This window comes from Vanellus vanellus (genome assembly GCF_965231255.1).
Source record: "Vanellus vanellus genome assembly, chromosome: 5".
Taxonomy (NCBI): domain Eukaryota; kingdom Metazoa; phylum Chordata; class Aves; order Charadriiformes; family Charadriidae; genus Vanellus; species Vanellus vanellus.
Window position 1 is genome coordinate 10,623,983 of NC_138910.1, and position 72,089 is coordinate 10,696,071.

At 44.4% G+C, this 72,089-nt stretch overlaps 1 protein-coding gene across 1 annotated transcript; it reads left to right on the plus strand.

Moving 5' to 3' along the window:
• Nucleotides 1–24,609: 24,609 nt before the first annotated feature.
• INSIG2 (insulin induced gene 2) lies at nucleotides 24,610–38,534 on the plus strand. The gene is made up of 6 exons (XM_082483547.1): nucleotides 24,610–24,635; nucleotides 28,893–29,233; nucleotides 32,118–32,242; nucleotides 34,413–34,579; nucleotides 34,993–35,092; nucleotides 35,597–38,534. The coding sequence occupies exons 2-6, from the start codon at nucleotides 28,990–28,992 to the stop codon at nucleotides 35,636–35,638; spliced, it is 678 nt and encodes a 225-aa protein (XP_082339673.1). The 5' UTR covers nucleotides 24,610–24,635; nucleotides 28,893–28,989; the 3' UTR covers nucleotides 35,639–38,534.
• The last annotated feature ends 33,555 nt before the right edge of the window (nucleotides 38,535–72,089 follow it).

The window sequence follows — 72,089 nt, forward strand, 5'->3', positions numbered from 1 at the left end:
ACAGCTTGAAAATGAGACTCTCCTTAATGTTGTAATGACAGGTGTAAGATTAACTTTGTTAGGTGTCTAGCCACTCATGCAAACTAAATTAAATTAATGGAACAAATTTCTCTCATAATTAAGATAAAAATTCATGTCAGCTGTAACCTTGCTGTACACTAATTATATACAAATGATTTATCATCTGCTTCGCCCAGAATATTAATCCTCAACTCATTGATAACTGCAGCCAGTGTTAAGAGATGAGAGTTGATTAACTATGACAGATTGGGCGACCACAGTACCAAGTGCCTGAACAACCAGTGAAACCAATAATATTCAAATAGCACTTCTTATTTAAAATGCATTCCCATGGAAACAGACGCATGCTTAATGAGGGACACGGAGATTATTTCAATAACGACTGATATTGGAACAGCGGGCAGAACTAATCAATAATAATTAAGCCCTTAGCCTGGTTAGGATACGGTTCTATAAAGCAGGTTATATACACATTAATGAGATACCAGTTTGGGCCATGTTACATATAATGTCTTCATGCGTTGCTATTACTTATTTATTTTTCCTACTACAGAAGGTGTTGCATAGTTCACACAAAACCAATAATCTAGTTTTGGCTCCCACCAGATCTAATAAAAAGAAGAAGAAACTGATGCCGCCAACAGTTCTTTGAAAGTCCAAATGGAAAATCCTCTGATTTGGGAAATGGTACCTCTTTATGAAAATGTTGTTCTACAAAAAAACCCACAACTCAAACAACAAACAAAACCCAACAGCTCTTGAAGCGTCATCTGTTAAACAGGCCACTGTTTGATCCCTTGGAATATGACATTATACTTTTACTTCAAATGACAGTTATTAAAATAAACTTGTGACACCTTTAAGAAAAAGCTATTAGTCTTTTTTTTTTTTTTTTTTTTTTTAGTAGCTAATATGTATTTTGGGGAAGATTGTTATTAATAATGTATCCTTTAATGAATAAAAAAATATGCAAAATTCCAGACATGTTGAACATTTACAAGTTTGGGCTTGGATTTTTTTTTGTTATTAATTCTGTCTCCCCGGGACAGCTTTTTTTATACTAATTGCTCATCGAGACTCCAAGAATCCCTGTCAGACTGAAGAAAAAAACCCCAGTCTTGTACCTAGGCGTTAATAAGGCACAACCAGCAAGCTGGATGAATTAAGTAATATTGCTGTAAATGAATTATTTTCCTGAAAAGTCGGTGTGTCTGAAGCCGAGTTATGTGTGGAAATGGAAACCTAATTGCTACTATAAAACTGAAAGCAATTATGAAGTTAACACAGAGTGTGAAGCTGTTATTCGCACTGGGACCGGCCATGTGAGGTACCGCTGGGGTTTGGGCGTAGGGGTGCTCAGCCTGGTCTTCAGCGATTGCCCGGAGAGCTGGAGAGAGGTTCCCAGAGCCACCCTCCTAACCAGGCACTGCCCTCAACACTCAAGCCTTCCTGTTCACCAAGGTGGTGCGAGTCTGATGTAAAGGAACAAAATCCAAGAAATTGGCTCCTATCCTACAGCTGCGCGGTGGATTTTAAGGGAGCCGTCCCTTCTCCGTCTGCTAATTCTTAGTATGAGGACACCTATTCCTTTTGGAACTGGAACGGCTTATTTCACATAGGCTACACCAGGATTATGTTTTAAATGCCAGTTTGAGCCTTTTCTTGAGCTCACGTGTTCCTCGACACCCCCTCAGCACCTGGTTGAGCATGGGCGCTCCTGTATAGGCAGCTCCAAAGCTTGGCTGGCAGGAAAATTTGAGCTCCTACTGCTGCCTATAGAGGCAGCCGCACGCCAGCCCACCGCAGAGACGGGCTGGACACAGCAGATGGTGTGCCTCAGGACGTCAGCGCTTTGCAGTGACATTGCAGGCACAAACCCAGGCGACCCTCTAGAAATACTCAGCGTTGCGCACAGCCAGAGCTTCAGCTGCCCAGAGGAAAAGAGGAACCGAAATACCAGAGCGCAGCCGTGCCAGCGCTGGCAGTCCCAACATGCGGATGACAGATCAGGGGCTGCTTTCTACCTGCCAGTATAGACTCAGCCTCTCAAAAAATACTTGAATCACCAGCCTAGGAAGTAAATATTGTGTTTCATGATAATTTTCAGCCTCCCGTCCCATGAGGGACTTTTTTTTTTCCTAACATTTGTCTTCTGTTCTTCAAAAGAAATTAAAAGTCCCACTTAAATGAAAAAGAAAATGTGAACTTTATAGGAAATAAAAATTCAAACATTTCTTTCTCTGCATTTCTAGCTATTTCAGGGCTAATTGCCTTTGAATTTGCAAATGCAGATAATGAGAGGAATCTTATGTATACGGAATTGAAGAGGATATATGCAGAGCAAGTCAAGTACTTGATATCCAATTTAACTCAGAGTTGGATATCAACTTTAAATAAGCAAAAAGGCCATAAGGTTTTTTCATCATCTTATCCTTAGGGGATACATATCTGCTATGAACCTAATCAGCTACAGTACATCCCTGATACTCTATGCCAGTGCTAATGAATGAGCCTTTACATGGCAGAACAGAGATGGATCATCAGCACCGCAAGTCTGATGTGACAACCAGACATTGCCCTACACATTTCTATCAAGATTCAGTGGTTGCAAAAGTTCTTGTGTAAACTGGCTTTCAGGTGTTTGGGACCATGACACAGAAGCAAACATCAGTAGAAATACATTATAATGAAAGCATAAAAGAAGCTCCTCGTGTAAAATGACTTTTCTCAGCAATTTTATGCGTGGTATGAGATGCAAATCTTCGCCTACCAATGCCAACAACATCTAGTAAGTAGGTGAGGTAGACTATGCCCGCACCAAACTGGTGGATTGCTCCAAAGCAAGCACGTAACAGCCACAGCAGCCCAGGCTGCACAGCAATTTTCACAAGTACCCCTTCCAGCAAAGCAAGTAGCAGTTCCTGTCAATACAATGGTCCCATTCAGCGCTGTGGCTTTCCTGCAAGTGGGGTTATGTAGCTGCTCCGGTGGTTGGAGTACATCGCAGCTCAACAGTAGCTACTATTGCTCTTTTTTTTTTTTTTTTTCTTTTCTTTCTTCAAATAAAGAAATCCAGGCATGAAAACAGCTACCTGGTTTCTAGAGCATACGGGAGTTAATGGACCAATTTCAGGGGAAATGCCAATGTGAAAAGCAGTGGCAGTCTCTGCTTAGGAAAAGAAGTGAACTGAAAAGAAAGTAGCGGTGGTCAGAGAGAGGGCATGCAGTCATTTAGCGCATCCTTTCTAGCAGAAACTCAGCACGAACATTTGGCAGCGATAGCGTCTAAATCCAGCCTTGTGGGGATGGCTAAAACGGGTCTATATTGATTAGTGCTGCTTTGGCTAACTGCTCGAGGTAGGAATTAGGAACACACCAGTAGCCCTCACTGCTACCAGTTACAGCTATGGCTGATAGACCTGGATTTGCTCTTTTTGACACACAAAAGAAAATACACCACCTTCGATGGAGTTCCTCCAGTTTAACAGGCACGAGGAGAAGCAGATGCCAAAACCTGATAGTGTTCCTGTCCTAAATCTTTTGCACAGTGAATTAGTCTTACCTCCAGCATCTTCTGCCGCCTCTGCTCAGAGTAAGAAGTGGGATTATGCACCGCCATCTGACTTCCCCAGCAGTAACACTTCATTCCATTGATCAGGCTCTGCAAACAATGCAATTATTTCAGAGGAGAGTGCACTGAGCCCTAGTTTCGCGACTTCCACTTATTACTACGGAGCATCAAACTACCCAGCCATTTTCCTGCAGCCATCTTTAAAAAAGGCAATGATCTCAATGTGCTGCTAACCTAATGAGGGCTGTGTGTGACAGAGTCGTGGATACATTTTCTCAGTAGCCTAATGAGGAAAGTGACAGACAGTGAAACAGTTCACGCTTGAGTAATTTTCTAGTCATCAGCAACTGCAGTGTTGGTGGTAGCAGAAGCCAGAGAAGGGACAGAGAGATATACAATAAATACACACTGGCTCCATTGGCCAGAATAAGTTATCACTAGCATAGAGGTCTTGGGGCAAACTCCCTTAGGAAATTCAAACAAAAAGAGTCAATTTAAGGCATCTCTAGCAGTGCGTTCAATTAAAATTAAATTTAAAAAGTAGGATCAGCTGTTGGGCTGTTAGGCCACCTGCCCAAAGGAAGAAAATAAAAAATTAGAGATGTAACGAACCTTTACTCCCGATGTCGGCAAGCTGCTCGCAAATGACTGAATAGCACCGGATTCTCACAACTGTCCGTTCAGCACGACGTCCAGTTCTCCTTCTTTGCCTCCCCCCCTAAAAAGAAGGAAACTAGCAGCAGATAGCATATTATCCATGTAGACAGCAAGCGTTTGCATGAAAAATGCTGTCCTTCTTACATTTTTAACATACTGGCAACTTCTTCCAGCGAAATCATTATTTCTCAAGGGAACGTTACTAGGAGCCAAGGCTTGGTACATCCACCGGCACAGGCTCCGGGACTGATACCGTGAGGAAAGAGCAGAAGCCATGCAGAGCTGTGTAGTTCTCCAGGCAGTACTTTACTGCACCCCAGCACCTCCCACTGCCCTGACAGTCAGGTACAGGAGTGCAGAAGGGACACCGCCCAGGTGCAAGGGAAGGACCCCTTCCCAAAGATGGGAAAACCAACTGGTCCACGGAGAAGCGTTTCACCTGACAGCGGTGGGGTCCAGGTCTTGAAAGGAAGAGATGCCACATCAAACCTTCTTATTCCTTCTTGATCCCTCACCTTGGGTATCACAGTTTTTACCGGTGACAAAATACTGTGCCTATCTCTCTTCTCTCAGACCAAGACAGAAGACATTTGATGCTGCTGGGAGAAATAAAGCAGCAGCTGCCCACAGTCCACCTGCCTAACCCCAAAGCTGTCCCCCTGTGAAGTGGCCTGATTCTCTAAGCAGAAGGGACATTAAGAAATGAATAGTCTTGTGGTTCCCCAATCATAGAATTGTCTAGGTTGGAAGGGATCTTTAAGATCATCAAGTCCAACCATCAACTTAACACTGCCAAAACCACCGCTAAACCATGTCCCTAAATCCATCTGGATCCCTATTAGCTTTCTAGTTGTGCTGGAATGGCTTCATGGAGAGCTGTGGACATGCTTTAGAGGTGCAGCAATTAGGTACGGCAGAGCTCACACTGCCCTTCCAAGATCTGGTGCTGCTCTGTAGGCAGCAATGGTCTCCTCTGGTGCTTCAGCACAGCTCTACATAGCTCCTTCTTTGAGCGGCTCTGTGGGAGTTGGATGATGCCCCAAATGCCTAAACTCACCTCCTGCTGCACCAGACACAGCTTCAGTTTATCTTTGCTCAACAGAGCTGCTGGGTCAAGTACACAGGCTAGAGGGTGGGTCAAAATACCTCCCAATGATCCAACAGCAACAGATGAGCCCTTGTGCAATTAAATCCTACCCTGCAAGAACAGTGTATAACCCCTGGACAGAGCACACATCGCAGCCTCTTCCACGAAGGGCAGAGCGGCTCTCTGGCAGAGCTTTTGCCTAGTGTTAATCAGCCAATTCTCACCATCGGTCCATAAGTCATTTCTGCCCCGGCTTTGCAGGCTGGTGGGGAAGCGAAGGACTTGCAGGAGTCGCCAAGAGACACAGATGCAGTCAGCCAGGAACCCAACTCAGACTTCTGGGCTCTGGTCCTCAGCTCTGGCTGCTCAACCAAAACCTATTTGTCCAAGCTCGCTATAAGCTTGGACGAACGGTTGTTTTCTCTGACGTTTCTCCTTGTGTGTGTGAAAGCATTCCCTTTGGCTTTTGAGAGAAGGCCTGTGGTTCAGAAGGTGACTGGACTCTGAGTCAGGAGCCTCTGTTCTCCTACCACATCTGCTACTGCTACCCTGCGTGACCTAAGGCAAGGCATTTAAACTCATTGCACCACGTGTCATGTCAGAGGAACCCCAAATTGCTTCTAAAATGTTGTTGTGTCAGCGCGGCGTAGTACAGGGCTGTGCTCATTCGTTCCTGGCTGGCTCCGGACCAGGGTCTCCTGGTCTGGCCTTTGTGCTCCACTGAGCTTCGCTCTACTTTTGGCCAGAGTTGGGCAACCCTTCACCACAACCCACACACGAAGCAGCCACACACAATCTGTGCATGTTCTATTTTCTTCTTTTTAGACACACAAAAGCATGCAGCCAGAGTAAATCCGAACAGCCCAGGGTGTGCCTTTCTTTGAGCTGCCAAATAGAGAGGACGGCAGATGATACCGCGCTGGCACAACTGGTGCAGCCTTTGGGCTTAACTAACAGCTGGGGGTAAGCCAATAAACACTGGGATTTCCTAAAAGTCGTATGGGAATTAGGTGCTTATCTCTCCCTGACTTTCACTGGGGCTGAGGATTCCGTTCCTTCAGGCTCTTTCAAAGATCCCTGTCTAGAAAAAGAAACTGGCTTTTATGGGCGCAGCACAAACATTAAACCACTTTGAATAACTCCCCATGTGGAACTGCTCATGTGCAATAAAACTGGCGGTGTTTTCCAGTATAAATAATCACTCATTTCTTGAAACCATAAATCATTCGCTTCTTGAATGATTTGGGTGTCAGGGGATAAACTGTTAAATCTATATTTAGTATCTAACTCAAAGTCTTGCCTGATTTTAGGAAGTACTGCACGCCCTTCAGCTGGGAGAAGTTGTACATTGCATCCCTTTGGATAAAAGTGCTTAAATTTGGATTTAACGTGCTCATATTTAAAAACTCCACCCAACGCTTAAGGGTAATCTGCAAAGGAAATTAAAAATCAGTTAAAAACTGTTCTGAGCATTTTCAGAAATTACACAGTGGAAGGCATTCCAGCCGGACAACGCGTTTTCATAAATGTCCTCCGTCTTATAAAATTCTGTCTTGTTCATCACAGATAGGCTGGAATGTGATAGCTCTGGCCAGGGCAGCCGTGCGCTGGATCACCCAACGGAGGCAGGGAGCGAAGAACCGGTCGTGTGGGGGAAACCGGCCAGTTGTGTCCGGCAGACGGGGCACCGGGACGGGAGAGAGCCCACCCTGCAGTGCTGCAAAGGAGAGACGTACAGCCCTCGTGGTGGGAGATGGGAGATGACAGCACACTGTGTGATCCTCCCCATCGACGTACAAGTCTGCGTACCAGTAAGCTAACTGTCCCCAGGTGTTTTTAATGCCCTCAACCGTTCTGAGTTAGAGGCTTGCCCCAGTCTAAATACGGTGCAGCATTTTTAGATGGATCTCAGTGAAACTGTTCTACTCCCTTCATATAGATGGACGCACAGAATCTCCTAAACAGATGTTCAGCCTACCAGGAAGTGCCAAGAGGATTTTATACTAGGACTAGGGGAGTGATTATCCCCCTGTACTCGGCACTGGTGAGACCTCATCTCAAGGACTGTGTTCAGTTTTGGGCCCCTCACTACAGGAGGGACATTGAGATTCTGCAGCATATCCAGAGAAGGGCAACAAAGCCGGTGAGGGGTCTGGAGCACAAGTTTTATGAGGAGCGGCTGAGGGAACTGGGGTGGTTTAGCCTGGAGAAAAGGAGGCTGAGGGGAGACCTTATCACTCTCTACAGCTCCCTGAAAGGAGGTTGTAGCCAGGTGGGCGTCAGTCTCTTCTCCCAAGTAACAGGCGATAGGACAAGAGGAAATGGCCTCTAGTTGCACCAGGGGAGGTTTAGATTGGATATGAGGAAAAATGTCTTCACTGAAAGGGTTATTAAACATCGGAATGGGCTGCCCAGGGAAGTGGTGGAGCCGCCATCCCTGCAGGTATTTAAAAGATGTATAGACGTGGTGCTGAGGGACACGGTTTAGTGGTAACTTGGCACTGCTAGGTTAATGGTAGGACTTGATGATCTTAAAGATCTCTTCCAACCTAAACAATTCTATCATTCTATGCAGGAAAAAAGATTTGAGCAAACTCAGTGATTAAGCCAATGTTCATTTTACTTTGTAGTTCACCTTAACCAATCCTGCATTTGAGCCAAAAACCCCAAGACAAGAAATGTGTGCGAAAGATATAGACCTGTGAAACGGTGGGACAAATAGCTTCTCCTCCTCCAGTAAAATGAAGCAGCAGCTACTTGTGAAGAGAATCCACGTGCCAAACCTGTAAATACGCTCTACCTCTTTTTATGCTGCTGCTATAATTAATGTAAGAACCTTTAAAATTCCTATCTGATACTTACACTTGTTATAGCAACATATTTAATTCCAGAGCCACATCTTTTAGCAGCTTCTTTTACTTCATTCAAATTACTAATCGTTTAGATTCTCTCTGAAAGTCTTTCCTCCCTCACTCCCCGTGCATGCTTAACCTAATTAACTATAAATGAGAAAAAATGCTATTCACATAAAAAGAAAATGTTAACCTATAAATTATCCAGTGCTCCCTCCTGAGGCTGGCAACGCCTCTCACAGAAAAGCTCAAATGTTGGTGCAGTATTCTTGGCTTCCTATCCAGTTTCTGCCACCCAAAATCATTTTATACAACACATTACTCTGCCATTTTGTACATCTGGCAACATTTGCTGATACTAAGTCCTCTCCCGTGTTTTCAAGATTACACGAAGGAGGATTTCTAGGATGATTAATTGGAGAGAGAAAATCATTCCTTTACATTTCAAGGAACATTTGCAGAAGACTAATGGTCATTTATGGAAATATGGCCTCTTTATACCCATTAATGTCTTCCAGTGCTCCCTGTGGGTCACACAATTAACCACCCATTTGTGTTTCTTTGCTGCCATCATCCCAAGTCCCCTCCGTTGTCGTCATCTGTTGAAAATCATCTGCTTTGCCATGGCCAGATCAAAAGCCCACTGAGGTCTGTGGGACTGAGCCATCGAAGGGACAGGGTCCTTGCTCTGCACGTTTCTCTACAAAATCCACTTTTTTTCCAGAGATTCTCCACTGCGCTTTGCCAAATACCACCCTGACAAACTTTTCCAAATGTATCTGTAAATCCAAATAAAAAGTAGAGAGATGAAATCCTTTATTTTCCCATTTTATTCCCATGCTTTTGTGACTTTATTCGTCCCGCTCTCCAGTGGTGACAGAAAGGGCTTTGCTGTGCTTAGCACAATATTGTTCTGATCCCTCGCTAGAGCTCTGGAGTACTCTAGTACCTTGTTATTATCATTGTCGTTACCATTATTTGTAATTATAACATTCATTTCCAGTGAAACCTGACATAACAGATCCCTGTCTGGTAACGTGACAAACGTGTGCCCGGGTACCAGGTCACGTCACCGGCACCACCGGGGATGCTGGGGCCCAAGCAAAGACTGGCACTGAGCACTTCTGGGGGAAGTGACCCTTCCATCGCATTTTCCATGGTTCCATTCTATCTGCCCCCTGCCACCGTGGGACTTTGTGTCAGCGCCCTGAGGGCACTAATAGACCTTAATGGCCGAGGGATTAGAATTTCACGGAGTGTTGCCCAGTTTTTTTGTTGTTTTTGCCAATGGAAGTAGACAGTGCCCGGGCTACAGCCTCTTACCACGACATTTGTGTACACTCTTTCTTGGAACTGGCATTTAACCAGCTCTTGTTTTCATTCACCACCAGTCCCATCACACTGCTCAATGTTTACCCCCTGCTGCTGTCAGTGAGCTCCAAAACAGCTCTGTGTTCAACTGGGCAGGGAAAGGTGCTCACAAATGAGTATGGGTTATCGCACGCGAATGGAAATCTTTTCTTGCCTTACCCTCTAATTATCCTTTCTCATTTTGATTTAACAGAAGATTAAAAAAAAGCAGACGTATGTTGAATAAAAGGCATAATGTTATCTAACTATCTACACACATAAGGTGTCTTATGTTTGATAATACCATCCACGTAACGAGCATGGGGTCAGGAAATGAGTTCTCAGTTGTTCCACATCTGTATGACATGAAAATTTCTCTGTGGTGACCGGAAAAAGAGGAAGGTGGTTCTAAGGACTGAAGCAGACGCCAACGTTGTCATCTCTGCTCCTTGCCAAAGGGCTGCAGCCACATCCCTCGATGTGTCCCGTATCCAGAGTTCAGGCACCACAAGGAAGTTGATGGTGTTCCAGACGATGTCTGAGTCATTCACAGGACGCTGGTCCCAAGCGTGTGTGGTGGTGTCACCTTCTAGTGAAGATGGCTGATGCTTAGAACAGGTAGCAGAGGTACCGTTTTGGCTGGAGTGCGTTGAGTGCCGGCAGTCAGCCGACACCAGGGACGGCTACGCGTTGACATCCGTGGTTTGTTAGTTGCCTTTGCTATCCACGGAACTTGTCCCAGGTATTTTACTAAGCACAAAACAACAAAACTAGGGGTTTTCGCCCTTCTTTGATATCAAAAGACACCTACCCGCGCATAGAAAAAAATGAAGAGAAAGGAGGAATGTGGAGAATATTGATAAAAACAGGGAGGAATGCTATATCAAAAACCAGTAAGTTAAAGAAAAGATAAACTGCTTATCTGTCCATGCCCAGTTCCCTGAAATTTTCCCCATTTTGATGGTGCTTGGTCACAAGCTGAGAAGGGATGGACCCTCCGGCTGTGAGGAGGCAGCCTCATACCGAAAGAGGAGAGAGAAGTCTAACCTACTTGCCATTCCTGAGCACAATAAAAAGAAACGCAGAGAGAAAAACCGGGGAACAAACTACTGGCGTTTTGCTTTAGCTTTCCAGATAGCAAAATCATCAAGATAGGGATTAAACGAGTGCGTGTGCATTATGTGGTTCAGGAAACACTGCTGCCATTACACAAGTTAGTTAAAATATGAGTACACAAGTCTGCTAAAATACCCTTATTAAAAGCATCTATAAAGTTGTGGAGAAGATAATGTCAACCAGTCTTTTCTTATTTTAACATTTGTTCAGGAAGACTTACACGCTTCAGCAGAAAATGCAAAAGCCATTCCAGGTACATTCACTCGGTTTTTTACTTTAATTTTCCCGCAGGAAGCCCTGTGCTCTTTTCTGAGGTCTCTCAAAAGACGGGATCAGGACCGCAGCACCCTGCAGACACCCCCATCAAACCCATCCACCCCCCAACCTCCCTCACGGTTAATACCTGCATTAGGTGTTCCCCCATTTCCTCCGGGGCCGTACCCATCTCCTCTCTCCCGTTTCCCTGCCGAAACGCTGAGCCCTTTCCCGCAACCCCTCGCCAGGGGAGCACCAGCCAGTCCCGCTATTTTCCACGACACCCCCCCCCCCGCTTCCAACGCCCACACAAATCCTCACCGCTTACTCTCCCGTGCGCCGCCGAGAGCCCCTTTCATCAATGGGTTTGCAGGAATACAACCACTAAGAATTTTAGTTAATTGGTACTAATTATAGTTAACTGTAATTAGGGGCACATTCACCGGGGGGAGGTAGGGCTGGAGGAGGAGAAATGTAATTCAGTACGCTCTCAACTCCGTGTACACACTTAGCTGAGCAGGGTTAATAAGAGCATCAGTCTGGTTCCCAAGCACGCGAGAGGTAAATAGAAGCCATTTTTCATGTTTTATTCTGCAGAGTACAGTTTTACCATGGCCCGTTTTACAAGTGCGGTAAATGAGTCATAGAAAAAGCAAGTAGCTTGACCAAGGCTGTGCAGTAAGACATCGGCAACACAGAGCACTGGAGAAACGACTTTCCAGCCCACTTGATCCTCACGAGAACAAAAACTCGCATTATTTTTATTATTCTTGTTACTGTTATTGCTGTGTAATAGATACCCTCATCTCCAGCACCAGAAATCTTAGGCTAAAATGTGGCACAGCAGCACAATTGAATTTTAATTAATCAGTCCCTAATCCCTGATCAGGGGAACACAGCAAGATGAAAATATCGGAGAGAAACTAAACTTCTGTCAGAAACAAAAATATTATTTGTGAGGCTAATGTCCTGCATCAACTTACAACTGATAAGATTCAGTAAGCAGCAGTGGAAAAACAGAAAGTCTATTAGGAGACACTTAGGTGAATATCGTGTTCCGACCTTTGAAATCCAAGCTGGGCTTTAAGATTGTAACTATCTCTTTGCCCCAGAACAAAAAAAAAAAAAAAAGGAAATTGAAAGGCACGACTATTAAGCAAGGATAAAGGTTGAGTCATAAGCAAATGTCATGTTATAGATTTACCTACCAACAAGAAGCCAGCAGGGTTCAGGTCAGAGGTTAATGAAAGACATCCAAAGGTCATTCGGTGATGATGTGAGAGCATGAGTTTAATAGGGCACGCGGACGACAGACACTGACAGAAGATTTATACCAGAGGTGATGACACCGCTACGAATACTGCTGATAAAAAGAGCCCCAATATCGGACTGAACAGAATGATGAATGGCGCACATGTCTACTCACACTTCTCATTATAAGCTCCTTCACTCATGGTGGCACTTAGCGGCATTTATTTACTGTGGTTTGATGGTACTGAGCAGAAGCACAGTATATCTAATACTTTAAATGTAGACTTGCCATATAAAAATGAAACAAGAGATAAGATTAGACCGTTGAATAATTGCCCAGCTTTCCTGCAGAGATTATATTCACTAGTGCTAACATTATTTTTTTCCCTAATGTTCGGGTATCCGAACAGCTCAAGTGAATTAATTTTCTAAGGCAGAAGGTCAAAGGAAAATAACTGATAAGCGTTGTGCCCGCTATAGAATATCACTTTACAATATTCTCGCCTCCTCATTTGTCAGATAGAGAATAAGAGATAATATAATAAAGGTATATAAACATATTTTTCGTCATGCCATATTTAGTTTTAGTTGTCCCAAGTGCTATTTTTCCTTGCGGCTATTGGTAAGAAGAAGATCAGAGAAGTTAGCCAAAAATGTCAAATAAAATAAATAAATAAATAAAGAAATAAACCTGAGGAGCAAAACCAAGGAAAACTGAGACCTGATGAATAACATGCACTGCACCGAGAAACTCCTTTTCAGACTGTTATATATTTATCAAACCACCGGAGTGTGAATTCTATGAATAAGTCTTATCATCTTTCAGGCAGCAGGCACAATAAAAATTAGAACTACAGAAAATTGCGGGTATTACAACAGGTTATCAATTCATACGTATCTGTAGATGGGAATGTCACAGAAGAAAGTTCTGTATGTCTTTCCACTCGCACCTTCACCCAGAGATGGAGCAATACTGCATGACGTCATATTTAACATCTAGTTGGGTGTGGAGCAACATGAATAAATCCCTACTCGACCGAGAGGTGTTGTAAATAGTGTACATAACTTTAAGAGGTGGAGAGATGTAACGTTCTGAGCATACACTATCATCACTCTCCAAGATAGTTCATTTAGTTACCTCGCGTGCATCACCATTATTACTACTTCCAAATACATCTATATTTTATACCGTATCCATCTTGTAGTACCTGAAAGCCTCCCACGTAATAGAAAAGGGAGGCAGCCACAGAAATGCGTTGTTATTATTATTTCTATCATTATTGTTTATTATGGTCCATGTTGCACGTACTAGTTTCAGAGAGGTCATTTGGGTATGCAATGGCTAATTACCACAGAGATTCACGGTCTGGTCCTGGAAATGTGGCTTCTAGATGTCACGATTACGCTAGGTCTTGCGCTCACACATAATGAAAAGATGCCGCCTCTCCCGAGGAGCTTGCTGTCCCGTAGGTGGTAGATCTCCGCGAGGTAAAGGCTGGGGTCTGCACGGCTGCACACAAGGCAGGGCACCACCTGGAGCGTGAGGGATGTGTTCGCTGGAGCACTCTGTTTCTGGAATAACGTTGTGTTAGGTCTCCCATCTTGAAAACAGCACACATGAAAACCCTCCTAGCTGACTGCTTGCGGCCCAGTTTTCAAAAACCAATGTCTTGAAAGAAGGCCGGTGCATCCAAGTTACAGCCTCTAGCCACTCTCTAATTAAGGAAAAAATGTAAGCATTCAGAAAGGGGGGGAGTATTTCCAGTACACTTTGGAATATTCCTTCCCCGTGGAAGAAATATGTAATAAACAGGAAAATATCAGAAAGAAAGAAAGAAATACTACCTCGAAAATCACATATTGATATCTAATATCTGAAGGGCATCTGAAGGTCCAGTTGATCCCTCAGGATAAGGGACCTCTGATGGACTCCAGAAAAGCAGATGTATGTCAGGCAGAAGTTGCTGAAGTGTCATCTCTAGTTGACAGAGAGAAGAATTACAGCCGCTTACACTTCTGCTTGACTAAGAGGACTAAAATAAAAAGTAAATGTAAATAACACCTCATCCCTGTGCAGCACCTGAGACCCACGCACTGCGTAAACCAAACGGGAACATAGGTGGTGCTTTGTACCAGGCTTCCGCAACACGGCAAACTCCAACCTGAGTGGAAGAAATGTCTTTTGCTGCCACACCAGCCATTCCACCGATTTGCACCCCTAATATGAGTCACGGACTAGCCATTTTTAGGACTGATTCTCGCTCATCTCTTCCTTCTATGCCCAGAGCAGATGGACAAATATATACCTTTGTTTAAAGCCCCTCACCCAGATTTCCAATGTTTTTCAACAGAATAATTTACCAAAAGACATTTAACCAGCATATCCCAACAGCAGCGCACTTACTAATCTTTGACACCTTGGTACCCACTTTCCCCTTTGGAAAAAAAAAGAAAAATGTAATCAGTTTTATCTGACAAGGCTTTCCACTGGGCTAATCACTAAAAATTAATAGAAATACATCAACAAGGCCATGCCTCCATTAAAATACAATGGGGGGCTACACTCAGATATAGGAAAACCGATGAAAAGGCAGGAGGCAGAATGGGTTTTCTTTAAAGCTCTGCAGTCATCAGTGACACGCTGTCATTCAGCATGTTTTATTGTCCACTTGAGTCAAATGAATAGAACGGTCTAATGGAAGCCACAGTGCTTCTGGACAGACAGCGTATTTGTTACTGAGGCAGGCAATAAAATCTTAGCAAAGCATCTGAAGCGTCTCTACACCAAATGAGAATGAGATTTCTTATTTATGAATAAGAAAAATAAAACTTGAACGACACTCCTTATTTATTATGCAGCAAAAGAGAAAGCCAGGGCAACTGGAAGTCTGCTCATAGAACAAATAGAAAACGTGTCACTTTTCTAGCACGGCCACAAGAGACCAAGTTTCATCTGAAGATATCAGATGTAAGATTATTGCTGGTTATGGAGGTAAGATCACTTCTTCTGTAGCAGCAGAAATTCACTGATGACAAAACATTACTCATTTTGGCCCGTGGTCTGGTTACAAGCACGTCAAACTACTTCTAAGCTCTCTAATAATATGTAGCTAAAATTTCATAACTAGAATAAAACATGATGTTTATTCTGCTGCACCACAAATGCTGGAAAATATTGAGCTAAGAGTCAAGAAATTGTATCAGGAGATTATTCTCACAAAGGCTGGTGCATGAAATTCCCTTATTTTTTAGAATATATTTGGCAACTGGCACATGGCTTTGTATTTATTTGGAATGGAGGATCTTCATACGCCTCGTAGGAAGCACATTTGAGAAAATGACAGTGAACTGCTGAGAAGCTGGTGCCCTTTCACAAACTAATTATCTTATTTGGAGTCCAGCATCCACCCTGGAGATCCAAACTCAAAACAAACTAATTATCAGATAATGTAGTCTGCTGGATTTAGATCAAATCTCTGTAAGAACTAATTATAGGTATATGCATACGTATATATGTATATGCTAATTATAATTATATGCATGTATATATATGTGCGTATCTGCACGGACAATATTTTTACTTTAACACTATCTATGAATTTAATTAATTTAGTTCTTGAAAGAGCTTTCTTGTGAGAAAAGCCAGAGAAGAAAGTATTGTGACAAGAGCCATAAATCCACAGCAGAAGGTCTGCCGGGTAAGTAGCACGGGGCACAAATTGTAATATTTTTCTGTATTTAAAGTATTTGCCTTCGCTTTGGGTACGTGTGTTTATCTTTATGCAAGTCCTGGCCCGCTCAGAGTACTTCAATTCCTGGGTAATGGAAAGCCTGAATCTCATCATCTTTTTCATAAATGAATCACTGGAGCAAAAAAAAAGAAAGATAAAAATAAACAAAAACCACCACAAAAACCACTAGGAACAATCCAAACACAAACACAATACCGAGATTTTATTTGTCTCTCTGCAATGTGAAGGCCAAATTCTTCACTGGAGTAAATTTACAATGCCAGCAGAAATTCAGGTCCAAAATGTGTAGCCTAAGAGCAAAGGGATGAGACAAGATCCAGGAGCCGGTTCAGGCTGGTCGTAGTTCAGTGATCCACGTCAGCAGTGCAGCTGAGCACCTATTTTTCAGACCCTGTAAAGTCCTATGTACTTTGGTTCGACTTGTGTGTAATAATTCTACTAAAAAAGATAGAATTAAAAAAATCCTCCTCATTAAACCTTCTTAAACCTTCTTCATTAACTCTTAAAAAATACGTAGAAGAGAAGATAACTAATTCTGTTAACAGCTCCATTTGCTGTCACATTAAAATTTAAGTTCAGACGGTTCATACCCCGTGTTCTGGTTGTAACATCACATCTTACCCAGCACGGCCAAACCCCTGCTTTCGTCAGAAAAAGACAAGTTGAAGCAGTAACCCAGAAATCCAGGACAGCCTAAGAGCTCTTTGCTGACACTAACTGGGGGGGTCACTATAAGAAAAAAAAAAAAAAAAAAAAAAGGCAATTCTTTATATTTTCACAAAGATTATAGCCAAAGCAGTAAAACAATAAGGAAGGAGGAAAAGGGCTTCAGTCTTTCAGGCTGGAAAACTCTGCAATACAAGTTCCATTCCTATTATTTTATATTATGTTCCTCTGTCGTCTTTCCTTCTCCAGCGCACGGCTCTCCAGTGTTGCCTCTGTGGTTCTGCAACTCAAAAAAAAGAATAGTGCTGACTCAGACAATTATTAATCCTTCTCCCGTTTTTTTATAGCTTCAGGGAGAGTTACGTGGAGTCGGTTGCTGGCTATTGCTCCGTTTATCCCCGTGTTCCTTGCACAATCCGGTTGGCAAACGCCAGACTTCACTTTTCTTTCGCCAGGCTTGCTGAGGTGCATGACGTGTGCTTGGAGGGTTCCCAGGAGAGCACTGGTCCCTGCTGCAGGTGTCTGGATTGCAACCTGCCTCTTGCTCTAGGACGTGGTGTTGCAGGCGTGTGAGCCACTTCCCTGGCACTCGGCGCTTGCCGGAGGTTGTGGCACAGAGCTGCCAGTGCAGGGATTTCTGGCTGCACTGGTGTATAACAACCAGGAGGGGCCAAAAGAGTGTCACGAAAATAGGGTGACACTCAACAGGACTACGCTGCTCTCTCCTTTGTCAGACTCTGATAGCCCATTAATATCGTAGAATTATAGAATCGTTTAGGTTGGAAGAGATCTTTAAGATCAAGTCCAACCATTAACCTAGCACTGCCAAGTTACCACTAAACCGTGTCCCTCAGCACTACATCTACACATCTTTTAAATACCTCCAGGGATGGTGACTCCACCACTTCCGTGGGCAGCCTGTTCCAATGCTTGACAATCCTTTTGGTCAAGAACTTTTTCCTAATATCCAATCTAAACCTCCCCTGGCGCAACTTGAGGCCGTTTCCTTTTGTCCTGTTGCTTGTTACATGGGAGAAGAGACCGACCCCCACCTGGCTACAACCTCCTTTCAGGGAGCTGTAGAGAGTGATAAGGACTTCCCTCAGCCTCCTTTTCTCCAGGCTAAACCACCCCAGTTCCCTCAGCAGCTTCTCATCAGACTTGTGCTCCAGACCCCTCACCAGCTTCGTTGCCCTTCTCTGGGCACGCTCCAGAGTGTCAACCTCCCTCCTGTAGTGAGGGGCCCAAAACTGAACGCAGTACTCGAGGTGGGGCCTCACCAGGGGGACGATCACTGCCCTAGTCCTGCTCACCACACAATATCAGGTGGGTTGTTTTATGGAATGAAATTGCGAGCTCTGTAGAGATTTGGAGACCAACTGCCTCACCGAGGCTGTGTAATGGTGTTCTAGATGCCCTGGAGCGTTCCCCCCGGCCCCAGCTGCAGCCTCGGGAAGGTGACGGTCTCGCACATGGCTGTCACGTCCCCAGCTCCATGCAGGTGTCCTGGATGCCTTAAAGTGTTTCTAAGGTAGACCCTGAACCCTACATTTAGGCACCTGAATCACTTACCGACTGTCAAAAGCAGCTAAAGCTGATAGGATATATTTCATTAAAACTGTTTTTAATGGAAAATTGGGTTTCTAAGTGAGCTCTTGGTTCCTTTATTTTTGCATTTTGCACCGTGTGCTTTCTGAAGGAAAGGTCAAATTTGAAAGGAAGTTGAATGCTGCAGAATGGAAATACTTGTTGGAAACGAGAACTTCTGCTATTTGAATTGTTGCTGTAAATTTGCAGATTTCTGTTGGCTAAGAGAAACAGACATTTTTCAAACTGGGTAACGTGTCCTTCTTAGCAATGTCAATGCCAGCAGTGAGTGCCGCCTGACACAGCCACGCCAGCGACTTGTTGCAACAGAAACATTCCTCAACGCTGCCCCAGATAACCTGTGCTGTTGAATAAATTACACAGGATAACATCATTATCTCCTTATTCTGAGGCCTAAAAGTTAGATGTCTACAAAGCTGGGCATCTTTTCTATCTGCAACAGGTGAAGGAAAGAAACAGCCTTCTCCAGAAGACAAGTTTTTAAACTTAAAATAGATCTAACATCAAATGAGCAGAAGGATCTCTCCGTATGTGCTATTTCTCTCTTCTGTCTGCAGAGGAATCTGCTGCTCTCTCTAGACTGCAGACTCTGGTTCGCAGGCTGGATTGGTCCAGTGAATAGCAAAACAGGGTGGGTCATTGCCCTATCTCAACATAAGTTGAAATGAGTTGCTGACATTTTTATAGGCATAAATATAAGGCCTGTATCTCTAGAAATAAAATCCCAATTGAAATAAGTTTAGTCAACAGTATTGCCAAATGCAATTGGCGTTGCAATTGCTTGGTAAATGACTACCTGACAAGCCTTGGGATACAGGGTAGGAGCTCTTCAAATGCAGTGCTAGGATCTTCTCCGTCCTTGTGCTTCTGAGATGCCACAAATGGAATGAAAGAGAGAGAGGGAAAGGGAAGGAGAAAGGGAAAGAGACAGAGAGAGAGGGAGAGAAAGAAAGAAAGAAAGAAAGAGAAGGAAAGGAAGATAGAAGTTGAGTGAGAAAGCAAAGAAAGAGAAAAGAAAGAAGCAGAAAGAGAAAAAAGAGAAAAAGAAAAAGAAAAAGAAAAAGAAAAAGAAAAAGAAAAAGAAAAAGAAAAAGAAAAAGAAAAAGAAAAAGAAAAAGAAAAAGAAAAAGAAAAAGAAAAAGAAAAAGAAAAAGAAAAAGAAAAAGAAAAAGAAAAAGAAAAAGAAAAAGAAAAAGAAAGATAGGAAGAAAGCAAGAGCAAGAAAGACAGAAAGAGAGAAGAAAGGGAGAATGAGAGAGGAAAGAGAAAAAGAGAGGAAGAAAGGAAGAAAGGAAGGAAGAAAAAGAGTGAAAGAAAGAGGGAAAGAGGGAAAGAAAGTGAAAGAAAGAAAGAAAAAAGAAAAAGAAAAAGAAAAAAGAAAGAAAAAGAAAAAGAAAGAAAGAAAGAAAGGAAGAAAGGAAAGAAAGAGAGAAAGAGAGGAAGGAAGGGAGGAAGGAAGGAGGAAGGAAGGGAGGGAGGGAGGGATGGAATCTGAATTTCATGGCTGCAGAGAAACTGTGAACCTCCAAACCTGAAATATATTAATAGACAAACCACTTCCTTCAATCTTCAGTGACACATATATTTAAATTATTTCCAATCGAATTCAGAGAATATTTTTACTTCTCGTGTAAGACTGCTTTCCCTCTTAGGCACTGCAGTTTTTCTGTTTGCATTTCTTATGCCGTTCTTCTCATCCACTCAGCCGCCTATTTTTAGCTTGATTTGACATGAATTTCCTTCCTGCCCTTTTCGCATATACTTATTCATCTGCACTGACCTTATTTTGACTCTCAGCAAGTGACACACTTATGACACATGCACACACACCTAGGACTGGAATGCATTCATATGCATTCTCCATGTATCTCCAGGCTCCATACTGTCCTTTCTTCCCACCAGAATTTACCACTAAAAAAAATGCGCCCTGATGAAGCTCAGTGTCCCAGCTATTTAGTCTGTCCCTGAATCTAGATGCATGGCGCTATAACAATACATCAGGAAGCCTTTAATTTCTAAATCCCATATTTGGATGTATTCTAACATGATGATGATTACCTTGCATTTTCAATATCTTTTTTAAATGTCACAGCCCTTCAGTACTACAGCAGTTTGCGGCTCTTTGGCATGTGATGCAATGAGGTTATCTTGGTAAACTTCTGACTGGGCTGGACTCCATATCTCAGAAACCACGACCGTGGCTGGCAGTGTTTACTCCCTAGGTAACTATTTTAGCAAGTACTGAATGAGCATGGAAACTAGATCAGGGCTGAGCCACACTGGCAGAGTGATATAGGGAAACTCATGCTGCATTTGTCTGTGCAGCACCTTTCGGTAAATAAATAAAGGACTTTAACTTCTGGAGCTGACAACCCAGGATCTTTTGCAAGCGGCTAAATAAATAAACAAAAATGCCTTTGGTATCAGCCCTGGAATTGTGTGTCCTGTTGCTAACCTGAGATAAGCACAATCCCTTTCCATGCGTAAGAATGTATGTGATCCAACAGGTTCTCATTGCTACTGTCTCTCTTCCCTTCCCTCTCTAAAATGCCAGCCCTATTGGAAAATTAATTTTATAGAACTTACCCACGGCATGCTCTGCTCTTGCCAAGACCCCAGACCTGTTCACAGTACACTGCCTCTTTGTGCCTAACAAGCTTCCCATGTGTCGCGGGACTTGTCAGCCATGCCAATCTTTGCCTGCGACCCAGCTGCGTGCTAACTAGGATGGCTACTATGCCTTCTTTTGCAGGTAATAAAAGAGACAAGACAGCAGCCTCAGCTGCTGAAATAAAAGGTATTTGTGGAAAATGCGCCCAGTTCTACAATTCTTCATTTCTGAAAGCCTTCTAGAAGCCTTCTGTATGCACGGAGAACTTCCAAGAAGGATTTGAAGGAGACTTCTAATCCTGAAGAATATTTTGATGAAGAAAAGCCTGTAATTTATAACACTTTTTTTAAATCCTAGCTGAAGGCCCCAAATACCAGCAGTACTTGATGTAGTTGCCTGGAACCTGGAACGAGGAAGGGACAGGCATTGCTTGTTGTGAAACTGCCGTTGGTCATCGGCATCCTTCAGCGCAGTTCACAAACAGGCTTCTTCAGAAAGGGATGCCATAGATATTCAGGATCTGCAGACTGTGCTTGAAGAGCTCTAGCGACATCTCTTCATACACCTAACAGAAAGCAAACTTGGCCTAATCCCTGAGAACAAGACCCAGATGGTCTTATACTGAATGCACTCTGTGGTTGCCTCACTGCTCCACAAAGTAAAGGTGTGCTTAGGGAAGGAACAATAACTTTGGCCTGATGTTGTCCTTATCTGTACAAACTCCGGAAGCCCTACCAGGAATCAGCTCCAGACTTCTACAGAAGGCTTTTTCTTGTCATACATATAGGCTTTTCCCAAGTTACACATGCATACAGTTCCAGAAACATCTGGTCATTTTATCATGGATCACCACAGAAAGACTCAGGTTAGGTTTTTCTACCTGCTTTCTTACTGTCTCTCTCTCTTTCTCATCCATCCATCCGTCCATCCATCCATCCATCCATCCATCCATCCATCCATCCATCCATCATCTTCTCACCCTTCCTTTATTGTCCTGCTATGGACACCTGTTCAGCCAGGCAGGCTGGCTTCAGCTCGTGCAACCAGTGTACCAGGCAGCTATGAAGACCTTTAAAAAAATACAACTTTTAAAAAGTCACTGTTAAGGACGTGAAAGCAATTTCACTTTTTCAATAGGTTTGTGGCTGCTCTAGGCTCCTCTGCTTTGTATGAACTTTGCCAAGTTTTTTGATTGTCAGATTTACCATATCCAGAGCGATATTTATTTCCCAAAACTAAATCCAGAATATTCTGTATTGTCTTGTTCTGCAGCCAGTGCAATGAAACAACTCCGCGTTGCTTTCCAAAAAAGATGCTTCTCCCATTACATTTTATAGCAGTCCGAAAGTCAGAGCAAGTGACATTTCTCTGCAGATCATATGTCTGTTTCCTTTGTCTGCAAAAGTATTTGCTGATGTATTTATTTTGGCAATTTCCAATTGTATGCTCTTCCCTCATGCTCCTCCCATTTTTGTGCAACAGGACACTGTACCCTCTAGGATAACCAGACAGGTGTAATGACTGGCTCTTCAGCTTGGAGTTGCACTGTTTTACACCAACACTGATTATTTATTTTCTCACATATTAGCCTTAATACCCCTCTACTAATATACCTAATGTTTCTCAAATGATCAGTTTATTTTTTGTAGGAATTAAGGTTTTATAATTTTACAGTACAAAACACAGCAGCAGGGTAGACTATCGCTAATCCAAATTTATTTATAGACAAATCATTACCTGACTATATATACACGTGTCTAGAGAAGGAAAGATCCAGCAATCATTTGTAGTCTCTATCTACTTCTGCTACACTTTTCCCTCTCCTCTAACTTTATGTTCACAAAGTTTCTGCTTTCAGGCTTTCTGATGGTTCCAGTCTTTAAGGCACATAGATAAAGGGCGCTTTGCTCTGCCTCAGGCATGAGGTAGCCAAAGGTGTTTATCTGACATTAGGGAAAGCTATTTTATTTGATTAAAAACCCCTTTTGTCTTTCTGGATCCAAAGTTTGGAGCTCGAGTACAGCAAAGTAACTACCCAAACCGCAGACAGGGCAAGCAGCTCAGCTGGAATTACTGAGAAAGATTTTGTTTCTGTGTGACGAAAACCAAAGTTGAATGATTTGAAAATTCATTTATTGCTCATCTAAACCACAATTGGTTTCTGCTGCTGTAAATCTCTCCCTTTTCTATTCTTAATATGTCTATTATAGACCCATGTACTTTCCTCTGAGTTTATACGTGTTTGGTGACACTGTTGTTCACAACATAGCAGCACAAAGAAACCACAGTTATCACTAAAGATGCCACTGTAGTAAATACAGTTACCAATTCCATCCTATCCAACCATTATTCTGGAACTGTAGTAGGATCTGCACGGAATCACTGCAGACCTCGTAATATAGAAAGCTCTATCAAAGTCTCTGCAATGAAATACTAAGCTTGGGGGAACGCAATCTGCAAATATTTTTAATAAATTGTATTCATTATCAGTGCAACGAGAAAGGAAAAAGTTCATTAATAGACAAATAACAATGAATATAATGAATATATGAGATAAATGAACAAAACAGCATTATCTCCTATACCCCTCCCCACATATATACAATAAATGTAATTTTTTTATTGTGATGCCTTTACTACTCATTAAGACAGGTTAAAGCAAAATGTTTTCTGCTTCACATTGTATGTTACCCCCAAGAGGCCAGACTGGTGATGAAAATGCAGTTTCTGGAGTAATGAGCTGTGTCATTTTTGCCCCAATCAATAACACTAAGCAGATGTGAAAGTCCTTGCAGAATCAGGTGCTGCGGAGAGCCGGAGCCAGGCCAGCAGTTTGAGCTGGGAAACTGGTATTTCACCTTTCCCTTTGCTGTGACTGAAAGGTGCGACAGGGATATTGCACAGCCCACCTCAGCTGGAAGCATAAACACCACAAAAAGCCTAACGGCACATACAATCATAGAATTGTGTAGGCTGGAAGGGACCTTTAACATCATCGAGTCCAACTGTTAACCTAACACTGCCAAAACCACCACTAAACCATGTCCCTCAGCACTATATCTACCCGTCTTTTAAATACCTCCAGGGATGGTGGCTCCACCACTTCCTTGGGCAGCCCGTTCCAGTGTTTGACAGCCCTTTCAGTGAAGACATTTTTCCTCATATCCAATCTAAACCTCCCCTGGCGCAACTTGAGGCTGTTTCCTTTTGTCCTGTTGCTTGTCACTTGGGAGAAGAGACCGACCCCCACCTGGCTACAACCTCCTTTCAGGGAGCTGTAGAGAGTGATAAGGTCTCCCCTCAACCTCCTTTTCTCCAGGCTAAACCACCCCAGTTCCCTCAGCAGCTTCTCATCAGACTTGTCCTCCAGACCCCTCACCAGCTTCGCTGCCCTTCTCTGGACACGCTCCAGAGTGTCAATGTCCTTCTTGCAGTGAGGGGCCCAAAACTGAACGCAGTACTCGAGGTGGGGCCTCACCAGTGCCGAGTATATGCCTTTTCACTTTGGTAACCACCAGTACAGATTAAGCAGCGCGCTGCCGGAGTTCCTGTGAGTTACCCCATCTATTCTGCACGCACGGGGGCTTTTCACCACCACCTCCGAGAGCTGCTTGGCGCCGCGGGGTCTGGAGCAGAGGCTACCGGCGGCCGGGCCGGGCCGGGCCGGGCCGGGCCGGGCCACCTCAGGCGTCGTCGGCCGGTCCCTCACGGCGGGGCAGGCCCCGCTCCTCCGCCGCCGCCGCCACCACCACCGCCCCCGTCAGCTGCTCGGCGGGGCGCTGCGGAGGCTGCGCGGGGCGGGGACTGGCGCGGGGAGGGAGAAGATGGCGGAGGCCGAGTGAGTCCCGGGGCTGCGGCGGCTCCTGCGCGGAGGGGGCGGGTGTCGGGGGGGAGCTGTGCGAAGCGTAGCGGCGGGGGGGGGAAACAAGCCGGGCCGGGCGGGCAGAGGAGCCCGGCGGGCCTCGTCCTCCCCGCGGACGGCCGACCGAGCAGCGCCGCCGCCGGCGTCCTGCCTCGGGGCGGGGGTGGCGGCGGGCCCCGCCGCCGCCGGGCTGCCTGCGCTGGGGACGGGGGGGGACCGCGGTGGCTGGCCGCCCGCCCGCCGTGCCCGGGCGCAGCGGGTGAGCGAGGGAGCCGTTCCCTCACCCCCGGCAGCCGTTAAACCGTCCGCCCGGGGAGGCTCCCCCCGGGCAGGCGGGGCTGGGCCGGCTGCCTGCGGGCTGGGCCCTGCGCGGCCGGGCCTGCGGCCCCTCCGCCGGCCTGGGCCGGAGGGGCGAACGCTGGCCTGAAGCGACCGGCTTCATGCCCGGGACTTCTCAGACCCCGGGGGATCCGCCTCGCTTACCCCCTGGAGAAGGGGGTGATGGTTTTCTTTTGGCGTCGCCTCGCAGAAGACAGATGGTTTCTTGTCGTTTCACCGGTTTTGCCATCTCCTGCGCGGTGTTGCTTAAATAAACCTTCTCGTTCTTGGCCCCCGCTGCACGGCGTTGTTCCTAATGCGTCTGTGTCGTGTCAGAAGCTGTGAGTCGCACACGGCAGAAGGCTCCTCGCGAGCGTGAAGAGCGCCCGGGAGCACTCACAGGACGGCTCTCCTAATTAGAAGACAGTTAAGTGACTAAGTGTTTTGAAAGTGTCTAGGGTGATAATTTAGTTGTTAACTTTTTTTTTTTTTTTTTTTTTGCGCAATGCCAGACATCGTGTGGTTGCCTTGCGAAAAGTATGTAATGCTCTCGCATGGTCTGTGAAAAAGCTTGGATTTTGGAAGCCGTGTGCCACCGCGGAGGGAAAGTGCAGCTGAGACGTGGTGGCAATGCCAAGGCTGTAGCTTTCAGCGTGGCGTTACAGTTTTGAATGTGCGTTCCCAAGAGATGAAGGCTCAGAAGTAGCATTGGTTCAATACGTGAAGTGTTCCCATCTGAGTGCAAACCCTCAGTGAAATACAAGGCTTAAAAGGAGAGACAGTGCCTCATCTGTCTGCACGCCTCCCAGGCCAGAAGAAGGAGGGGATGTCTTCTTTAGAGAGCTTAATTTCCATTTTCATGAAAGGTGGTGACAGTAAATACCTTTGCTGTGCCTGAACATTGTGAAACCAGGCTGTCCGAGGCACTGAAGAATCCTTATGTGAGCGTTGGTCACCTTGCTCCGTTCCCCTATTGCTCTGTTTGTGGCATGCCAGAAGGTCTCTGTGACAATGAGCATAGAAGATTTGGAAACTAGGATAAAACAAATAGGAACAATACGTGTAGGGTGAGAAACCAGGACAGAAACTACTGCATCATGCTAATTTGGGACCTTGCATTGCTTGTTATAAATGTTCACTGACATGCACCCACCCAAGTGCCTTTGCTGTGCTCAGGCTGTTTACCTCATACTAAAAATCTGTTGCTGGTGCCTTGAATGACTTGCAGCTGCAGTAGTTGTATAAAAGCAGTTAGCGATTTCCTTGCATTGCAAATTCCTGTTATGTTTTGATAAGCCTTCACAATTATATATAATATAGTTGACAAATGATGTATTAAATAAATGGAAATTGGGTAAATACAGGTTTTATATTCTGAAACTGGTTTATGCCAGAATAAAATTGGACTTCTGTTTATCATTAGCATTTCTAGGAAAAAAAAAAAAAGTAATGTCTCATTGTTGTTTACGTCATTATTGCCATGTGGGACAGCTGATGAATTAAGTTGGAGATTATTATATTTGAAGAATTACAAGAAGCAGAGTCTTGTTAAAGGGAGATATCAAGAGATGGCATAAAATGGGGAAATAACGGCAGCAGGGAAATTATTAATAGATTTCATCAGACAGGGACTTGGGCTGATGTAGCTCGGTATTTTAGTTGATGACCTTGGTGCACAAAATGGGATGCAGTAATGATGTTTGCTCATGACGCAAAGCTGGGAGCCGTTTACAGGGCCAGAGAGGACTGAGGTATCCTGCAGGACAAATAGAGTGACGTTGAGTGTTAAAGTAACACATATGGGCTGAAGTGCAGCATGCAAGGTTTGGGACTGGTACCAAGGAACAAGGAGTTCAGTAACGGGAGAGAGACTGGAATGTAGTAATGGGTCCCAGGATGTGAGCAACTGCTTTATGACAGTGGAAAAATAAATTGTGATCCTTTGTGTGCAGCAGAAGAGCTCATTTAAAGAGAGATGCAGAAGCGTGAACTTTCTTGTACAAGGCTGTGAGAGCTGAATCTGGGATTGTATACATCAGATCTGGTCATGCATTAAAAAAAGGGAAGTGCAGACTTCAGGAAGTGCCAAGAATTGTTGGGATGGTGAAGTAAGTGGAGAGTCAAGAGTTCAGCTTGTTTTCTTAGGCAAGCTAAAGTTAAGAAGGGACGTAACGGTTTAAAAGCCCCTATTAGGTGCAGTATTCCTGCAGAGTTTGTAATTGGGATCTACAGTCTCCAGTGCCACGTATTGAAAAGACCTCTCTAAATTCTGGGAATTCCTGTGATCACCTGGTGGGCAAAGCCCCCAGGAACAGGGGAGACTCTCAGTGAAATTGTGATGTATTTGTGACTCCATGCTTTCTTTCCTGGAGGCTAAATGTATCATCCAAGCTCCACTGCCATGCCATCCAGATGAGGGGAAAAAAAAAAATCTGGATCCACCTCCTTTTTGCTTGAGGGAAGCGTGCCAGTGCCAGCCTTGCTGCAGTCACCTCTTCAGTGTGAGTCAGCACGCTGGCTCAGAAGCCAGACACCGTGGTTGCCCTCTTTCCCCCCAAGATGTGTTCATGATTACAAATAACGCGGAGAATTGGCTGTGTAGAAGAGTATTCCTTATTCTTAGGAGAACTCTGCTGCCTCCCTGAAATGCCAGCGGGAAGTTAAGTGTGATCAGAACTTTTTTTTTCTTTTGTTTTGCCTCTTGGAACCTTTTTCTGAGTGATGGAGAATGTCACGCTGTGGCATCGCATCTTCTGCAGTTACCTGTAGTATCTTAACTAGCCTAGATGTATTTAACTTCCCTTTCGGCTTTCAGTCAGCAAAAGTGTATGCTGCGTCCTCTGTCCTGTTGCGTCCTCTTCAGAGAGTTTCCTTGGGATCTGCTGAAGCCAGGGAGGAAGGGGGATGCCTGCGCTCTTTTGTCTCCCCTTGTGCCCGCATGGCCATAAGTAAGAGTTAACAAAAGCCGCCACCAGTTGGCAGTTTCAAATTTAAAAACAATGTCAGGGCTTTTTTTCTTAAGTTCCAGGTGGCTAAGCTGTCGATCAAAATCGTTGTTATACATGAATGTGGCACTGAATCCATGTATAACAAGACTCTTGATGGACAGGTTTTTTTTAAAAAGAGTGATTGGGATGGGAACTCTGCCATTCCCGTAGTGCTGGCAGAGTTACTCATGTAGGATGCTACCTAGTGCACAGGCAGGGGGAGCTCCTTTTCCCTTCACTGTCAGGTTCTTTTGTGCCTGATTACAATTATGGTTTGTAATAATGTGTGGCGGTTTTCACCAAAAGTGTGTTACGTCGGTAAACATTTCTCTGTATTGAGATTACTTCTTTGGTTTGCCCAGTTGTTTGCTCTTATCTGGGGTTACAACAATGAATGCACTGCGGGATTGCCGAAATTCGGAATCCATCCTGAAAAATATTTCTGATTTCACTTTCCAGTTGAGAAATGTTTTCTGGCGCATCTTCAGGAAGAGAGATCTGTGAACCTCTGTGGCTGACTGGAAACTAAGGGCTGTGTTTACTTGCTTCGGAGTTACACAATCTCCAGTTGTTGCTTAAAGGAGGGGAGAAAAACAATTTATTGTTACTGCAAAGCACGCCTTTCTTCCATCTGATATCGGTTTCATTTCTTCACCTGTTCTTTGTGGTTTCACATTCTTAGCTGTTCCATCCCACGTTTCCTCCTCCGGTGTCTCCTAGTAGGCAAAGCTGTTTGTAAAACCTGTTTTCTTTGTAAGGCATTTTTGCAGCCGTGGTTGGTTCTGCTCTCAAATGACTTTTGCCTCCTCAGAAAATTCAGAAAAATATAATAGCCACGTTTTTTTAACCCAAACTCAAATATATTTCTCTTAAATAAATTGAATGTTTCTTATGCCTGCATTTTTCACACTTTTTTATTATTTTTCAGGGTTTGGGTATCTCCTAATTGAGGAGAGTCGAAATACTGATTGCAAGTGAATCCTCCTCAGTCAGCCTGTTGGATGTCTCTGAGAACATAAGAAGTCATGGCAGAAAATGATGCAATGCCAACCTTACCAAAAAAATGTGGGCCTTACATTTCATCTGTAACCAGTCGTGGCATGAATTTGGTAATTCGTGGTATAGTGCTGTTTTTTATTGGCGTATTTCTTGCATTAGTATTAAACTTGCTTCAGATCCAGAGAAACGTTACTCTCTTCCCCCCTGATGTGATCACAAGCATCTTCTCCTCAGCTTGGTGGGTACCACCTTGCTGTGGCACGGCATCAGGTAAGTTCCGTTGTGTACGTGTGCCTGGTGTGGAGATGAAAGGGTGGATAGGTAGTTGTATAGTTACAAAAAACTATATGAATAGTGTTGAAGATAAAAATTTCTCTTCCAGCATCACTGCCCTTTCTGAGGTATTACCATCCTTCTGATCTCCCCATGTGTACATAAATACGCATGCATGTGTCCAGAAGCTGCTGTTCTGCTAACTTGTTGTACTGTAATACTGTATGCAGAACATAACCTTTGAAGAGACTTTAGAAGGTGGTGGTAGTTGTAACCCTGAGGCTGGATTACAGGAGTGTGCTCTACAGGCAGCCCTTAAATATACCCTGGAAGTCCCAGACGGTACAGCGCGCAGTACCTTGTTTGGAGTGCAGCAGACCACCCTGAGTAATGCTCCCTTTTGTGGTCCAGCTTTCCATTTGTTCCTCATTCCAGTTCGACGTGTCGCTTTAGCTCCCTAAAGCTGGGAGAGCTGACTGTGTCTCGCAGAGTTGAGGCCAGGCACGCAGTTTGCGGTTGTAGAGGTGCGTTGCAGAACAGAGCACCTCAGTTAGATTCATGTGTCAAATGGGATGACATGAATATGCTCCATTTCTCCCATGGCCATGTAGGGAGTTGAGGCTTTTGCGTGCTTAGCTAGTTTAAGTGAGATGTCTGCTGTACATAGTAAGAAATGTCCCTTTTTCCTCTTCTTTCATCTTCAAGTATCAAGGCATATTCCATGTTAGAAGTCTGATGGAATTTGGCTTTCTGCTTGGCTCTGAAGATCATTGATCACATGGGTCAGTTCTACACTTTCTAAGGGAATTTTCTTAGAAGCCAGTAGGGGAGGATTCTGCTTTAGCGAACCTTTACAGTAAAGGCAGTATCTTCCTAGAGGTCAGTTTTAAGAAGATGGAGAAGCCCACACTTCTGAGTATTAATATGAGTCAATAAACTAGCTTTTGCTTGGCATCACTGTTTTGCTAATATAATATTTAAGTCTATGTTTTTCCTAGTCGTCTAATTGCTTTCTTGTTGAAATACTACACCCCAGATGTCATAGAGGAGCTTGATTTGAAAGGAAACCCTCCAAATATCTCTCTGAATATGTCAGTTTTGTTCTGTGGCAATGTGTTTGGCATGTTATGGTGTCAGTTACGTACATGCTTTATCTGCTAGTTGTCTTAGTCCTCTTTCTATTGTCTTGCTGAAACTATTGGTTAGTTTTTTGGTTTGTATCCTGCATTTGCCGCATTTTTCTTTTATACTTTAAACTGATTGTCTTGACAAACATTTCTGGTAAAGGTTCGATCTTTTATATGTGGAGTAGTGGGGGTTGAAATGACAGAATCCCAACTTGCAGCAGCAGCAGCACGTAAGGTTTGCCACGTTCACTGTAATGTTTGCACTGTCAGCTGTTTGCATCAGGCTGCACCTTATGCTCTCTTGGGTCATCCGAGAACACTGTCTGCAGTTGCGTATGGGGAAGTCATGAAGGCTAGATCTTGCCATCATCTCACAAGAAACTTGTGGGCCTTTTTGGTTCTGATGGGTTGGTGGTTTTGATGGAAAGACTGGATGCGGCTAGTAAAGTGTAGTCTACCACCTGCTAGACATTTCCATTACTTGATTTGAAACCACCTGATTTAAAGATATTACTGCCTTAATTGGCTTTTCCCAGCAGCAGTGACCCCTGTTGAGGTGTTCCCAGTTCTTTCTTTTTTGTTATCAGTCTTTTCTATTTTCTTTCCTTATCTTCTCTGCTAGCATGCATATGGGGAACCTTTATAGTAAATGATGATAATTCACCCATTTTCTTACCATTTGTACTTGCACAGCCTTCCTGGAATTCACACGAACATTTCTCTGCAGTATGGTTTATTATTGTGAACAGAATAAAAGTATTTTGCATATTTCTAATCAGTGGTGATCGAGGCTGCTTTCAGAGAAGTCCTTTCATCCATCACTGTTACTAGTCATCAGTTTGGCCTTTAGCAAGAAAATTGTTCAGGGAGGTGGTTTTTTTTTTTCTCTCTCCAGCTTTGCTGGTGATTTATTTTCTCGAATCCTGGAGATCAGTTTCCTCTCTGGCAGAATAAAGAGCATTTGCCATAACATACCTCCAGCAGCATGCCAGACTGAGGGCACGGGAGTCTGTACCGATGATGACTCAGGCTTTGCCCCCCTCCTGCAGCACCAGTTTAACATTAAGCGCCAGTGTTATTCCTTATCCGTGTTGGTAACAGTCTTTTCAGCTGCTATTGCAGTAGAGAACACATTTATGAAGAAATGTTCAAAGAGCATAGCAGTTCCCTGGGGTTGAAAGTCTTGTTTGCTTTCTGCATTCAACAGCTACTGTAGGCTCTTGGCTTTCCCTCTTCTGTTTGAGCTTTTGTAGTAGCATTGAAGAAGAGAAAAACATTACCCAAACAAACTGCTTGTAACAACAACAAAGGAAGACACAAAATACTGATGTGCTCTTACTGTGGTGTGTTTGTTTTGCAGTTATTTAAACATGTATGTTTGATATGTGGGATTTTCAAAAGTCCAGCCTGCAAGCTATTACTGCTCTGTTTGAACTACAATGTGGGACTGCAGATTTTGGTAGGGTGCAGAGCTCTGTCATCCTCTGCCCCTAGTTCGAATTGTCTCTGGTTCGCTACTTCTGCCACATCACTGCTGCAGTGGTTGAAGATTCTGTTGAAGTCTTACAGGGCTTTTTAAAATAATGAAATTGTTTGAAATTCCTGTTCTTTTACAATGTTTGTTTTGTACTATTTATCCTTAAAAGATCTGGTTTGGTAGTTGCACTAATTGTCAAAGTCTAGGTAGTCATTATTTTAGTTAAATATTGCCAGTGGTTTAACTTTTGGGCATTTTTTCTTTCCTGTCTCCACAGCTGTGATTGGGTTATTGTACCCATGCATGGACAGACATCTGGGAGAGCCACATAAATTTAAGAGAGAATGGTCCAGTGTAATGCGATGTGTAGCAGTCTTTGTGGGAATAAATCATGCCAGCGCTGTATCCTATATTGTAATGTAATTGGCGGTAACAAATGGGTTTCCTCTAAAACAAAGCTCACATAGTCAGGCACGGTGAATTGTTGCTAAAGATATAACATGCAGCATTTCTGCAAGGGAAACGCAGAATATTTTATTTATTTTATTTTATTTGAATAATTAAAGTAAGTGTGGGGAAATATTTCTGTGGTAGGTATTACAGAAAAGTGCTTTAAGACATTCCAAGGGCTGATGTCCTTTTAACACCATAGTGAGAGGCTGAAGCCCAGTACTGAGGTCATCAGTGAAGCACATGCACTTTGCAAAGAACGGGGAAAACTCAGGACCAGGTAATAACCAGGACTACACAAAGCGAGTAGGTGGTGTTACCCCATTCTGCAAATGATGCCTTGATGCTGTACTAGTTACCATTCCTGTGGTCATTCAGTAAGAGCAATTAGAAGTCAGTCAGCATGTTGCAGTGCATTATACTCCTAATTTTGTAGCTATTCAGATACATCCTTGCACAAGTGTGGTCAAAATTGGCGTCCCTTCCCTCTGAAGCAGCTGGGGACATGCTGGGTGACAGGGTGGTTTTCACGTGGACTGACACACCTTACTGGCAGAGCCGTGAGTCTTAGTGGTTTTGTGTAGTCATGCCTAGAGCCTCCTCTGTCAGGTAAAACCAGGTTCTGTCTGTGAAAATTGGGTTCTTGTTAGCTAATTAAAACCAAAGTTGATCATCTCTGGAACTCTCATCCCCTTCAGTGTCATCTCCAATACGGTTTGCAGAAACCATGCTAGGAAGTTCTGATTGCCTGCTACTAAATCTCCTCGTTTCCAGGAAAAGGGGGCAAGTTAAGTGAAAGGTGTGAGAGCTGGCTGAATTCTTACTGAGGTGGCCTGGCCCTGGGATGGGTTTTGTTGTTGTTTGGTTTTGTTCCCACCAGCCATCCTATCCAGTATGGCCGGATGAGCTGGAGCTGCCAAGGCTCAGAGTCATTCCCACTGTCCCTCACAAACCTTGCTCTCCCTGACGAAGATGCGTTAGTCTGGTCCCGTGGTTCTCACGGACCTGCACTGTCCCTGTTGTGTGAGCACACGCAACTTTGCTGCTTTTAAGAAATACGAGAGAATTGGCACCTTCTCTCTGCATGGGTCAGGTTATTTACAGCAAACCTTCCTGCAGTTTTCTAACAGCTGTTACACATATTCAAGGACATCATTAATGTACTGTCTGTATTTCCTCCTGACGACTCTCCAGACTGCTTTCTTTTCAGCTTATTACCAGTTCTACCCATTGCCATGTTTGATGTGATTTTTGGTCTTGTTTGGCATTTTTTCTGATGCTATTGATTTTTATCCTGTAATTATTTATTTCAGTTAGTTGAACTTCTTTCTCATTTCCTTTAGGTCTCTCTCCAAGTCTTTGTGAGAAAACAGGGCAGCATTTTTATGTTGTCATCCCATAAATTTGCTTTCAGGCTTATGAAACTTGACAGCCTCCTTTATAATAATAATCTGTTTTGGGCAGGAGTAGAGAGCATGAGTTAGTATTCCCAAAACATTTTGAAGAATGTGAATCACTACAAAGATACCTGCAGTGACTTCACACTTTTATCACAGGGTTGACAAAACTGATTTTCAAGGTTGATTTATTGGAATACTTTCACAGTAATATTATTTACATTTTGTTTTATAGAAAACAGTAACATTTTTAATGTTAGCTGAACATAAACTAGCATGTAAATTAAACAAAATTGCAATTAAGAGAGACAAACACCTTTTTTCAGTAAATCCTTTAGAGGAGTCTAATGCTGGATTTAAGATTTCCTGCTTAGTGTAATAAAGGACCAGGTAAGGATGAGCTGTGCTTACTCTGAGCAGTAACGTGCATTGTATGTGCATATAAAATACCTGCATTATCTGGTAGGTGTATTGTCTCTTTGCTCTTATACAGTGCTAAGACCCTAAAATGTGAAGAAGTGTCCTAAGTTTTTAGTTTCCTGATGTATTGGCAACGTGAGGCTTATTTCCTTGTACCTGATAGCTGGGTGATAGCCGATACAGTTATGGCCGTATTTTTTAATGGTATTTTTTTCTGTTGTGCCAAAATATGATAAACAGAATGAAGAAAACTGCTTTACACTTGTATATGGTATTTCCGAGCTTATCCTTAACAGTCAACACAGAAAGTGGATTTTGCCAACAATATCCAGTTGTCTCTCACATTAGCAGCCCTGTCAATTGGACTGTGGTGGACGTTTGATAGATCACGAAGTGGCTTTGGTCTTGGAGTGGGAATTGCTTTCCTGGCCACATTGGTGTCACAACTTCTGGTCTACAATGGAGTTTATCAGTAAGTATTTACTCCTTTAAGGTTAAATGATAGTCTCCTGAAGTTATAACATGAAATCAGAATAACTAATTTGTGATTTTCAAAACTGCCAGCACTTAATTTTAAGCGTAACATAAATTGGACTGTTTATGAAAGCTTTTATATGTTTGTAAGTGAGACTTTTATTTAGAAGTTGCTTATTTCAGTAGAATTGCTATGTTACCAACAACGTAATGTGTTTCTTTTAGTTGAACAAATGGGATTATAATCAATAAGAAGCTTTCTTTGTTATTTGCAGCAAGTAATTAAATTTCAATAATACATGTCTTTTTTTGCTTGAAATATCCTAATATTTAAATTCGTGGATTTGTCTCGTGATTGGAGCACTCTATGTATTGCTTAATGTTGAGCTCAAAAAAAGTGTTCTTTTCCAGATACACGTCTCCAGATTTCCTTTATGTTCGTTCCTGGTTACCATGTATATTTTTTGCTGGTGGAATAACTATGGGCAATATCGGCAGGCAGTTGGCCATGGTAAGTTTGGAGGGGGGGGTCAATTGCCTTCTAGTAAAAGTTTTAATCTACATATCATTCCTTCCTTCATACCTACCAGCCAGTTACTTGACTTTTGGACGTGGGATAGGGTAGAAATCAGTAATCATTGGTTTTTTTTATCTAGTTAGTGAGCCATTAGTACCGTTATTCAGAGCACAGCCCGTGACTTTGCTCTTGTCCTGGTCTGGACACTCTCAGTTGCACACTTCTAGTCCTCTCAGGACGAGGAGCTAAATAAGAGCTCCTGTGTTTCGGGAGAAGTCAGGCCATCCCCTAAGTCTGAACTGCTCTTTCTGCTGCTCAAGGAGACAGAAATTGCAGCCAATGGTGTATGCGCAGAACTTGGGGAGACCAAACTTATCTGGTTGATGTGTAAGCTAAGCTATTTTATCACCCATTTTGTAGAAAAATCCCCCTCATAGCAGTCTTTTTCATCAGTTATTTAAATTAATATTATTAATTTTGTCAACTTCTGTTTTTCAGTATGAATGCAAAGTCATTGCAGAGAAGTCTCATGAGGACTGAGGAGAATCAATGTGCACCTTTTAAACAGGAAAATAATCTGACAAATGACTGTTGGAAGAGCATAAGGAACACTTGACTATGAAATTGCCAAAATGCAATTTTTTTTTCCCTTGAGTGGTATACATTACTGCAATCTGTGATTGCTGCTTCTATAGAAACCTTGATGTCTGATTTTGATTACTGTGAAGTTACAATAGTATGCAATACATTTGACAATATTGGTTCAATTATAGGATTCTTTTTTCCAAATCTAAACTGTTTACCATAAATTCTTGTCTGTCCATAATGTTGCAGTGCCAAACTGAACCTTTGCACTACGTTTCTGTAGCTGAAACTTCTGCTTCACTTTATATTGAAAGTTCTGAGGAGTTTGTTCTTAATAGCTTGGTGAAAGACAGGGGATTCAGACTTAGGAATAAAGATCTCTCTTTCCATGATGATTGCCCGTATTTATGAAATTAGTGGATTACAGGTGAGCTTTGATGCAATAAGTAACTGGTTTCTGCCTGTTTCCTCACCTGTGATGTAAGAAGAATGATACAGTGTGGTAACTTAATATGGATTGTGTGGATTATTGCTGTAGCATTTCATTTGGCTGTGGTACATGCCCAGTATAACAGAATATACAAATGGAAACCGAGGCTCGAAATTATTTGCTATTTTTTTGGCTAGTACAACCAGTATACATATTTGTATATGAATTTATGTAGACCATCATCAGATGTGGACAGATTCTGAAACTACTTGTTGTGTTGAGTAAAGGGATACAATTCGGGTCATTCTTGTACAGTCCCTTAAGCTGACTTGTGTTGATCACTTATTTTAAAAAAAAAAAAAAATCTTAGGGAGTTTTTATTGTAAAACTTAATTCTGCTGAACTAAAGCAGCCGCTACCATATAGTGTCATAAAACTCTCCATTACCAATGTTACTCTTGATAGTTCTTGTCTACTACCTGCTCTGGTCACAGGGATCAGCAGAAGGAGACAAGGCTGTATTTTAGGTACTGATGTAGCCGTTATGGCTGTGACTATGGTCCAGGCAACCATAAATGCATTTGTTCTTATAGCAATTTTCTGAGGTAGAGAAATACTGTTAACCCTGTTTTACAGGTGCCTGTACATAAAAATTCTGATAGGGCAGAGAGCTGAAATAGGCTGGGTGCTAATCTGTTCCTTTCTTAACGAGAAGGATTTTTAGTGTGTGACCCATATTTGCGGGCATATGTGGAATTTCCTCTTGGCTTTGCAGCTCTTAAGACCATGCGATGAAAGAACTTGTGCAAGAAGGCAGAAAGCAAACTTCAAGAGGACACTGCTATCCTGTGCCAGCAGTGAATTTGGCATGGGATGTCTCCGCTTTGTTTCCCCCCTTTCTGTGTTGATGATGTTTTAATGTATTTGTTTTCCTTTTTTGTCTTGAAGTACTATTTTTTTTTTTTTAAATCTTCCATGAAAGGTTTGTAAGACATGTTACACCTCCCTTACCTAGGGAGACTGGAGTTGGTCCAAAGAACAAACAGTTGTTTAGACAAGTTTTTACTAATCAACATGTGTATGCGATGTACACAAAGCTTGAAATAGGCAACTCTTTTTCAGTCTTATGTGCTTATCTCTAAGTCTGAAAAGTATGCAAAGGAGTGCTTCCAAAATTGTAATGAAAGAGGTGGTCACAAAAGGAAAATTTCTTGAATGGGGAAGTGTAAAAATAATAAATAAGCAAATGATGTGCTAAGAGCTTGGTTCTGCAGCTGCACAAAGTTTCATCAGCTTAGCGTGGTTCCGTGACAATTCAGCACCTGAAGCACGCTTTCATGGGGTCGTGTTTCAGGAAAGCACATAGAGATGTGCTTTGCTTTAAGCAGAGGTCGAACATACTTAAGTAGATCCCAGACTAGAGATTTTCTTTAAGTCAAGCCATAAGGCAATAAGAAGAATTTCATTGATAAACTCAAGAAACTGTTAGGGTATGAACTAAGGGTGGGGTTCTTTAGGCAGGCTCTGGCGTTTCACTGAAGGAGCTGTTGGGTCCCTTTCCATACAGTATTTGGCCTCGTCCACCTTCTTTACTTAAACACATGGCTTCGGCTTGGTGGGCAGCGTGATGAGTCCCTCTTGAATTATCAGGGCGTGAGTGGCATAAAAATTCACGTTTCTTATCCTAACTGTAGGGCATAACATGGTACCTCAGTAGGCAGTGTGCTGACTTGGTAAACAATGTACTTTCATCATGACCAATAAGTGTATGCAACTGGAGATGAGTAGTTTTTATTATTCACTTGGTGGTAGAACTGCTTTTACCTGCCAGTCTAAATATTTACACAGAAGAAGCCTTGTGTATGTTAAAACGTGCAATATGTGAGAAGTGGTTATTGTGCATCTGTGACACCCACTTTACAGCACTTTGCACTCGGATTCATCTAAACCTGATTAGACTGTGCTGTCCACTAATTAAATTTCATTTTGGAAATTTTGAGCATGTTGTGCAAAGGCAGCAATCATCCAAAATAAATTTGGGTGGAGTCCTTTATTATACGTGTGTTATTATTTTTATTCTTATTTGACTAAAGTCGATACGAGGTTCGCGTCTTGGATGTCATATTTTTGGGGACTGCGTTGTAATTTTATGGCTGGTGTGTTCAAACCCTGAAAAAGGTTCGTGATGAGAATGCTGACATGGCCTTAACTGTAGTGGTGTGAACATGCTGCTACTGTATAGCCTGTAATTATAATATTAGACCGACTTAAAAATGTTGTTCAATAGAGAATGAATAAGGTATATTTTAGATACGACTTTATAAACACTATAACCTCTTCACTAAGTAAGCATTGTAAGGTCTATGCTGTTTAAACTGGCAAATTGCTGTTAAAAGCAAAATGTGCATTAAATACAGTTACAACCTTGTTTATAGGTTTCTTCTTTCTTTAAGAAATGATACGGATTTTTAAAATACACTGAATTGCCTTCTATCAGCAATCTCGTAATAATTTTGACCGTTGAGCTGGCATATTGGTTGCACAAAACACCTGTCTGGAAATACTAAAAAAGAAGCAGGCCAGATCACATCGGCCGCGATTCGATCATAATTAGCATGCTGAGCAGCCTTTGAAAACGTGCCCTTTTGAATCTGCAATGGGAATATTTGAGGTGGGTGCAAATAAGCCAGATATCTTCAGTTGCAATGCAGAAAATAGAGATTTAGATATAAATAGCCCCTATGAATATGAAAAAAGCCCACATGAATGGATGGGAATCCCTTAATATATTTGTATTTATTAATGTTCCGGTCTGGATATGAAGTGAGTGTTATTCTGGTATTCACAGCCTGTCTGTTTGCGGTGCCCATCGCTCTGTCTCAAAAAAGATGTAACAAACAGAGGTTTAGAAACGTGTAATGAAAAAGCTTCCAGGCAGAGGTGAGGAAAGGGTGGGGAGAGAGGTTCGCTGGTATTTGGGATGCTGTGCCCACAGCAGGACAGCCCCACACACGAAAGGTGGAAAGCGCACAGGGGGTGAAGGGAAAAGGCCCATGTTTGTGTGGGATGGGGCAACCTCTGGCCCAAAAATCCTAACTCTGCTGTCAAAATGGGGAGTCCTGGGCATGCCAGCTGTCTGACCAGGCGAATTACAGCCGAGGATAGAAATGATCATCATTTTACCTAGTCATAGCACTAAAATCGGTCAAAAGCACGCCGGCAAAGGTGTTTTGCTGGCGACTTAACCTCTGCCTTTCATCTGTAGCCTCTCCGTGAGGGCATCGCCCCGGGAAATGGCAACTCCAGGTCCTTCCCAATCAGGTTCAGCCCGAGGGTGTCGAATGGAAAGTTGCCTATTTCGGAGAGAACATTCCAACCGCTGGGCTGCCAGGCTCTCGCGAAACGCATCTTGTGCCTCCCTTTATAACGTGGCTGCTGTAAGCAGCGAGAAGGAGAGTAGACAAAGAAACTTTTCCTTGGCAGCTTCTGTACTTCCCTTCTGCCATCTGGCTGGGAGCTGCCGCGGGGACCTGTGGGCATACACCAGCCTTCCCTTTTTATCTCTCCCAGCATGTCAGGAAGGGATGTAATTTTACCAGCTGCATCACCCTGGACGTTTTGCGTATGCTATTCACATTTTGGAGCAGTGTTACCAATAATTCCTAATGGTAACGGATGAATATAACCTGTGGAAGCGATGTTAAATATCAGATACGATGCTTATAAAAGCACATGCACAGCTGGGCAGAGGGGAACGCGTGTCTCGCCGTGGGAATAGCTATCTAATGCTGTTAGTTTTGATGCCAGTACTAAATGCGAAGCATGAGTAATTTTGCAGCTTCATGTTCGGTACTAAACAGTAAATGAAAGGTCAGTCCAACATGTTAACTGTCATGGAATGGTAAACACTCCTTTAATTGCTTCATGCAGCCAGCTTGGATTTTTGGTGCGTCTGTTGTCATGTTTTGAGCAGCGTGGTCCAGAGCCTTGTCCTGATTACCTCCCCCTGCTCAAATGACAAAGCCTCAAATTAAAGGATAAACTTTACGCCTGGGCTTTATGTACTGGGAGTTTGTGCTTTGAATGCTGAAATGCCACTCTGGGGAAGAGGTAGGGGTCGTTTCTCGATCTGATTGGAGCCGAAATTCGGGTTGAAGTGTAGTTTTGCATTTTCTTGAGGTTTTCCTTCCTTGCTCTTCGTTTCTGAAGTGCAGAAGCCCAGCAGTTTCTGTTGCACTTTCTCACTTAGGTTTTTTTTGTTTAGCCTGCCCAGCGCTATAGCAGATGGGAAACAACATACGCAAGTAAGAAAGAAAATAAAGGGAAAGGGCTGCTACCAAGTTTCCCCCAGCCAAGCCGGCTGAGAGCTTCATGATGCCCAACCTGCCACGTCCCCGGAGCGAAGTTCAGAGCATTCGCTTGCTGTACGGGCAGCAGTTCTGCCCTGACTTTTGCACTTAAACCCCTCTCTGCAGGGAGTGACCTGTTGTGCTGTAGTTAAACAGGGCTACGCGTACACATTGCGGAGTCTTCGCAATAGCAAAGTCCACAGGTATAGCCATAAGGTCCGCTTTGGGGGAATTTGTTGGTAGAAATCCTGAAATTGTGCCTTTTAAGCAAATACGGCAGATATTTGTTGAAAGGAAATCCGTGTTTATAATTATGTTGCTGTCTGAATTTACACCTGCTACTTCTGTTCTCTGATTAGTTCAACGTATGCCTTGTGTTACGTGAGATAAACCTACATTTCAGCTATTCAATACTTTTTTTTTGTAATCAAACCTCAAAGCAAGATTTGTTTCATGCAATTATTCAGGGAAAATGTGTGAACTAAAAAGAAAGCTGGAAGGAATCGGGTTGCAACTTAATTTACCAGATAGAAATTATGCAAGGAGAAGCTCCAACAATTTGCATAATGTTGCAAGAAAGAAAATGACAGTAAGTTATCGTTCTGATTTCATCCTGGGTTTCAAAAGAAGAGGGGACGGGGGAGCCTTACAGATGCAGTGCATTTGTATTGACTTGTTCTGACCTTCAGCTCTTCTCCAAAGGCATCACTCTATTGGCCCTGATCACCAGAGCATGTTTTGGCTCGTCTGTTTCCCTCTCACCCAGTTGTGCCAGTTGTTCCCTTGGTGACTGGGGGTGCCTGGGGTGAGCCCAGCCATGCCACCAGAGGATTCGTAGGAAAATGGCTTTAGCAACTTCTAGCTGAGATTGAGACAGTCCTTTTGAACTTTGTGAGAAGCTGGTGATCTGGCCCGGGGAGCTTTGGTTGGTAATGGTGAGGTAACTCATAGAATGGTTTGGGTTGGAAGGGACCTTAAAGATGTTCCAACCCCCTGCCATGGGCAGGGACACCTCCCACCAGCCCAGGTTGCTCCAAACCCCATCCAGCCTGGCCTTCAGCACCTCCAGGGATGGGGCCTTCACAACTTCCCTGGGCAACCTGGCCCAGTGCCTCACTGTAAAGGTGAGGGATGTGATTACACGGTGTCCAGGTGGGGGTGAAAGTCCCTGTAAGGACATTAAGTGCATATGTCAATTGTAGGTTCTAATGAAAAGAAAAGTTGCCGTCCTCTACAGCCCATCATTTCTTGTCTGGAGTGGTGAGACCTGCCGTCCGTGTGCCAGAGAGGGAAGAATACGCTTTTTCCCCCCTTCTTACTCTTCCTTTGCACAGATACATAGGAGCCCGAGCTAAGGACAGTTAATCCCGTTCTTGGAACCGGGACTGTTTATAGGCTGGGTTAGCACTGAAAGACTCCACTGTTTTCTTTTTAAAAACAAATGCTTGTTCTGCGCTGCGTGTCAAGTGCAATCGTTGCAGAATGAACTGACATGCAAAGCCAAGTTCTCAGCTGAACTGGCGTAGCTCCATCCATTTCAGTGGGTATGCAGCATTTCATGCTGGTCGGGAATTTGGCCCACTGTGTTTGAAAGGGATGAAATTATTTAGACCTCGCTTCTTTTCTAATGAGATACAGGTCAGAAAAAAAAACCCACCCTATGTTGTGCAACAAGTAAGAGCAGCACGCTGCCGAATCTGCCTTTCCCTCTTCTCTCTCACCACTGACGAAAACTGTCATCATTTTCTGTGATTTACAAGGTGTGCTTTTTGTATGGTACACCAGCTCTTCAGGAGGACTGACTTAGAAGAATCAGATCTGGCAGATCAGATTAATAATGATGCAAATGCAAAATGCTGGCCGCCGATGAGCTTGTTGTCATAAATGCTCGCCACGGTCTTGCGCTTTTTTTTTTTTTTTTTCGGTCCAGTATTTCGCTTGTAGGAAATTCAGCTGAGGATTTGTGTTGGACCTGTGCCTGTGCTGATTAAACTGGAGAGAGAGAAATAATAGTGCTTTGTGTGGTTTCAGACTCCTCTTACCAACCAGTTTCCTCGAATCAGTGTAACAAGGAAAAATGCAGCTGGAGTAGTGGCTTGAAGAAGATGAATAGAAAGATCCTGAAGACTGATGTTTCAAGGACGGGAATCGATGTAGTGATGTATCCACTATGGTGACAGGTGGTATAAGAAACGATAGACACGTACTATTATGTAAGTAATAAATGTAGAAACACAGTGTTAAGAAATGATGAAGCTGGTAGAAAGTGAAACACGTGCCCATTCCTGGAAACGTGTTTTTTGGGTTAGTTCTGTGGACTTTGGTCGTTGCACTGGGCCAGGGGATGAACTCTGGGACAGCGAAGAGCAGCGAGACGAGGGGTCACTCGATAAGCCCACTAGATACAAAAGGGAGCGCGGTTTAGGTGTCAGGTCAAAATGCCCAGCACGAAGACAAATACCGATGGTATTTGTATAGTCCACACACACACACACACACTGGCTTTTGGATTTTTTTGAAATGTAAATTTCTAAAGCAGAATCACCTTTAAGTCCCAAGGGACAGGCAGAGATATCACACATTGCATTTGCATTCAAACCTTAACCTCCGTGAGAGGATACCTAAAGGTGAGAGGAAGAGGTGGTTTTTCAGACCCACGTGAGCCACTTTAAGGTGCTTTTTTTGAACCTCAAATCCCTGGATTTGGAGGGCTTCTTGGAATTCAAAACCCACTGGATTTCACCATTCTGGATCAGCTCACCAGTAAACGAGGATGTTGGTGTGCTCCTGCGACTTGGGGCTTGGCAAATGGGATCCCTTGATCTGCTCCCAGGAAATAAAACAGGCTTAGAAACAGGAGCGGTTCCCCAGTCCCCTCCTTTCCATCACAGCACCAAGGCAGAGGGAAGGCCTCCTCTCCTCAGCAGTGTTGGCTTCTCCTGCCTTCCGCTACTCATAAAAGCGAGGCACGCAGCGGAGATGCTGTGCAACAGGAAAGGGATCCGGTTGCTGCCAGAAACCCCCAAACTATCTCATCAGGGAAGTTTCAACGCCACGGGGGATGGGACGTGCTTCCTGGCATCACCTGAATCAGCTTTTCATGGAATACTTACGCTCTGACGAACTGTCAGACTTCGATAGTTTGTGATTTCTAAGGTCACAGTAACTCATGAAACCCAGGGAGATGTGGTGGGGTCGGTCGTGTGGCTGCTACGTGGCAGAAAATTAGGGATGCAACCTGGAAAAGGGACCATGCAACACATCGCTGCTGTCCCTCTTGTGTGGCTGCTGTGAGTCACGTGCCAAGATTTCGCTGAGGAAGGACGTAAACAGACAACTGACACTTGTATAGACAAAGCTTTATGGGATTTGATATCCCGCCTAATGCTGACTGATGTTAAAGGGACTTAACGCCTTAACGGGTCCTTTAACTTAAAGGGACTTAAAATGCTGCTGGAAAATTGTTCTGCTTGAGCTCAGATAAATGGTGCTGAGTACCTGGTGTGTGCAATGAAGATGAACGTATGTTCATCACTTTGGCACCTCTTAAATTACTAAGGCCTATTCATTCTGCTATCTAAAATTCTGGAAGACAATATCTTATTGCCCGTTGCACTGTTTCCCTGAGATGGTTCGCAATATTGTTTATCGTGAGCACTGTCGCATCTTACCGTTGATTAAAACGGCAACTTCCAACTTAATCTTCCCGTGGGAAGAAAGTATTTTTAGATACAAGTTTTCCTGCACTCCTTCAATATCAGGCTCCTCTTTGTCACAATACTACTTTTAATTAAATCTGCTGAGCCTTTGTTATGAATTCTAATGTAAAAAAGGCTGTGTCATGGTTTAGGCCAAAATCCGCTACTGGGGACCTGGGGGACCCCAGATGGGACCGACAGATGCTCCCCTCTACCCCTCTTCAAAGAGAGAGGCAGAGGAGGAAAAAGAGACTTATGAGTTTAGAAGGAACTAAACTGCTTTAATGAAATATTAATAATAAGATAAAAAGAAATAATGAAATATATACAAAACCGTACCAAGCTCCCGAGATGACAATCACGACACCGGCTGGCACTGGGGCAGTCCCAGGCTGGACTCAGTGACGGATGGGAACTGGATTCTGGATGTGGATTCAGGATCGGGATCACAGACAGACGAACAGAGTCCTCCTCAGACGTCGGCCACTGAAGGAAGAGCGAGAGCCGACCCTTTGATCCCTCAGCTTTTATACTGAGCATGAGGAGTGATGAGATGGAATACGCCGTTGGTCAGTTTGGGGTCACCTGTCCTGTCCGCTCCCCCCCGCAGGTGGGACCCCACTACGCTTTTCCGCTTCCGACCCTCCAATGGGGCCAATAACAAAGTTGGTTGGCCTTGGCTGTTACGGCAATAAGTATAAGCAGGAGCCTCTCTGCATCCCATGCCCGGGCATCGGCTATAAACTTTGGGCTTATCACTCGGAGAGAGTGAACACTGTCTGCACAATGTGCAGTTCATTTCAGTCGTTAGAAGAGGCCCAGCTAAGAAGCGAAGTTACTGAACAAAATTGGTTCTGTTTTACCTCAAACCAGGACAGGCTGATTAATGCCCAGGCACAATACCTACTTTAAAAAAAAAAAAGGCCTGCATTTTATCCTGACAGCCAGTTAACATCTAAACCATATACCTCTAAACATTTACACGTGTCCTTCGCTTTCGGGATGTCTTCATCGAGTCGATGTGCCTGAGGCCCGACACGAGTTGTTAGATGATGCCGCCTCCGTTCCTGGGAGCAGAGCGCGGGTTGGTTTGAAGCTTGGAGGGTCTGTGCCGTGGTTGGGGCTCGAGGGTGGCTGCGAGCAGAAGGTGGAGACCCACCTGCTCTCCTTCATCCCCACCGGTTCCAAGGGACCCGCCGAAGCCGTACTCGGAGCCGAGTGATAATTGTACAGTTTTGCTTTACAGTTAACCGAGTGTTGAAAAAGAAGAAAGACAAAAAAATAAAGAGTGGTTTCTTTTCAACGCTGTCTTGTCAAAATGCCAAACGCCGCTTGTTTTTGACATTTTCAGCTACTGTTAAATAATAGTCTCGCTTCTGTCACGGCTAATGTTGACTTGCAGGCAGTTGTGCATTTCTCAACTCAAATGCTAAGCAGACAGACTTGGGTCTTGACAAATATTTTCCGGGCTTGCCCAAGGCAAGTAAAAATGAGCTTCTAGTTAATCGTTTGTTTTAAAATTCAAATTGGGGAAATAGGCAATTAAAAAAATGACAATTTTCATCAAAATTTGCAAATTAAATGTCTCTTTGCAGTCAGAGCGGGTTCAAGAAACTGCAACGGATAATTGCCATTTGAAACCGGTGAAGTATCCAGCATTTTAGGGCCGTGAGGACTGCGGCTGTTCTGCCTTAGTAAACCTTGATTGATTTGGTAAATAAGCATTTCGACTTCTCTCTTTAAAATAAATAAGCAATTTTATTGCTTTATTGCTTACCCCTGTACGGGAGGTAAACACGCTCTCGAGCAGCGAGCCCGTAATATCCCGAGCCCAAGTGCCATCTGTCACCGAGAATTTTGTCCCTTTATGCACAATAGCTTCTTATGGCATTAGGTCCGTCGTAGGTTAATTGATTAGCAGAGATCCTCCTTTCAGTTGTTCCCGCTTTTCTTCGCTAAAGGACCATATCTCTCATCTCCATTTCCTTTTCTCTCTCCCCTATTAGCATACTAATCGCACTGAACTCCCACTGCTAAAAAACTCTATCTGTTTCGTACTGGGGGAGGGGAGGAGGAATAAACCGGCGTTTCCTGAGAGATTTACAGACGCTGTTTTATGGCGGTTAGGAGGGAGGAAAAGAAAAGACGTGGTGGCAGAGGTGAACCATGCGCTGTGCTGGCTCCAGTGTGCCAGCGAAAGCTGAGACTACGGCCGCATAAATATTAAACACATTTGAGAAGCACTATTAAAATAAATATCAAAGACAAAGTTGCTCACACATCTGTTTCTCCTCAAATTTTGCCACAGCGCTCTACATTTGTTTTCTCTCCAGCTGTTAACACCTGTCTTTCTGTCAGTGGCAATAATGCGATTTTAGGTGGGCTGCGGAGCTGACAGTAACATGAAAGAATTCTCTATTTTTGATATAAGAAACTCCTTCTTTCAAAACTAAAAAGGGCTCTGCGAACAAAGATATATCCTTGTGCTAATCCTTCAGAGCAGGGTATGAGGGTTTTGTTGTTGTTTTAGGGTGGATTTTTTTAGCAAACTACAGAGAGCTGGGCTTGTATTGCACAGCTGAACTTGAACTAGATGAGACATCCCACCGTGGGCAGCTACTGCTTGCCTTTGTAGTTCTCATTTTATTGCTGCCACATATTCAGAAGTTGCGTGCGCATGGTGCTCCTCTCTCCATGTGATGCTTGTTATCTAACCTCATCAAAAGGGTGCGCTGCGCATTGATTGCTACCAGAGGACACACATCCAGCAGTGATGTCTTCTTTACTTACCTCTTAAACGAGCACAATATTCACAGGGCGGCCTGAAGAAAGCATTTTACGCCTTTGCTGTAGCCCTCTCGACAGAAAGATGATAGGACGTGCCCAGCTACCTTGGCGTTGGAGATGATGGGACAGATCCTCGACTAATGTAAACTGGGAGAGTCCATTTACCGTTCCTGGTTACCGAACACAGAAGAAAAAGCTATTTATTCCTTTTTGCCTACAGAAACACATCCTGAAACTCAGGGAAAAAAAAAAAAAAAAAAAAAAAAAAAAAAAGGAAGAAATAATGATGTAAAAGTGTACCTTGGCAGCAAATTAACACTCTTCACCCAATATGAGCTTAGTTTTCTGGCTGGGGTGCTACGGGCATAGACTCAAGGCTGTCGAGCCCATATTTAGTCCTCCACGCCGCCTTCTCCCGCAACGTAGTCCATGGGTGAAGAAGCTCCCACCCGCTGTGGGAATGTACATTTCTATCCGTAATACCTGCCTGTGAGTCCCAGGGAGAAAAATGTGGGTGAACTTTGCAGGTCATTATGTGCAGACGGTCTTTGAAGCCCAGGTGAAGCCGAGCTGGCTCTCAGACATGTTTTGTCAAGAAATTGCTGGATGTGACTGGTATGCCAAACAGATGTCCCTTTCACCCACTCTTATCTCCAAGATTGGTTTGTCTTTGAGTGATAAGTATGGTTTTGTCAGCTATTTCAAACCAACAGTAAAGTTGTCTTCTTCTGAAGGCCCAGCATAACGATTTGTGGTCATGTTATTCTGTCATTAATGAATGAAATGGGTTGATTTTCAAAAATATTCACTCGCATAAAAATTTGCAACCAGGGGACCAAAACTGACCTCACAACGAATAGCCCTCAAATTCAGAAACAACCATCTTTGTCATCTCTCGGAGGATATAGAAGCATGAACTACATCATGGCCAGCCCGGTCCCGTCAGCCACTGCAGAGCTTCGCCGACGTCACTCAAAGAACCGGCGAGGGGGACGCAGGCTGCCCCAGGAGGGCAGCAACGTTCCCGGGAATGTTCCCGCTCCGTGAAGCGGTTGAGGCAGAGCGGTTGCAGGGTTAGCGCCTGCCCTTGGCAGAGCGCCTTCGCCTCCCCACCGCGATTCCTTGTGCAATGCCTGTTTATTCAGGCTTCACGCAGGGATGAAACATTTGACCCATTGTGCAGAACCCGGCGCGAGGGGAGGGATTTCCCGAAGCGCTCTGTGCTGGCTGCGCTCTTCTGCCATTAAAGCAGTGGGGGGGGGGGAGGGGGGGGGCAAGGGGCTCATTGTTTCCAACGGGAGGGGATTTAGGCCAAGACTCAATGCTTCAAAAAAAAAAAAAAAAAAAAATAATCCCACCCCAAAGATCTGCAATAATAGAAAATTGAACCCAACTGCAGCTCTGGAAAAGGGAGTTAATGTTATTGCATGGGCCACCCCCTCGTGCTTTCTGTTTGCCATAGGGGCAGCACGTGCTTTGGGAAAACCTTTTTACATGTTTCGTTCGTGCTGGAACGTTTTCCGCTGCCCAAGGAAAAATCCCAAGGTGCTAAAATCCACTGTAACCCCCCCCGAGTCAGCTCTCCCGTGTTTTATGTGCTGTTAGTGCTGATGGGTATCCACCACCGTATTAGAGCTCCTGGTAACTCTCAGAAACTCAAATATTGTGCAAATTACAGCCAGGATGTTCAGGGAGCAGAATGTCCCTCTCTTAGCAGATGGCTGCAGCCCACAATGTCCTATAATCACAACATAAAATATTACTACTTTTGCATGCTGTGTTTGGGAAAACATGCCAAACTCTAGTTAGGTTTCATAGGTCCAGGAAAGTTTCTTCAGTAGGAAATAATTTGTTTGGAGGGTTTGGCTTTGGGATTCTTTTTCTTTTTTGTTGTCGTTTTTTTTTTTTTTCTTTCTTCTTCTTTTTTTTTTTTTTCATTATTACCAAATAGATCTGTCTTCAATCTGCAAGTACAATAGGTCTCTGAATACGGCACCGTCACAGAGGTAGCCTGGAAAAGACCATACTTCACTACAGCAGTGCCCAAGAGTTTAAAAAGTCTTATAGACCTATTTGGGCTGACCGATTTGGCATTGCTTTAGAGGCCTTTGCCCTGGGAAAGCCGTAAGGTTTGGCTGCTATCAGGACAGGAGCCTCTAAGAAGACAATTGGCCTGATGTGACTTTAGCTGAGCATTGTTCTGCTGCCTCTGGGTGATTCTCCCAGATGATAAATGATGCTGTACACGGAGTGTGCAGAAAAGAGCATCCTTCCTCCTGTAGACAAATTACTTTCCAGTTTCTGCAGGCTGCATGGTTGTGATTTCCCCCCCCGATGTAATCTGTATTGGGTGTAACGTTACATAATAAGCCATTAAAGACCAGTGATGACTAAGAAGGTAAGCGATCAAATATTTTACCTGAGACACATGTACACATCATTTATCTCACTTTTCTCACAGAAGAAATTAAACCGATTTCCTTAGCTGTTAGTCCAAGGCAAATGAAATCCTGAATTCAATTAAGTGTTGATCTTCTGCCTCGCGTTCTCTAGGAGATGTTATTCAAATATCAGGATAACGGAGGTGAGATCGGCCCTTTGGACGTCTTTCATGAAGTCGCAGTCCGTATGCTTTCTCTTGTGGAGCGAAGAAATCAAATCAATTGGGTTATTCTAGAGACTGTAATGTCACGGCAAGGAACTTCTCATACTTGATAGAGGTTTACTGGCCAAAATATTCTCCTGTCCTAGGCATGAATGAGAAAATTCCTGGTTTATGCCATGGCAGCATCTATAATTTTTACCCAAATCATGGCTCTGCTACAATTCCGTTCCTATGAATATTTAAGTCCCAAACAGTCTGCCAATACAAATGATAAGCCATGACAACTGCACGAAGCAAGAAAAACACTAGGAGAGGTGCCTTGGATGAGAGAAAACAAAACCTTCAGTACAAAAAAAAGTCTTTAGTATAAGCTGGCTACACAATTCACATCCGTCCATGGGCAGGGGTGAGGATACTCCTGTCTAACCCCTGTTCCCTGCCCTTCCCTGGTACTCCTCAACCGTTCCTCATGTTGTTTGGGAGAGTGTAAATCTGCATAAAATCAACTTAATTCATCATCAACACCTCAGTCTGAAGAGTTTCTCCTTGGGACATTCCCAAGTTTGGCCAGAAACCCTGGAGTTTCCTCCTCTCCATACTTTGCCGAAGTCTTCGTAAATTTAACCTCAAATCCAGCAATTTTCCAAACTGATGACTGCAGCACAGCTGCCGTCCCAGCTCCTCCATAGTCCCGGGCCGTGCAGCAACTTCTTCACCCAGATGTAGGAGAAATCTGTGCCAAGCGGCGAGGCATTTAAAAGGAGCGTTCACATCTGATGCTCTTCAGTTTTTTTCTTTTATGTGCAATGAATTATACATTTCCAGCCAAATTCAGAGCAATCAGTCTGCTCATCGCAAAAGCCACCAGCACAGCTGGCAACTGTCATCCTGCCTCGTATGATGAGGAGGGCTGTAAATAACCCCGCAGCCAAATTTTGGGTGAGCATTGTATGTGTAAGGATCTGCAATCCAACTGCAAAATGTCACTGTGCGAAGGAGAGAGCTCAGCGTGGAAGACAAACAGGACAGGACATTTGGTGTCTATGAAGAACACTTCTATGTATCGGAAGTGGAGTCAGGCCACAGATGCTGAATAGCAATTGAAAAATTTCCAAAACTGGAGGATATTTCTATTAGTTTGAGCTTTCAAAACTTTCCGAAACGTTAATGCCCAAATTTTTTTGGACTTCTCTAGCATGTATTAGAGGAGGCTGTGCGATGAACATTTTTTCCAAGCTTTGAAACACGTCCCCTCACAAAACTGTCCCAAGTCTTTTCCCTTCACAACGCTGACATTCGGATCGTGGTGTGCCTGCGGTGTTCGGTGAGGAGACAGCCCTCAGGCTACGGAGGTGCTCAACGACCATGTTTTTGCTCCACTAAAATTTCATTCCACTCGGGCTGAAATATGAAGTGTTAAAAACTGCCGTTTCCCTCCTTCCAGTTGCATTCCTGAGGGAAATTTTGGAAGGCGGCCAAAACCAATTGAACGCAAAAATCCCATGGCGGAGCAGAGCAGCGGAGGTGGCGGGAACAGACTGTGCCGGGAACACCCGGGGCTGCCGGGGCATGCATGGCGCTGGCCGGCCGTGGGGACAGGAGCAGCGCCACCATTCCCTCTTCCCTCATCACCACCTTCCATGGTTCACAGAGTCACAGAATGGTCAGGGTAGGAAGGGACCTTCAGAGATCATCTAGTCCAACCCCCCCGCAAGAGCAGGGTCACCTGCAGCAGGTTGGACAGGAATGCATCCAGGCGGGTTTTGAATGTCTCCAGAGAAGGAGAATCCACAGCCTCTCTGGGCAGCCTGTGCCAGTGCTCTGCCACCCTCAAAGGAAAGAAGTTCCTCATGTTGAGATGGAATTTCCTGTGTTCCAGTTTGTGCCCGTTGCCCCTTGTCCTGTTGCTGGGCTCCACTGAAAAGAGTCTGGCCCCATCCTCTTGACACCCGCCCTTTAGATATCTGTAAGCATTGATGAGATGCCCTCTCAGTCTTCTCCAGACTAAACAGATCCAGCTCTCTCAGCCTTTCCTCATAAGAGAGATGCTCCAGTCCCTTGATTATCTTTGTAGCCCTTCACTGGACTCTCTCCGGTAGTTCCCTGTCTTTCTTGAACTGGGGAGCCCAGAACTGGACACAGTACTCCGGATGTGGCCTCACCAGTGCAGAGTAGAGGGGGAGGATGACCTCCTTCGACCTGCTGGCCACACTCTTTTTAGTGCACCCTGTTCATTTTTTTTTCTCTCTGTCATTCAGAATCAAATCATGAGGTGGGAGAACTCGGGCTTTTGGGGAGAAGGAGTCAACAGCCAATGGCCCAGTGCTGGGGAATGTCAGGGAAGGGCAGTGAGACGGAGTGGAAGACAGGGAGATGTTGTCCTCCCCGCCTTGACCGCGGGCATCCATCTGCTCTCCCCCTGCACAGCATCCCCTCTCTTCCACTGGAAAACATGACCACCGGTGCAGTGGTAGCACACTCTGCTGCTTCAGAAAGGAAAACTACAGTTGCCCTTATCTATACTAAGAAATTATATCAAACTTCTTTGTGGAGGGCGAGGAAGCAAAGCACAGTTCTTTAAAAAAACCATAATTGCATATGAAAAGACCGGGAAGCAACAAGTAGCAGCAGGGGAAGACTGAAATGTGTGGGCTTGGTTGTTCAGAGACAAAGGTACGCACAAAAATACGCTTCAGTGATTACATCTTTGACAAGCTTGAACTGTATGTTAAATAAAAATTAGAAAAGGTCACAGAGACATTCATGGAAAAGGTATTCGTCAAACAAGCATCCTTATGAGAAGGTGGCAGGGTGGCAGGGTCAGACAAGCAATGTCCATCCCTCCTGCAAAGGATGCTGATCCTCATACCTTGTTTTGAGGGTCCATAAGTACCAACGGTACTTTGGGGCAGGTGAAGATCATGAGCGGGGTCCATGTCCAGCTCCCGCTCTGGAAGGCTGCTGCAGAGCAGCCTCATGCTGTATAAATAGTTCTCATACTGAAGGAGAGCTCAGGCAAGTTTTAATTGCTTTTTAAGAGGATTCAGTTGATGTAACACCCGTGCCACGTGCTCCTTTGGACTCACTCAGCTGCCAGCCCTGGCCTCCACTACAGAAGGCGGAGTCTCATGTAGGTCATCTCTCCTATCGGCCAACCCTATAGCAATGTCCCAGGTCCCCCCAGAGCATCCCACCTGGCACTAGAGACTCGTGTTTCAGCTGCTGAGCTTCATCCTCTGGGCTTTAATTCCTCCACATTTGCGTTGGCAAACTGTGCCTTATTCGGAGAGCTTCAGGGAGGGGTAACTCCGTAACAGTGAGGAAAGGCTTTATGATTTTCGGTGCAAATTACCACCCTTAGGAGAAGACAACATGCCCAGATACTTAGATAAATGGCTGTCTTGCTAATCAGAAAATGGCAGTGTTGATTCCGGATGTAATTATGTTCCTTTGGTACTATCCGGAATAACACATAATGTCACTACCTGGAAGGACGTTGCTCGGGCTGTGCCAGAAAAAGGCTTAGCACAGATTTGAATGAAATTTAATCTAAATATTTTAGGCTCAAGAGTCATGTTGCTATGTTTTCTCTCTCATCCCTGTTTTAATAGAGCCGTTTCTCCCCAGGACCCGGCCAACAGCTCTGTCTCCTGAAGCCACGCTGAGAGCCAGGTTCTGCTTGAGGCACAGGCAAAATGCCATGAAAAACCCTGCTCCAGCCGCTGCACTTTGTGACATGGAGGCACAACGGTCCTTTCAGCAGCAGCGCCGAGGAAAACTTCTTAGAAAAGTTTCTCCTTTTTTTCCACATGGGAGTGTTTTCGCTGTACCATCTCCAAGAAAGCTCTGCTCTGGCTCCATTTAGCTCTACCTTTCCTCAAATACGCCATACATCACCCTCTTCAAGGCGTCTTGTTCACAAAATGGGCAGTTTTCTGTGGTTTTCCTGGCAGAAATGTCCACCTGGATCTGACGAATAGGGACGAGGTCTTCAGAGCTGAGCACTTTAACGCTGCAGAGCCAGGGCGTGCAGTCTTGGAGACAGCAAGTCGTGAACCATCTGTGGACAAAATCATTCAAAATCAGGATGCTCATTGTGCAAGAGAGGACATGTGTTTTTTGAGGGAACCAAAGGACATCGGGCTGTCACCCTCCAGTGGGGTCTCGGTGTTGGGTTGGGATGTCCTGGGGTTCCTGCAATGGGCTGGGAGCAAATAATGAACTTCCGAGGACTTTTAAACTTAAAAACAAGTGACGCAGGCAATGCATTGCACGGTTTTGTGAGAAGTTTCTACAGCCTGAGTGCTTTCCAGAAGTTCAAGTTGCTTCCTTGGACTACATGTTAAAACCCGAGGGTTAGGGAATTTAAACCACTTTCATTTCATTGATGCAGTGTGTTATTTTATGTATCTGAATTCTTCCAAGACAACAGTAGGTTTTACTATAGCTCGTCATAGCAACAAACGCAATTTTAAACAAGTTAATTTCTTTTAAAAAGTGTATTTAATTTAAATGAAAATTATCTTTACGATCAATTGGAACTACCCATTCCTTTCCTCCCTGATTTAATCTGTTCTCGAGGGCTCTGGAATCCAACTCATTCCTAAAGTAAGGAAGTCCCGGGGATTAGTTTTTTCATCACTAATAAATTTCAGCTTATTTCTAGTCCAAATGTGTTCAGCTTCAGTTCGCAGCTACCAGATACTTCTGTACCTCAGCCTGTTAGCTCAAAGAGCCCTCTGCCGTCAGAAATTTCCTCCCCCTATATTATGTGTGGACAATAACTAAACAATTGCTGTATTTTCCTTTTACTAAATTACGTGGACTGAACTTTGCACTACAAAACGGGTTTTTCCAAACACTGAATCATTTCCGTGGCTCCTTTGTGGAATCGATTCCAGGCTGCCATGTGGATTTGCTGTGTTTGGTGGGCAGGGAGCCCCCAGCCCCTCTCTGGGAAGGCACAGGAGGAGAAGGAGAGCACCGGCGGGACAGCAGCTCCGGCACTGCTGGCCTTCACCACCTCTGTCACCCAGAGGCTTTTTTTGTGCTGTAGCCCTGGTGGTGAGTACCAGTTTGAGACAGGCAAGGGAAACCATCAATCCATCTCAAGCATCGAGCAGTCAAACCCCACCGGTTTCAGCTCTGGGTTTGAGGTCAGCTTGAAGAACATCTAACACCGACCGCACCCTCTTTTTATGGAGCCTATGTGTGATCGCCAATGTGTTGTGAGGTGGGAGGACTGCCGGACACTTGGCTGTATTAAAGGAACCTTCTTTGGAAGCACATGATTTCTGAAGAAAATGGGCTGATTCAGCAGCTTGGATCCAATGGGAATAAACTGGCTGGCACGGCTCAGCACAGCCCACGGGGTTGGTGGTGGGGCATCCCCCAGCCCACCTCCCAGCTGGGCTCATTGTGTCCTGCGGAGATAAAGCCTGAGAGGTGGATAATACTTGAGACGGGCAATTTCTTCAAGTGTTATTTATGTGTATGTATTTACCATGCGTGTGCTTTGCCTAAAGAAAGAGTTGAAAAACAGCTGTGGCAACTTCCTTGCAGCCTAAAATTTCCACATCTCTCCCTCTGTGTACAACCCCTGTTGCTATATAGGCTGTCAAAGCACTGTCCAGCAGGACTGCTTTTAACAAAACCTTTTCACTTGAAAATGAGCGATGGAAGAAAAAAGGCAAAGGTCCGTACCACGGGGGTAATGCGAGGTGTGCAGATTATTTGGAACGAACTTTAATAGAGTTGAGAGTAGTTTCATCCTGTGTGTGCCATCGCACAATTAGGGTACCCTCTATGCTTGTGTGAGTCATTAACTTCCAAACCTGCTAATTCAGCCTCTGACACAGAGCTATGTGTCACCGCTAACCGGTGGTCACCTCATCACAGGCACCGGAGCCGTTCGGGTAAAAGTTATAATTCATCTGACTTGGGCAGCCCGTGCTTAAATCTGACCGGAATGACACTAACGAACTCCCAAGATTACAAAACACAGGGAGCAAGCTAAAAGCTCGGTAACTTTTAGTAAGGTTCCTTTCTATAGGATTTGTTTAACACTTGTGAAACTTTTCGTTCATGTTAGGGTTAGTCTAGGCATATCTGAACTGTAAAACTTTAATATTCTCATGTCAAAAATGATTTTCCTAAAGTTAACTTTCCCCATACTTTGACTTATCAGTTTCAGTTGTGGTGGTGTGCATTTCAGTTGAAGTTTTATTACATTATGTTGGCAGCACATTATGTTTTTTACACATGGATTTGATTGAGAAATGAAACTGGAATAAGAATGAGGTAGCAGCAGCATCTGCTGGGAGACGCAGCTAGTGCTGGTGTCAATCAATCTGATTGATTAAATATGGTGGCACACATTTTATTAAAACAAAATGCTCTCCCTGAAGAAGACTATTATGCCAATATAATACACAGCTTTCCTAAAGCACGTTACAAAAGAGGTGGTCTGTTTGTGAAATACAATACTTGTAAATAACTGGAAAGAACTGAAGAGTTCAAATTACATTTGGCTGCTCACGGAAACAGCTATTTCATTGTTTTGGCATGCAGTAGCTGCTATTGTTATATTGGCAAGATGAGCGGCACTGATGGAAGTTTAATTATTCTGCGGGACCACAAAAAGATTTTACGCGCTCGCCGATGTTATTAAACAGGTCCGAGACTGGAAAGTGCTCGGTGGCTTGTGACCAGGGTGTGCGACAGACTGGCTCAAGGCTTGAGACGGAGGCAGTGCCTGCCCGCCCCACGCCTCAGGCACGCTGGAATTAATTTCCAGGCAGCCTCCCGGCTCTCTCTTTGCAGGGACGGGACTGGCCTGGGCCTGGGAAGCTCCTCTGGGGATGGACGGTCATCAAAGACGCAATTACCTGCCCTTCCAGGTACAAGGCACAGACATCTTCGACTCGCCTTCTCTCTCGCAGATATAAACAGGACGCGCATCAGCTCCACCCCGAAATACAGCTGGTTTGCAAAAGAAACCATTTCATGGTGCATTCTCTGCTCTCCCCAGGGGAAGGTCAAGAGAAACAATGAGTCATATTATTTGAGAAGTGCTTAGAGGCTACAGTGATGGAGAATTTAGGATATAATAAATCTTTGCAGTGTTTCCTAGCCACCTAAAATTATGGCTTCTGCTGGCTGTCTTAAGGAATCAGTAGTAGTTCTGCACCGGCTTCACTGGGGCTGAGGTTTTACCCACTTCCATTTATATTCTGCACAATAAGATGAATTACGGAAATCCTTAACCAATGTCGGTATTTTGGTCACTTTCCTCCTAGTGTAGACATGGATAATTTAACACAGGTTTCTGCTTGCTTCCTTCGTCCTTACTAAATGTACCCAAATATCAGTCGGGTCAGTAAATAATATAAATATAAACAAACATCTGCTTCCCAGAAGAGCGCTGCACCCTACTCTGTGAGAGTGTGGTGAATGGGGTTCAACCATGGGTACGCTCCAGTCGGACACGGCATCGCAGGAACAGATTAAGAGCGTGTTTCTGCCATTGGGGCTCCTACCGCCTCCCGTTGTCCAGGCTCACAAATTACAGTGGAAAGATGCAGACTGTGTAATGCAGCAATAGCCTACAGAACGTGCGAGCTATTGCCGTTCCTGTTTTCAAGAGGAGGGCGCTCTTTACAGAGCTCTTTGCGTTCTTCAGATCCTGGGAGGTGAGAAGCAGCGGGTCCAGGGGAGGGGAAGGGAGCAGGAGAGTCCTCTGATGGGATCGGCAGGGAAAAAGGAAAACAGTAAGGAGAGGAAGATTAGACGGGGAGAGAAGAAACGTGGACGGGCAACACCCAATTTCCAGAAGGGAAAAGACGAAAGGAAAAATAGTACATGGCAGAAATTACTCGTTTGATTTCAGAAAAGGGCAAAACGCAACAGTGACAGTCACAGTACAACACCACACCTATCATAGCATAGAGGAGAAAACCTGAGGTTCCAGTCCACTCCCTTTTCACTTTTATTGCTGGGCTTTCTCATGGCAACCCCTCTGGGCCGCTGCTTCCACTTTCAGTGCAATACGTTGTCCTTGTGGCAACTTCTATGGGTCACCTCTTCCAGCTTCAGTGCCATTCCTTGTCCTGTTTTATTTCATTAGGAGGATACAGCCTGTTCGCTGCACCCTGATGCCGCAGCACCTTCCAGCCCCTGCAGCTGCTCCCCGAGCGCCGCGCTACCCTCCGGCCGTCTAATTCGGCGAAATACTTCAGCGGGTGCTCAGAATTAAAAACAAGCCCAGCGGAGAATCTCAGCACGTTTAAAGTGATGGCATCAAAACGACGTGGGTACAGATGGCTCAGGCAATATCTGTGTTGAATTTTTAATGGCAGATTTGGAACTATTTTTAAGATCCTACTGTTATTTCTCCTGAGAGATCTTTTCTTAGCAATCTAAGTAGAAAATAATAATGAGGAAAGAACCCCTTGCTAGGCAACCTCTTCAACATGCAGATGGTTTCTGCAGTGACACTTCTGGTGAAGCTAATCTTTCAGGATTGAGATATTTTGAGCAACACCCATTTGTGGTTTATTTTTTTCTTTACTCACAAAGACACAGCTTTGTATACAAATCTTTTCTCCATCCCCACCCGCTTATTTGGCGGTTTGAGGCTTGCTAACAACTTTTTGCATGAACAGACATCTCTGTTGTACTTTGCAGACCTCAAAAATGTAGCTAATGATGGTATTTCTACTGACGCATATTTCATCTGCCTCCAGCCTTTATTCCTTCACGGACCCCCACTGGCTTTTGCAAAGGTTCACCACCTGCATTATCTTAACTTGCAAACTTATCCCAGTGCAGAATTGCTCTGAAGAGGACCAGAGCTCTGATCTTATTTTTTTTTTTTTACCACGGTGGATGGTGCATTTTCTAATATCCTCTCAAAAAGAGCCACTGAGGTCATTCTGAGCGCGTCAGTCTTTGGCAGGTGACTCTTCCATTTTTTCTTCTAATTTTGCCTCCTTTCATCCCCATTATCTTCTCTATTTCCCACCCTTGCAGGAACTTCTCCATTTAGTTTCCTTGCTGCTTGGATGGCCCTGGGCTGGGAAACTTTCTAGTTTGTTGTGCTTATATTGTCACCCTTTGCTGATGGAGAAACCCAAAGACAACACAATCTCTGAATTTATGGTTAATGTGCAAAGACAGGAAAGCGGTGCGGGCTTGGGGGAAAAGCCTCAGGTTAGTTATACAAGCGGAGTTAAAGGATAGTCACTTCAGATCTTGGTAAGCGTCTGAATTGACGCAAACGCAGTGACATCACCCCTCTTGATATTCCCTGACACTGCAAAACCTCCGGTTCCCTTCAGAATATGATTTCATGCTAAAATGCCAGACTGCACAGCAGTTCAGGAGCGCTGTGTATCCTGTGCAGGTCTACTTGCAGCGAGCCCCAGGAGTGGTCTGGGCAGGAGAAATCACTTCAGCCGGAATGGTTTTATAAGCTGATAAACATGCATCGATATGTAAGAAGCATAGAGTGAAATGCAACATCTCCTAAAACATTCAAAAGCAGACTAAACGTTGCTGGAGGAGTGAAAGTAGCCTGACCGCACGCAACATTTTCAAGCCTTTTTCTTTCAATCTTCATGAATGTACCAGTTGCGCTACCAGAGATTCATAGCTACAAATGTTAACTCAAAATTCTCATTAATAACCACTGAAGTGCACCGTAGTACTTTGATGCATATGTTGACACATCTGCAAACGCTGGTGTGGAAAGGACTTTAGCTTGCTGCTAGCTGTGGTTAGCCCTAAGAGAAATATCTTGTATAGTGTCTCCACAGGATTTTAAAATCTTGATAGCTAGTGAAGGTTAATTAACATATATATAAAAAAATAACTAAAATTTAGTGCTTACGCTTTTGCATAGGACAAGGTGAGGACCTACGTTTACTAAAGTAGGTAAAACCTCTTTTGGGGATGCTGACCTAAGACACGGCATGAAACCGGGACCTACTGACTTCTGCACAGTCAGGATTTTGCATACTACGGTCGGAATAAACCCCACTGTTGGGTGGAAACACTTACAAGACTATTAAGCAGTTATGTACTTGATCGCCACCACATCAGAAGTGCTTTCGCTGGGCACAATGGACATCCACATCTCTTTTTGCTTCTGGGGACTCAGAAGCTAGTTGTTGATAAGGAAAATGCCCTTGATCAATGCGCTAGGAGGGAAGACCAGCTGGAGCTCTGCTTTGTGGTTAGTTATATTTTGGAATCCTAAGTAGCTGTTTGCCTATGTCTATATTCATTAGGCAGGGATTTAAAGTCAAAAGTACACCATTCATTATTGTTACCGCAGCGCGGACCTCTACAGCTAGCCCTATCGAATAATGCAAACCAAGTGCACAAACAACCAACATAATTTACTGTCAACTTCTGTAAAAACCTGGAAAAAAATCCCCGCAGTCCAAAATATTGTGGGTGGTTTTAACAATGTTGTCCACAGTGCATGAAATGCAATATTTTGGGGGTAGTAATTGCCGTTATTTAAACCTCAGAAAGCCGCAGATTTATATTTGTTCGGTTTCCCTTTAAGCTGGATAATAAATCTGTACAGCTTCTTCTGGGCTTTTTTTCATGTCTTTTTTTTTTTTTTTTTTTTTAAGAAAGACTTCTGAGAAGATAATATCTGCCTGTACTGTTCTATTTTTTGGCCTTTTAAAAATTACAGAAAAGATTTTAGCTGCTGAGTTGCTCTGTATGGAGCAAATTGTGTCTTTAGACATAGTGTGCTATAATTACTGAAGATAACATCACAGATACATATGCAGAAACCAGCAGCCAATTTTGACTCAGAAAATAATACACCGACTGTGTATTAAGTTTAATGTAGATTAATGCGAGTTGCTTTCCTTTGCATGTATGTACACAGGTACAAATAATTAAGATTAATTCCACTGGATATAATGGCCTTCACTGTGCACGGCGCCATAAAATTCTTCTTTAATAGCTGTTAATTGGATGTATTTGCTTTGATGGTGAAGTCCTGATTAGTCTTGTTACCCTCCAACCCCTTCCCCCTCCCTTTGCTCACTTTTGTGCTTAGGAAAAGATTTATAATAAGGGAATCACAGCTATGCAGTTTATTAGGAAGAAATCAATACGTGTATCTGTTTACATGTATTAGAGGTTCAGCTAAACAGGGGGTGCTCTGCATAATATTTGAAAAGTAGAAATGATGCATGTTTTCATTTTTTTTCTTCTTTTCCCCATGCAATGTTTTCATGGGTAATAACTCAGATTTCCTGCTGGATTTCTGGGTTTTTTTAAGTCTGTTTTCTTTCTGTGGCTTCTGTATTGAACCTGCAGAGATGCTCAGTGGTAACAGGAGAGCCACGGTACCTTCAGCCAGCTCCAGCGCCAGGATGTCAAGGCGTACGGCTGAAGTTAGGAACTGCTTTCATACAATGATTCAATGTGTTTTTTCTGGAAAATAGTCAGTAATTATTTTGCCGTCTCTATTCTCTGAAATACAATAAGCTTGAGTGTAAGGCACAGGGACTTCCATGTGTGCAAATCAGCACATCTTCACTGAAATCTAGGTGGATATTTGATTTGTGTTGAAGTTCTGGCCTTTTTTTTTTTTTAAGTAGCTTGTTTTTAGCAATGATACATTTCATTTATCTCCCAGGAGCACAGCTCTTTTTCTGGAATTAATGAATGACAGATATATAAAGGAAGAAATAAAATGTACACCAACAGCCTAAGCCAATGTCTCAGGCCCGGCTCCCCTGTTCTTGCCCACGCACGGCCGCGTGTGGAACCGCAGGCAGTTTTCCTGGGACGTCAGCTCGGCTGCGTGTGGAGCCGGGGCATTTTTTCCCTGCTCGAAGCAGTTTAAAGTACCTGAGCGCAGCCACCCAGGAGCTGTGACAAAGCCGGGTCTGACCCCAGGAATTCCTCACTACGGATTTCCGCTCCAGCGATTCGACCTTACTAACGCGAATCATCTGTAGCATTTTATCATTAACGTACTGGCCCGCTGCCTGTCCTCCTATGAGTATGAACTCATCAGCTTACTGCCTTTCCTGCTGCCGGTGATCTCCACGGAGCCCAACAACGAGGATGGGGCTCTTCCCTTCTCCTCCTGCCTCTTCCCACCTGCCTCGAGCCACGGGAGGCTGCTGGGACACAGCCGCAGGCAGAAGGGGGAACCCCAGTTTGAGGTGGTCCTCACTCCAGCAAATAGGTTCTCCCTCTTGAATGAAATGTCTGTGGGGTCTGGTCCACTGCCAGGAAGGCTTCGGTGGGACCTCGTCCAGCCGAGGATGAGCCTCTGCCTTCCTTCTCCTCCGCCGTTTAGTTTAGTCAGGCATCTCGCTCCGGCAGCCAAATAGGATCCTTAAAAATGTATGGGTTATAAACGATCAACCTGATTAAAAATTACTGCGTAAAGCGCTCTGCGGAGGACGGGCCAGCACCGCTAGTTGCATGAATCATTGCTATTTATGTCCTTTAATTAGGAAAATTGCCGTACAACGTGGGCTTTAGAAGGTGTCTTCTGACAGATCTGCAGCACTCCCTCTGACTTTATCTCTGCATCCAGCTCTGCTGCCGATATTATTTGGATCTCTTACTGCCGCCAGGGGAAGGCCAGACAGGGCCAGTTCCTAAAATGGTTAAATCTGACAATCCCCATCACGACGCCTAATTACACCTTCGTCTGAGGATCCGACTGAATGATTTGGGGACTGAAAGAACAAGTCTTTTACGAGATTAATAATCTACGGAACATTAATATGTAATTCTCCCCCCTCCTGCAAAAAGGAAGAGGTCTGCATAATAACGGCAATTATAAGAAAAGTTAAAAAAAAAGAAGGCTATTTCTTTGTAACCGCGCTTGGCAATTATACGCTTATTGTCAGTATAAACCGAACAATTCGGAAAAAGCTGGGTGAATATCGGCAGAAGCAATTAAGAGAGGCGTTTATTTTACAGAGGCCTTCCCGTTTTAATTTCAGGAGTAAAGCTCTGTCCCTGAGTTTGCAGTTGTTTTATTCATGTTTTTAATTACAGCCCATTTCCAAACTTGACTACGTCTGCCCCAGGCAAGGCTGTATTTACATGTTCTTCTGCTTGAAGACCCCTCTAGCCAGGGGAGGGTTAAAACCAATATTTGTAGATAAAGAGGTAAACATATTTACATTCAGTTTTTCACACTTTATGCATATGTCATGCAGTGAATAGTTTTAGAGGTATGTTTGTACTATCTCTCCAGAATTTTTACAGTCTGCAGGACACAAAATCTCTATAAAGTGACTTATTGAAATAGAAGCAGATTGGTAAAACCGTTTCTCTCTTATGAACTGTGAAGAATGATCCTCTAAATGAAATCAGGAAGGAACTGGACAGAATCTTGTTTAATGGTGTGACAAAATGAATCACAACTATTCCAAGCATCCATCACTGCTAAAAGGGGACCACAAATGATCTGTGAACTACTATATATTGATTACTCATGTACTACAAGTGTCGGATTTAATGTTCACACACCATGGAAAGGCGGCAGGGACAGATGGTGCCTTAACTCTTCTTTGATAGATTTTAATGGTGAAATATTGATTTCTATCTGGCCAAGGCCTGTTGTTAGGGGCCAAAGTCATTTGTTGGGTATAGCCGGACACCCAGTCTGCTAGGGGTAATCAATCATTTTTGGCAAGGCAGGTGAAATTCTGAAGAGAAGCACCTTGGGTTCCCAAACTGTCTCGAGATGAGGCCGAGACCAACATTTGCGCATGCACGCCCCCTCCTCCCCCCTCCCCCCCCGCATACAGAAAGACTCCATGAAATTGTGCTTGTAAAGAATTATTAATGATAAGACATGTTTACTGAGGAGAGTCACAGCGAATCACAGCTGACATGAAATAGTCTGGGAGCCTCGGAGAGAAAATGAGCTTCTCGCTAAAAGGGACTATATTTTATTTAAACATCCGTCTAGGGCTGGAAACTCAGGTAATCTGTTGTGTTACAAACCACTGGCTGTTCTTGCCATCCAGAGAGATAACAGTGAGGAGCTAATAGGAACACATCAATCACAATCAGGCTGCAATTCCACCGGTGTCTCCTCTTCCCGGCTCCTTTTTAAGCTCCTTAATAACGATGATAACATAGTTCTGGGCTTGTGAGAGGGTTTCTTCCCTTTGAGGGTCATATTCATAAAGCGAATGGGTTGCAAAGTCAGCATCTCACTCCGATGGAAGGGGGGGGGGAGGGTGAGCGGAGGGAAGGGGTTTGCAGGTGGGGGGGGGGGGGGAGGGGAGGTGGTGGATTTCCCCCGGCAATAAATCCGTGGACGCCCCTCTTTCCCCTGACACCCTTCCCAGGAGAGGACTCCTGTTTGGAAGCGGACGGGAAAGGGTAGCCTCTGCCCAGATGTGCCCCAGATGTGGGAAGCCAGTTGAGGCTGATTTTTCGTTTAGATTATCTTGCTTACCTAATGATTTTTGCTTCACTGCTCAGCTCGATTGTGTTCACTAGGACGGCAGGCTATTAAAATGTCAAGGCGCATTGAATTGTTGTTATCAAGGAAAGAGACCTTTCCAATCAAGCCGTGTTCCCCCGGTTGCAGAAAGGCGAAGAAGAGATTGGAGGAGGAAGAAGACCTTCCTCGTACCGGGGAAGGGGGGGGGGGTGGGGGGCGGAGAGGTGCAATGGGGGGGTGTGTGTGTGTGTCTGTGTGTTTATGTGACTGTGTGTGAGGGTGCGTGTGCCTGCCCTGGTGCGGTGCGGTAATTAACATGCCATCTTTTATAACAGGTATTAGACATTTCTCTCGTTCGCGTTTACAGGGGGAGATGAAACTTCTTCCCCGTTGCGCTTTTCGCTGCAATCCTTGTAAAGAAAATACTGGGAGGAGGAAACTTGTGCGGTTGAATCACTGGCCCCGCATACTAAGGAGCTGCCGGGCTGGGCTGAAGGAGAAAAACAAAGGCAAATGCCTTCCTCATGTCTGCACCTGCCTTAAGGCTCGATAAGAAAATAAGTTCACTGACCTACTGGGAAAAACACTGGAGATTGTCCGGTATCACAATATTGAACAACCAGTGACAGGATGATACAAACCCAGCACATTTGGAGACACAAAAATTCCCTACCTCTCGTCACCACCACCACCTTGTTCATATAATTGCGGAGCAGTTTATTACACAGAGGCACATCAGATATTGCCACGATTGATTTTTTTCTTTCTTCTCTCGTAAACTATACAGTACATCATATTGGTTGGGAAAAAATATATATTCTTCGGATTTACTTCTCTTTGTTTAAATCATTTCACAAATATTTTGCTTTCCCCCTGTCATTTCGCTTTCATTTTCATTTAAAAAAGATGGCTTTGTTTTTTGCTTCTCTACGATTTTGCAGAATAATGACATCTATCCCGTCCCCCATGCATCAAGCATCATTGATTGGCCAGAACATCATTGTCACTACTGGGTGTTCATCTTCACACTTGCCGCTGGCAGGTCCCTCATCTACTTTCTCTGTCTCGCACATGCCCCGTTCCACGGCCGCACGCTCACTCACGACAGGCATGCCCGCTTTCTCTTTCTGCCTAACCTGCATTTCACTCCGCGTGCTTTTACTCTGCCTCTCCTCCCCACACGCCTTCGCTGTCTCTCCCTCCGACCTCGTGCCGCTGCCCGAGTCCACGGGCACAAACCGCCGCCGACCGCTCCGTTCTGTAGCAACCCTCAGCTTGGCCTGCACTAAGAAACCAGGAGACAACAAACCCTTCCATTTTTTTCCACGTTGTCTGCGCTGATTCATGAAAGTTCCTCTCACCATATTTGGTTCCCTGACATATTCAGGCACGGGGAGGAGAGCGCGCTGAAGGGGCGGCAGGAGTCCTCGCTGGTCCTGCACGTGGCAGTGGAGAAGGGGTACACAACCCTCCTTTACCCCCACGTTGTTGCTCCAGCTGGCCTTAATTTTTACTCTGCCTTACATTTCCACTCTCACATCTGTCTTGGGGCTTGTCTGCGTGGAAAAATTATTGCACGCGGGGCTGGGATGTGAATTAATAGCACATCCCTGCAGGGAACATTGCAGGTACAGTGAGGACTTGTGTGCACAAGGACGTCACTGTGGAGCCAGCCAAGGTGTAAATCTCCCACGTTGTGGCACCAGCTCCCCCACGCACGCTGCCGGTGCACGCAGGGTCTGCGTGGCCCCCCCCACCCCGGGCCCAGGTGGGCCCTGCACACCCAGTGCCCACATGCAGTTGTGGCACACGTGCTTCTCAACCAAGAAAAGCCCACACATTTGTCCTAATTTGCATCATCCCATACCTGTGCTCCTGATACTCCTTGCCATAAGAAAGTGGTATTGTTCCCTGTAACAGAAGGGAAACTGAGGCGAGAACACTCATGAAATGCCTAAATACATCAGATGATGGGATCCAAAGTGACTTGCCCTAGGACGTAAGAAAGTGGGTGGCAGATAGTAGGAACTTGCACCCAGTCCCTGAACACTGTACTCTAGTTATTTGTACTCTGGTTATTAGGCAAGCTTTCATTTCTTCTGTTACCATTTTTTTCTCATCTCCTCACTGCTCCTCTCAATTCCTAGCAGTTTCCATATTTTTCTTGCGAACCATAACTTTCTCAAGCAGTTGCATTTGGCTCCACAACTGATGGCTGTGAACCAGACATCCAGCCCAGCCCAGGAAGAAGTGAGGCTCCTCCACTGGCTTACCAAGTCAAACAGAGTGACCTTCATCGTGGCCTGAGTGTGGGACCCGCTCATGGCACCACACAGGCCTTCAGCCTGCCTCTGCTTCTGGCCATGGTGAATCACCAGATGGGATGGGGAAAGTAACTACTACCTTCAAGGCTGAAGTAAGCATGTGGCAGAGGACGCCTGAGATCTTTTTGCACTGACATCCAACTTGCACATTGCTCCCTGCCTAGACCTATATCTAAGACCAGGGCCCATGGATCTGGACGATTTCCAGGTTACTTCGCCTCAGTTGTGCTGCCCTTCTTACCTTCTTTTGCCACTCTGGGTCCACGTATGTCCTCTGAGTAGAATACTCATGTCTGTGATCATTTCCTCAATCTATTGTTAGGTTATGTATATTTTTTCTCCAATGGGTTATGAACTTCCTACCAGCACTAGAAGTTCTTTCCTGCAGACTAACTGTCAGCTGGCAGTATTCATTGCCTAATGAACTTGACCAGCGTCACTGCAGAGTCCAATAAAGTGTTGCATCTAATCGTCTCCCACTTCCTCCACAAACTGTGGGAAAGAGCAGCACCCTTTCTGAAATCAGTGGATTCAGCCTAAGAAATTTTCCAAGTGGGTATTTTTGAACTACTGACAGTTAAGAAATAATGGGCAATTTTTGAAGAATCATTATCAGAATTACCATCATAATAAATTAATTGATTTTACAATTGCTAAAGGCCCATTAAATCATCTCCTTCCAAGTCCTGGCCGGCACCGGCCATCTGAACACCATCATTTTCAGACCAGGCTGAGATCATTTCCTATACCTATTTTGAGCATAGGTTCAAGCCTGAAATCAGTCAATAGCAATCCTTCTACCGACTCTGAAAGTTAGGATCAGTCCTGTAGTGGTTTGGAAGAAAAAAAGCAAAAAGTCTTCACTGCATTCTTCTGTGCACAGGTAACCAGAGTGACTTTCTGTGAGAGGAACCAGCATGGATTCCTGCAAAGCACAGGAAGGTGTTGAAGGCTGGGGCAGTGCAGGAGGAGCTGGGAAGCCACCCACTGACCCATGCCTGTACCAACACACCTTCTTGCTGTTTGCTATATTTCAGAAATGTTTTGGAAGTCTGAGTGAATTTCCTTGATTCCTCAACATATCCTCAAGGAGAGCTTGTCACTGGCTCACTCCACGGGGGCTTGTTCTCCTGGATTTGGGCATATCAGCACTTCTGCTGAGAGGTACTTAAGACCATACGTATTCCAAGCAGAGCAGATTATATAAACTACATGTTCCTTATCAATCTAAGGGATGAGGAAGAAGAAAACCTGTAGCGTTGTAATCCGCAGGGTCCTGGGCAGTTACCAGGATGATAAATTAAAAGCAGAAAGCTATCCTAGCTTTTCTTTCAAGGATGGCCAAAGTCAAAAGGCTCAATAGAGCTAAAACTCAACAGGCAGGATAGTTCACCAGGGAGAGATCACCAACCAAAGAAGTCATGGATCAAGAGGGAGAAGAACTCATAGCACGAGATAAAGCTGTACTGCTTCGTGCCAATGGGCATGACACTCCCACTGCCGGCTGGTCCAAGCGCATGCAGAGCATGCCTGGGTTGTGAATACTTGTGCACTCGTACCTGTGGTCAGGCAAAGGATGGGGTTTTGTGCTCAGCACAGCGGGGTCTTGGCTTACAGCTGTGATGTCTAGGCACTAACATCTAGGAAAAGGGCTACATAAAGGGTTGCAAGAAACGTCCTTTCTGGGAAAAGTGCAACACGTGTCCCTATGTTTAGCAATTTCTCTTGCTGAATTCTCCACATGCTGAGCCTGTTTTGGTCAGTAGTGTCAATACCGTGCCTCAGCTGAGCTCGCATTCAGTAGAAAACTCCTTATGCTTCAGCAGTATCTCAGACCGTGAATAGTTGTGCCTATTTTTTTATGGGTCAGTCTATACCCTGATCCCAATGCCAGTGTGCCCTCCCAGGGCTAGCTGGGATAAAAGGCTTGTCTTCCTTTCTGAGAGACAAAAAGCATTCTCTGGATAAGGCAGGATGAAATGGATGGCAGCAGAGATGGGACAAATTCACAGCATCATTTGGAAGAGGTGCCACTGCCGGACCTACCTGCTACCGGAGCTCTGCAGTCTGTCTGACACAGCAGCCATTTACTGTTCCTGCTGTTCCCCCATCTCTCATCCCATGAACTTCAGAGGCTTTGCAAAATGGTCAGGAGCATCTAAGTTTCAGTGCCAAAATCTAATTTCAAACATCTAAGACCTGCTTCTGCATCTGGCCCTTTGTGCAAGAAAAAAAAATACCTCTTAGTACTGGCTGTTACATTTAAATGTAAGTTGAGTGGGACTGGGACAATTGGTTCCTGAACTGCACCCAAACCCCTGCATTAAGAAGTTAAGGCTGGTACATATATCAATCACGCCAGCATAAAACACATCAAAGGGATGCAATTGTCCCCCGAGCAAGCCTTATAATTCACAGGAAACTCAGCTGAAGTTAGCTCAGTTAAAACAGCTCTTCAGAGAAAGACACTGGAAAGTTCCCGATGATCTCTTGCCATGTCATGCAATAGACTTACAATTAGGATTAAAACTTTATTTTCTTTGGCTTTAGAACTTATATTCTTCCCTGGCTGCATCGCTTACCTCCCCAGGTGACTTCCATGGTGCACTGGAGCATTCACTGGTGCCTGGGTTTGGAGAGGATCAGCCCTTTCCAACGTGCTTGACCATGGTGCACCCTCTGCTTGAATTCAGCCCTTCCTCTGGGGACTTCCACAACACTACAACGAATCCCTGGGCTGACACCATCAAAGATGTGAGGGAGAGGGCAGAAATGTGGGAGGTGCATTGAAATAGCTGGTTCAGCCAAACCATTTTTGGAGCAGATGTGACCTGAAGCGAGTCCTGTTGCGCTTGAGGGTAGGCAGCAGCTGCCTCAGCCTGTGGGCAGACCCATTCCTGCGGCAGCAATGGGTTACAGCCACTGAGCGGTTGCCTTGCTTTGCAGGTCCTGGCTCCTGGGCCTTCAGGACACAGAGGAAACCCAACGTGGGCCAGGGCTGACCACGGACATGCAGGGTGAGGGTATAGGTGCTGGCAAATGGCTGGCTGCCAGCCCCCTGCTCTAGCCAGCCTTGGTTCTGTGATTTCTCAAGGTACCCTGTTAGTGTTCCCAATCCATACCCTCCATCAGCCTCACTGTCTCAAGGCAAAAATGCCCCGAGGAGCTCCTCAGACATAGTCCAAGTTGTTATAGCTCTGCGATCCTCAAAGCAAGCACAGAAAGCATGTCCGAGCCACAACAAAGCCATGTCCGTTTTTTGGCATACCACAGATTTATTTGCTAGCAAAGTAGCTGTGTAGGGACTGGGAGCAGAGGGCATGGATGCTGATTGCAATGGAGCACCTTGAAGAAACTAAACTAGCGCTCAAAGCAGAATAATTGGTGTAGCAGGAGGCTGTGCCCATGCTAATAGTTTTTACTGAGATGAAGCTTATTAACATGTGCACTGGTGCATCTGTATTGCCTCTGGGACTCCAACTCAGCATGGTTCCCTGCCACGCTGCATGGAGGTTTTACCTTCCTCTGACCTTGCTTAGGCTCCTTTGTCCTGTTCTTCTGTGCTCTGAGTTAACCTCTTGTCTGCTTAGGCTCTCATCCGATGTTTTAAATCCAGGCAAACTTTTTGAAGTTTCTCACGTGCTAAAGATTTCAGCTGTGCTAAAGATTTCAGCTGTGCTAAAAGTATTTTGTGTGCCATTGTTATGATGCTTTAGGTTTGTGAAAAGGTTGCTGTGCAGTGCACACTTCAAATAATCAGCCCATCTCTAAGCCGAAATTTTAAGCTATTACAAGGGATCAAAATACTCACTCTGTTCTTGCCCTCATGTTGTATGCTGGGGAAAGAGGTGCGCGTTTACTCCACGTAAGTTCACAGACTGAATTCCTGTTTGAGAGAGAAAAAATAAAAACAAAATCTTGCTTTGAGTATCCAGACTATGCCCTTATTTCATCTATTAATAGAGAGGAATAAAAGTGTAACTTTTGGAGACTAATACGAAATAGGTCAGGAGAGAAAATGTGGTCTCTGCATCTGATCTCTGCCGTGAATTGCAAGGCAAACCAAATCTCCACCTTGTAAGTTACTGCTGCTAGCACAGTTTAGGTGGAGTGTTTGCCAGGGTGTTACCTCTTATCACTGATTGTGAAGACCATAACAAAGTCCAAGTAAGGTATGTGACAAGCATAACCTATCGCGTGCAGCGTTCAGCCCTAAACTGTTAAGTCCCCAAAAGGCATTGGCCTTTTTAACATATATTACACAGAGAGTTTCCAGAGAGGAGGAAAAAAGAAAGTTGAGATGTCAAGATGGTGGGCTGCCACCAGTCCTGCGGCGCCAGATACAGGCTGTTTATAATCACACAAACACTGGGTGCAAAACAGCACTCCACCTTGCTGCATGGACCACTTCACTTGCATCGTTCAGGTTATAACCCATCCGGTCCTTCCTTCCCCCCTTACAGACAATTAACCAGGGCAAGAACAATCCTCAGCAAACATAAATGGTTAGGTTTTGGTAGTGTTTTGATAACAGCGCCAACCACCCCGATCTGCAAGTTCTTGAAATACCCTCCATGTAGCTGCAACTAGAGGTTCTCCCAGCCCAAAGCCTCTTTTCAACAATGTCCTGCATGAAAACCAAACACCTGCTAATTAAGTAGGTGTATTTTGGCTACAGACAGCTTTACAACATTATCTGCAGACTTGTAGTTTGCTAGTTTTCCACTCACTGTTGCACTGTTGAGAGCATCTCAGCGTAACCCTGTGAGCTTTCCATGGACAGAGTCACCACCCTGAGAATTTGTGGATTTTGCCAAGTTCATTTCTTTTGTGAAATCCAGTTGTTTTGCACTGAATGCGGCACGTCTCCAGCATATGTGATTCAGATCAGGCAATCATCCTACACAGTGTAAATCAATGAGGTGAAATGTAGCCATTGACAGCATTTACAATTTTGCCCATTACTATGAAATCCTCTTTCTTTAAACGGAAGGTGCTTTTATGAATCCATTGAAGCATAACTGACAAAGCCTTCAATACTCACTATTGCCTAAATACTGCAAAACATAACAGTTATAAAAGATACATGTGGTGCATATTTATAAGGATTAGAATAAGCACTTTGTTAAATTGCTGCAGCACATTTGTCCCTTTTCCAGGATGCTTATAAACCTTGGATATTTTCTTCTTCCCATGAGTAAAATAAACACTTGTCTGCGGGCTTACCAAATCTCTCTGCTTTTCCATGTGCTGACAGTGCAAAATATGTACTTCTACAGCAGTGTTAAAAAAAATTCATGCAGTGTAATTATCCTCTATGCTAATATAATAGACTAGTAAATGTTCCTACGCTTCTTGTAGGACTAATTACATTTCAGTAATGTGAATGATCCCTGGAGCCGCTGCTGTTAAATATTTTTGGAGCAGTAGCGAGGGAGTTTGTTATTTGTACACACTAGAGAAGTGTGGATTTGCAAAACAGAATAGCACAGCTCTAAGGCAGTGACGCTCCTTCTGATGTCACAATACTAAGTCAGGGTAGATGCAACACACGGAACCCGTTAGCAGGAGGATTTGCTGCTTCCCGTCTGCTACACCAAGTCCTCACATTCAGAACCCAGCTTTGGTGGGGGCTGAAATGTTTCACTTCAGACACCAATTACAAGGAGCTCGTTACGAGCTGCTGAATAAAATGTAAATTTTGTAGATTGTGTTCGTCTAGAAAAATGCAGGGGATTCCAAACCCTCATCTTTT

What these genes read in the sequence shown, in the direction of transcription:
- INSIG2 (XM_082483547.1), top strand. Translation starts at nt 28,990, where the DNA reads ATGGCAGAAAATGATGCAATGCCAACCTTACCAAAAAAATGTGGGCCT. An exon ending in GTCTACAATGGAGTTTATCA is followed by an intron (nt 34,580 to 34,992) that starts GTAAGTATTTAC and finishes GTTCTTTTCCAG; the next exon opens with ATACACGTCTCCAGATTTCC. An exon ending in TCGGCAGGCAGTTGGCCATG is followed by an intron (nt 35,093 to 35,596) that starts GTAAGTTTGGAG and finishes TCTGTTTTTCAG; the next exon opens with TATGAATGCAAAGTCATTGC.